Source organism: Hibiscus syriacus, unplaced genomic scaffold, assembly GCF_006381635.1.
Source record: "Hibiscus syriacus cultivar Baekdansim isolate YM2019G1 unplaced genomic scaffold, ASM638163v2 tig00110160_pilon, whole genome shotgun sequence".
Lineage (NCBI taxonomy): Eukaryota > Viridiplantae > Streptophyta > Magnoliopsida > Malvales > Malvaceae > Hibiscus > Hibiscus syriacus.
Genome location: NW_024062608.1, coordinates 5,020,887 through 5,092,975, shown reverse-complemented (window position 1 = coordinate 5,092,975; position 72,089 = coordinate 5,020,887). Strand labels below are relative to the sequence as shown.

The window sequence follows — 72,089 nt, the reverse complement described above, 5'->3', positions numbered from 1 at the left end:
TTTTCAAGCAATAAAACCTGAAAGGTCAAAACACTCAACATTTTTCTTACACTTCTTCGAAACATCATCAATAATCAATAAAGAAGCAGACGATTGCCTTAATAAGATGGGGGCATGCCATATCTTGAAGACATTTCTACTAGAAACATTAATCACTTCTTGAGTTTCCGTTTGGTTTTGATACCTCACAAAAAGAAGCCTTCAAACTATTTGATCAGAATAGAAAAAGAAGAAAAAAACCATTGGATGATACTTCTACTTTTCCAATTTGATAGCAGGTGATTGTTAATGGATACCACGAGGATAACACCATTCGAAGTTGAAATCTTTTGGCACCCATAGGGGCATTTTTAAGGATTCAAATTACGTTGAGATAGTGAGAATTAGATCAAGATGACATTGAAAATTGAGCTTCCTCGCTTAGAGTGTCAGGGGCAAAATATAAAGACAAGAAGAGCTTACGTTGAGAAATAAACAATTTATGCTTTAGTTGGCAGATGAGACCTGAGAAACAATTTTTATTGAGCACTTGAATCAAGGACAAATAGGGATTCCAATCATATACCTAATCGTAACGAGAATTCAAGAGTGAAATCATTTCCTCCGAAATTAAGATAGAAAATAGATTATAGTGAACACAAGACCATAAGATGATTAGATTGTTCCCCAGATGATGCAAGCTTGAGCTAACAAGTTACCATTGATATCAAGGCAATTTTTATTCAAGAGTGATCAAGTGAAGGAAGATTGAGTTCTCCACCTTTATAGCCAGAAGAAGATTGATGATCAACATTTCTACATATGAGAAAGTCATGCATTACATTTAGATGCATTTAATTGCATTCATATTTTAATATAGATTCATAATTTTTACATATCTCCCAAAAAAGAAGGAAAATAAGGGAAAATCAGAATTCAAGCCTCAAATGGAGGGAATTAAATTCAGAATGGCAGAACCTTAAGAGTCAAGGAATCCAATCCATAAAAGAATCATTACTCTGAAGTGGGGCATGTTACCGAGCGATATGTGAAGCCAAGTCTGATTTTCAGAGGTTTCTTAAAGATAAAGTCCTTTGGGCCATCTATAAAACTCTCGAGCATGATTTTTTTTTGAAATTGAAAAGGTTAAACTCAAATGATCGTGCAACACTGGCTAGACCAAATGAAGGCTAATCAAATAAAGCAATGATTTTCTATACAGCAAATATTGTGTGAAAAGAATTCAAAAAGTGGGAAAAGAATTCAAAAAGTGGGAAAAGAATTCAAAAAGTGGGCAAAGATCTAAGTTCACAATTTCAATTTGAACAAGAAAATTTTAGCAAAGAATTAATCCACATCTTAATTTTTTAAAGAAATCTCAACAAAGAATTCAAGGCCTTCAAGGATTTTTAAATTTAGTTTTCATTAAATTGTGACAACTTTTTGTAGATTTGATTCCATCACAGAAATAGTTGAGTCAAATATCAGTATTTCGATCGATTCCATCACAGAAGGAGTATGTTAAATATCAACATTTCGCTCGATTACATCACAAAATGATTTGAGTTTTCATCAACATTTCGTTCGATTCCATCATAGAAGGAGTTGAACAACATCAACATTTCGCTTGATTCCATCACAAAAAAAGTTGGGTCAACAAACATTTTGCTCGATTCCATCACATAATGAGTTGGTCAAACATCAATATTTAACTCGATTCCATCACAGAATGAGTTGGGTCTACAAATATTTCGCTCGATTCCATCACAAAGGAGTTGGGTCAACAAATATTTCACTTGATTTCATTAGGAGTTGGATCATCATCGACATTTCACTCATTTCCATGACATATAGAGTTGGAACAACATTGATATTATTTTTAGATGATAGAATAAAAACAAAAATGAAATGAAAAATTAAAATGAATAATAAATAAAATAAATCCTCAAACATAGTAATAAATACTCGTTGTGTTTTTGCAAGACCAATTATGAGATCATGGCAAATCAAAAGAGAGAGGAGTAGATCGATCGGTTGAAAGGATCAACATGTGAGATTGGGGGAAAATCAATCCATTGAGAAGACCAACATATGCAAATTGGGTCAGATTGGATGAGGAAGTTTTCAGGTTCATTAGGGCAGATCATTCAATTTAACGATGAAGGGACAAAACAATATAAGATCAAAGATGAAACTGCAATTAGATCGGATAAAATTAAGCTATCTTTTGTCTTTGCTTCATCATTGTTCCTCAACAATAAGCAAAGAGGGGCAGCTGTTGTAACCTAATCTTGTCCATGTAGTTGAAAATAAATATCATGGTTATCAAAACCAGACCGGACTGGCCGGTTCAACCGATTAAACCGTGAACCGGTGGTATGTCCGGTCCGGTTACCTCACAAAACTGGTCTGGCAATGAACCGGCTGAAAACCGGTAAAACCGGGGTGAACCAGCTGAAAACCGACAAAACCAATCTGAACCGTCGGTTCACTTTTTTTCTTTAAAAAAAATTAAACCAAACGACATCATTTGTTCAACGAGCCAAGTCAAATTCAAGTATGGCTGAGCTCAACTCGAACTCGAAAACTTTAAAAGTAAGCTCAACTCGACTCAAAAACTCACGAGCTAAAAATTATCAAGTTCAACTCGAACTCGAAATATAATATTAAAACTTGAACTCGAAAAGGCTCGAACTCAAAAAAAATTTAGAAGTTCGATTGAAGCCTAAAATTTGAGCTTAATTGAAGCGAAAGAATAATTTGCTTTGTGCTCACCAAAAGGCTCCATGATTTTGAATGTCAAATTACCTCTATTATTTATAGAAGTAAGTTGGGATGCTCTTCTATGTTTCTTAGCCACGTAAGATTGTTTTTTAAAAATAAAAATTAAACCAAATGACATAATTTGTTATGATTTTTTTAAACACTAACTTTATTTTTTTGATTATAGTTATATAATTATATTTATTATTTAATATGTTTTACCTTAAATATTATGTTGTAGTTGATTTGAATCATTTTGTTTCACTTGATTTTTGGTTTTTAATTTATATATGTTATGACTTATGATATTTTTATACCTTTTAATATTGCAAACTTAAAAAAGTGTTACATATATACTAATATTGAAAATTGAGAATTTGAGTTGGGGCCATTAGCAGTCGCATGATGAAAATTGTTCAGCTTGCATTGATAAGAAGTGGAGTAACGGGATTAAAGTGCATATGTCAGATGTGTTTACAATCAAATTTAAAACATTTCCATAAACCAAACCCAAGTTAAACACATATCCCATTCTAGATTATTACATTTGAACCCATCGACCCAAATTCACCAAATCCATTTGCAATATCCATTAACCTATCACATAACCCATTAACCCATACCATATTACAATTAACCAAATCTCAATACATTTGGGTTAGCTCATCCTAGCCCACATCCTAAACTGATTTGAAAAAGCAGAAAATCTAGTGCAACTCCAAGCTCCACCTCTACCCATATATGCACTAGCAGCTTCCAGAAGCCCCAATCCTTGTCATCACGATAGCATAAGAAGTGCCCCCTCTTTCTCAACTGCCTCCAGAAGCATCCCAACAAATTGCACGGCCTCATCAACGTGACATGCAAGGACAAATAAAAATAGTTAGATGACAACAAGAAAATAGGGAATTTTGGGTTTATTTTCAATTTTAATATTAGAGGGTATAAAACCCAAGAAGATGAATGTAATAAGGGTTTCCCCCCCCCCAATTTTTTTTGGAGCAATGAAAAACAAATAATCCTCCCCGATATTTTTATGAATCGAAACTAAGCAAAGAATGTCTTTTTCCCTATCATCGAAGAGCACGGAAGCAAATAAAGTCCATATTTTTTATTTTCAGTAACAAAATACCAAGCCATTTTTTAATTTTTTATCTTTCATTCGAAATAACCAATAATAAATCAATCCACACATAATCACCATTCGAAACTATGAAACTAAATACAAAACGGAAAAAGAGAAAATAGAGAGGTTTTACCTCTCGGTCAGAATCTCATTGGCGTTCGGAGTCTCCATCGTCTAATCCAAACGGTGAGGAGAAGCATATGGAGGAGGGGAAAATATACTTCAAGATCGGCTCTATCTAACGGTGGAGAAGGTAGATCAGAGCACCAAAAGCCAAAGAGTTTCGACCCTATTTCACTGTATTAAATGTCGTTTCGTGCCATACGGAGCCCAAATCTATAACCACGATTTCGAGGCCAGAAGACTGATGTGTTTTGGGTTTTAACAGCCACCGATTACAGTGCAGCGGTCGGTGGCAGCGCTCATCGCCGGCTTCTAGAGAAGTGAAGAGAGAGGGGTAGGGGTGTTCATTCGGTTAAAACGGTGGCCGACCGAATCGAATTAACCATAACCGAATTAATCAAACTTTTTTTTCTTTAACCGTTAACCGAACCGAATTTTTTTTCGAACATATTAACCGAACCGAATAAATTTCGGTTAATTCGGTTAATTTCTAATTAACCGAATTTTTTTTAATTTTCTAATTATATAAAAATTAAATATTTTTTAATTCAAAAAAGTTTATAATTAATTTAAATAATATAATTATAAATAAAAATTTTAGATAAATTTTTTAATTAATTAATATTGATTAAGTTTAAAAGTTATTGGATCTTAAATTATTAATTGGGTTTTAAATGGTTTGGGCTTAGCCCCATATTATAATTATTTAATATTTTTAATTAAAAACAGTTTACAAATAATTTAATAATATATAATTAAAATAAATTTTTTTTAATTAATTAATTGATTTAAGTTTAAAAGTTTGGATCTTAAATTATTAATTGGGTTTTAATTTGGGTTGAGCCCATATGTTATATTATTTTAAAATTTTTTCGGTTAATTTAATTAACGAATTCGAACCGAATCTAAAATTTCTTAACCGTTAACCGACTGAACTAATTCGGTAACCGAACTGAATTAACCGAATTAATTCGGTTCGGTCGGTTAACCGAATTAGTTCGGTTATTTGAACACCCCTAGAGAGGGGAGAGCGTTTATCGTAGAGAGAGTATGATGAAGCAAAAATTGAAGCAAAAAGAAAAAAGAAAAGGGGTATTTATGGCCAAATTGAAACGATGACGTTTTAGGGTCAAAGACGTGCGTTTTGGACTGAGTGGTTTAATCTCTTCCGCAACCATCCTAATTTCCTTTGATTTCCATTTAGTCCTTAATTTCAATTTAATTCATTTAATTTTAAATTTATGTCATTATCTTTCTATTTTCCATTTTTATTCCTTAGTATTAACATTTGGTATATTTTCTTTTAGGTCATCTAACCTTTGTTGTGCTTTTATAATCTGGTCACTAATCCCTTTGATTTTTATTTACTTGAAATTTAAGGCACTATTTTTTAATATCTTAATTTAGTAATTGAATGTTCCTTTTTATTTCTGATTATGGTTTTTTTATCTTATTTTATTACAATTTAGTCATTATTTATGTTGTTTATTTTATTTCTAGTTAATCCTTTGCATTTTATGTTTAATTACAATTTAGTTCCTCTGTTTTTTTTTCTTTCTCAATTTATTTTTTCAAGTTACTCGAATCAAGATTTTGACTTCGAATTTATTTAATTTAAGCTTTTATATTTTATTTTATATTTTTTATGTTGTTTGTATTTTGTTATTCATTTCTTTTAAATTATTTATTTTAATTACATTGTTTTGATAAGCATTATAATTTTCTTTTTATTTTTTTATTTCTTTTTAGGTATGTTCATTAAATTCTTGTTAATTTATATTTAATTTATTTTATTATAATATTAGCATGTTAATAATTAGATTTCAAGTTTAATCCTTTAGGTTTAGATTTTTCACGTTTTAGTCTTTTAAAATAAGGGAATTTTCAATTTGGTCATTGTCTTCATGCTCAAGTATTCAAATTGACTTTCCGATTAAAATAATTAATCTGATTAATAATTAGAACCTTAACTTTAGATTTAGTTCTTTAGCTTTAGACTTTTCACATTCTAGTCCCTAAACTTTATATTAAAACTTCCAAGTTGACATAATTGAATTAGGTTAACAATTAGAGCCTTGACATTAGGTTTAATTTCATATTAGTCTTTTAATTAAGGGGTGATTCAATTTGGGTTTTTGCATGAAAATGCTCGATTGCTCAAATTGATTATCCGATTCAATGATTTGATAAAAAAAATAACCGGGTTAATATTAGAGACCTCTTCAGTCCATTAGGTTCTTTAATTTCATAATTTGGCACTTTAGGTTAGGTAATCCTTTAATAATATCACCTAGTATAATTAGGTTCTTAAACATGTTGATTGATTGCATTTTCTTTTTCAAACACAATGCAATGTTGACTTATTAAGGAAGTAATGATATAGTTCCCACAATCATGATTTGGGGACGACTACTAGTAATTCCCGAAGTAGGTCAACATCCTTTTAAATCCCTTCATTTTTGAAATATCGAGGCAATGTTTGATTATTGGGCACAATAATGGATCTCCTACATTCATGCTAGGGGTGACTATTATTGACTTTAATAAACGAACACCCTTTTTAACTTTGCATCCATAGATACTTTTAAATTAAATAAAACTTTGAACTCCAAATTTCCAAATTTTAAAATGGGGTAATCAACTAGGTACCAATTTCTAGGCATTGTGGGTGTACTAACCCTTCCCCACGTGTAACTAACTCCTGAACCTATTTTTTGGTTTTCGTATACCCCAAACTTGATATTTTGATAAAAATAAAAATGTTTTATTAAGTTACCTAGTTTTTATGGTGTTCAAATTACACCTTAAAATGATTGGATGCGACTCCCAACATTTCATAAAATCATTTCAAAAATACTTCAAAACCCCATCATTGTAACTCGTCGGCCTTTCCTCCAAGAGGCCAGTTGCGACAGTTGTTGAGTAAAGCTATATTGTGAATGACTACTCCATCACGAGTTAAGTCGATCCTGGGTGTACTACAAGTTCAATATCCTTCATCGTGAAGTTGGAATTGTCTCGACTAATATGTAAAATTGTATACATATATGTAATGTCATGAATGTAATGTCCTTAGGTATGCCTAAAATACAAATACATCATGTTCTACACTCTCATTTTCAAAGGAAAGTCTTGATCTTCTTCTATTAATATTGATATTCCCTCATATTTAGAATTTCTTATGTCTTGTGATAGGTTTCACTTACTCCACTCTACGGAGTCATGATTTTTATAAACCCCAATATAGAATCTCTTTTGGTAATAAGAAATATTAATATAAGCGTATTTTCACCAAATACTCTTTTTCTTTCGACAATTGGAAAGTAAAGGCCCCTGTCAACCTCTGAGGTACCTATATTTTTCAAGAAATTTTTAAATAGTAATACCAAATGATCTATTTAGAAAGTGAGTAAATTACTTGTACTTAATCTCAATGCAAGATGTGAAGAAAAATGGTTCTGTCTTATTTATATGAGTGGAAAAAGGTCTTTCGCAAGTACATGGAAAATATTTTGGAAAAAGAAAGTAATGAGGAGCAGATAGGTGCCCCAGATATCAATGATGTGGACTCTTTTGAACTGGCATGTCGTCGAATGACTTGTGCATAGCTTTTGTTGAAAGGACCTTGAAGGTTGTGATAATGCTTGAAGCATGCTAAATTCTTTCGAAATTAGCAAGCCTTTTGAGATTTCAGATGCCATAATTGAATCTTTAATTGCGTTCAATTTCAATCTGATTATTTTTCTAATAATGTTATATTGATTTAGGACTTTTCGTGCCTGAATCTTAACTCGTTACTCAAGTTGTCATTTACGGGTTTTCAACTTGAGATCTCCTTTGGTTCCAAGACACCCTTTGTAGGTTTTTATCCTAAACCCTCTTTTATTTTATTTTTTTATTTTTCTAAATCATGCATTTAAGGTTTGGAAAAATTTTAGAAATAAAAGATTAACCCTAATGTGTAGAACGAAATCAAAAGATAGTCTATTTTACTCAAAAATTTATATATGATTAGAAAGGATTTTTTAGACACGTAATGTAAGTCATGGCTCATGGTTATATAAAAAAGGGATATATAGGCTCAAACATCTGTTTAAGGGTGATTGAACCAAGGATCAAGTCATTCATTCATCTTTTGCTTGAATCTGCTTCATTGTGCTTTTGGGGATCCCTCTAGACTGTCCACTTATGGGTTTTCACGCTAGAGGTCTTTCTTTGACAATCTGAATCTTTAAACCATCTTTAGTTTACTAACATTATGGTTTGAGATTATTTTATCTTTTCATGTGCCCTTTTTTTTCTTCTGAATTCGAGACCTCAATTTGATTCAGGTATATGTTGCTTCTCGATTTGATTTGAATCCTCAAGCACATCATATATGGTCAACTTGATGTTCTTTGTTGTTGACTATCTTCACTTGTGTGACCAGATTTTCTTTAGCTTTGCTCCTAGCGTAAGAAGTGATCTAAAAAAAGTATTTCAAGCTCAAATGAGGGACATCAATGGATATATATTTTTTTCTTTTGTGAATGGATAATGAAATAATATCGTTCACCATTTCATACATAAAAATCTTTGTGAAATAGATACTCCTCAGATGGGATAGATTTTCAGAGTTAATCTTTTAAAAAATCATTAATGTTTGTTGATTCTTTAAATTTTTTTCCCTTTTTTTCTTTTGCCCCAATCACTCGAGCTTATTCTACATATATTTTCCTCTTGTCTGACATTGTTTGGATTTCACTGTGGCAGAAGAGAGTTGTCTTAGGTTGTTTGAAGTCAATCTCTGGATCAGAGTCATTGTCATCCATATAATTGATATCTAGAGACCTAAAGAAAAACGATGGAAAAATATATATATACATATATACATGTGAGAGAAACTATCTCACATAATAAGTAGAAATAAATAATATATATATACACACACAAAAAGAATCAAGAAAATGAATGGAAAATATGTTTGTCAAATGAAGATATGGAATGCATCTTTTATTGAAACCAAACATAATGTAGTTTATTTACCCTAACAAAAGATCACATATTACACCGAGTATGAGCAAATATGGAGAGTTTGAGTATTATTGTGGAAAAGATTTGAAAACAGTTGATAGCTCTTTAACAGTCCAATTGTTAGGCACGAACCCTAGTGGTAATGGACAGATCACAAACCTATCAATTTCTTCAGCACCATCCTCGACTATGGCATTAACTATTGCTTCCTCGTGATTAGGATTTTGTGCAATATTGACGTATTTTGAAATGCTGAAATGAATGTGATTTTTATCTCGCAGTCTTTGGATGCTTTTCTTAAAGGTGAGATAATTTTCGATGGAATGCCATATGATACAATTATGGTATTCACATCGAGCTCCTTCATCGTACCACATAGGGTGTGGTGGTTTTAAGGGATCCACCAGATAAGGTGATACCATATGTATATAATAGAGTTGTTGAAATAGCTCCCGATACATCATCAGAATATGGTAGAATTACCTTAAAGGATTTGATGGTGCGATAGTTATTGACTTCGGCCGAAAGACAATGACGCCTTTCCCATAACCATATGTGTTTACATTGTTGATCACTCATTTATTTTTTAGGGCTGATCTTCTATGAGATTCACTTCCATCGATCTTTCCTTGTTTGATGGACAATTCTACTAATTTCACCAACCATCACAATATTGACAAAACTTTCGGAGGTGATTGCTACTAGGTGCCCAGAGAAAGGAGCCTTTAGAGTATGCATAAAGAGTTTCCTCATTTTTTTGTCTAATGGAGGATGAACCTACATAGCTACATATTTTCATGGCTACATATACTATCAGAAACTTTCATTGGCCTTTTTCTTTATGCTTTGTAACATCACCTGGTCAGGCATATATCATTCACATTCTTCCATGAAAGACCTAGCAAGATCCCTCCACAACCTTATGTGAACTCCGTTCAACTGATTGTACAAATAAATCACCGAAACTGTCAAACTCTCCTAGAAGCAGTGAATCAAGAGTTGATCATTCCCTACATGTCTTGTTATTTTCCGAAAAAACATTGTAATATGAGCAAATAGATATTTGTTCCCATTGAATTTTTCAAAGTCTAAAACTTTGAATTTTAGAGGCAAGATTAAGTCCAAGACCAAACTCAGTTGCGAGGTATCAATTCCATAAGGATTGTCTTCTCCTTTTATCATTTTCATCTGGTCTTCCAAATGTTTAATTTTGTCCTCCATCCTATTGACCTTGTCTTCCTCATTGAAGTATATGTGATAATCCTTGGGATTGTTCTAATGGTTTGTTACTGAAGCTTGTTCCCTTGTGGTCGAAGCATCCCCCAGATGTCCTTGAAAATTTTCGGGCGGGCATCACAAACTATGATGTTATCTTATCTTTAGGTTTCTTCAGAATCTCCCTATCCCAAAATGGGAGTAGATTTTAATCCTACCAGCATATCCACAATTTGATTAACCAAGTTATTCTGGTTCTTGGCGATGGTGTCCATGGTGTTCTTATGATTATGGCTTATCTTATCATCTAGATCTTTTTGTAGCTTGATGAGATTATATTCGATCTCCTTTAATCTTCCTTCAATTTGTTTTTCTTTGAGACGAGTGTTATGCGAATGCAGTGGGTCCAATATTTTTTCCTTTTTTTGAATAAAATAATCCTTGTTAGTTATTTATGTTTTAATAATGAATACATATTAATAAGTTTGTGGAATTAAAATGCAAGACGTGTAATGAGTGCACAAAGATTTTGAGACATTGATTCTGTAACCCCCACAGACCGATAAGGGTAACCAGATCCGATCCAGGGAGTCACATTTGGGCCACCGGAGCGACCCACTGTAAAAATAGCGGAACATTTAAAACTTTTTAAATTACATGTAAACTAATAAAATCAGTTGTCACTATTTAAAAATAAAACAGATTTCCAGACTCGTATATAAATCAAAATACAATTACATGCCCCCTAATCACATGTACCATACTCTGCAACAACGCCGGAAGAACTCCCTTACTGAAGTCGATAGATGCACTGGTACAATTCTTTTAATCTGCAATGTTGAGTAATAGAGTGAGCTTCGGAAAGCTCAGTAATACAGAACTACCAGATGATGCTGAAGAACGTGCAGATCCAGATAAACATACATTCTTATGGTTTAGATATCTACAATTTTATGCTGAGCGGAGATCCTATTGATATTTCAGATGGTAACGGACAATGAGCTTTCAGTTCAGAGAAATATTTTGGATGACTGAGTTCAGAAGATCAGAATATGTTATCTAGTGTGTTCCCGTAAAACTAGTAAAAAGATACAGATCTTTTAAAACATATTTTTTTATATATATACCCCCATCCGTCATGTACAAAATGTGTAGGTTCCCTAGAACCATACAACCCCGTCACGTACAGTAAGGCCCTGAGCACAAAGTCGAGGAGCCTGCAAGTAAGGCCCTGAGCACAAAGCCGATGTGCCTCCAAGTAATCTTCCTCCAACAATACCCCCCAATAAAATATATATCGTCCATAAATGGATATATCAAAAATCAAAACATAATTCAAGTATTAGAATCCAGGTCATGTATCAGATCAGAATCCATGTCAATATCATATCAGAATCCAGGTCAGGTATCATAACATAATTCAAATCAGAAATCAGATAAAATATTCATGAAATTAGGGAACACACCAGAGTTTACAGGTATTATTTAGAGGTACTGTATCAGGCAGAGAAACACAGTTCTTCAGTATGTCAATCGAATGTTGGAATTTAGAATCACTATTGGAAGAGTTCATTAACTGACAGAATCATCAGGATAATATCTTATTCGGGCAGTTTTCAGAAGCTGTACATAATCAGAAGGGTATTCAGAATCCTTTACATCCATGTCAATTGATCAGATAATCGAACAACTTGAGAACTAAGATTCAAAACCTTAATAATCTATGTCGACTGGTCAATTCATTTTCCTCCTAGGGTATTTACTCTTTAATACCACAAATTCTTGTCCATAGATCATCTTCAGAATCATCGCTGAATAGAAATTCCAATGGTCTTTATTTCATTTCCAAGCTTCCACGATATCATGAAATACATATGTGCTTGATTTCTAGTTCATGTTCCTTAAGGATGATACATCATGTAAATTCATCCGAATTTCCAGGCTTATCCTAATCACTTACTTAATCCTCAGTCATTGAAGTTACTTATTTCATTTAGCATTCAAGTCCATTCCAGTTACTTCGAAATTTTTCGGAGTAATACAAACGTTCCTGTGTTTCAGATGTATATTGTACTTCAGATCCATTCAATTTGGTCTTCTTGGTTGATTTCTCTAACTAATATTCATTTCTTAGTACCGGGTGTGATCCAGAGTTAAGCTGAGTACTTTCAAAATTATCATCAAACCACACTTGAGAAGATGAACACACATTCAAGAAACATCTATGCCGTTTAGGTACTGATATATCCTTAAGATTGATCAACTTACTTAAGCTGTGATACATAACTTCTAAAGGTAGTCCAACACCTATGCTTATTTGGATTCCTTAATTAATCCAAGGCATTTACTTAGAATAGGACACAAGGGTATTTTGGTGTTCATTTTTATTCCATTTATTTTAGAGCTCGAAGATATCCAATCATTCTTGAGCTTGGTGATCTTGGGTCTTTCTATACAGGGGTATTTTGGTTATTTTATAGATTCATCGTATTTCAATCATTTCCTTCCGTCTGATCTTACTATTAAATTCAATCTTATCATTATTTCAATCATTTCAAACAATTCTGTCAAAAGATCATTATCGATAAATTATTCTTCATGTATTTATTCATAACCCGAAGATTTACGGATTATAAGAAACTTCTGTATAAACGTATAACTTACGATGAAACTAGAATTCACGATTTATGTATGATTCTTGAGTACTTTTCTATTCGGGTCAATTCGGCCACTTTTCCCTCTCAAGGGTAATTTCATAATTTCTTAACGAAAATAACTATAATCTACAAATCCTATGATTAATTGCTTTCCCGAACATTCTCTGGTCTTAAAATGATTCCTTAACAAACTTTTTATATATTGCATAAACCCTCTTGGGTTAAAAACCGGTTATCCATATTTTCCAAGTAAAACTCATTACTAAGCACATATGAAATTTTATCAAATCAATATATCTTTTAGAGTTATAATCAACTAGGGACAAATCTTATCATCCTACAACATAAGGGTATTTTTGTAATTTTACCATACAAGAGTATTCTCATAATTTCTCATCCAAGTACCTTTAACATTTAACCTTTGATGATATAAAATATAAGTTACAATTCCAGTGCTGATTTCTTTATCACTAATCCCAAACTTGTAATTTAATTCTAACAATTCCTCAATCTCTTATAATAGTCATTCGATCTGTATTCAATTACAGAAATTTCTACCACATTCATTTCGAGTGAATAAATTATTCAACTCCATAAAAGTGACCAACATGATCTTATTAATGTATTTACCAATATCAACATGTTCCATAAAGCATAAAGAGGTAGTAAAGTATTACCTCGATTTCCATGCAATACTGATCGACCATAAAAATTCCATTCAAACACCTTTGATCTTCAATTTAACTTCCAATAATTCCTCAGATACATATCAACATAAATTATATAAAAAAACGGAGCTTAATTACGATAAACGGATCGAATCAGGTGATAAATTAGTGAAAAACAACTTACCGGGTTCGAATTTGGTGAAACAAACTTCGGATTCGGATTCAGGACGTCAAAAGCATAAAATATGACTTTCCGAAAATTTGAAATTTTCGGTCAAAATAAAATTCAACGAGTTTGACCGGCAATTTCGAGGCTTTCTGGTCCGAATTTTGAAAATCAGACTGCGGAATCGCATTTGGAACGTCGAAAAATGTCAGGATACGTATACTCGGTCAAAGTCAAAGGTCGTTTAATGCCCGCTCAAATCCAGTCAAAGTTTTGGTCAACAATGGTCAACTGTCAACAGTTAACGGTCAACAGTTAATGGTCAACAGTTAATGGTCAACGGGTCAGGTCGGGTCAACGGGTCGGGTCGGGTTATGACCGGTCAAAACAGTTTCAAAACCAGTCAAACCGGTCACTTTTGCCTTTCCCACACGCAGTGACGGCGCGTGGGGCGCGTGAACAGTGTCATGATATCGGAAAAATTCCTAAAAATCATTTTAAGTGATTTCAAGATACTTACAAAGCTCGGTTTAAATTTTTGAACGGCGGATAGCTCAATTTCAAAGAATCTGAAACCAATTGAAATCGAGTAATTACCGACGATACTTCCGACTGAAATTAACAACGAACGGCGGCGATTCATGATGAAAGGTTTGAGGGGTTTTGTTCCTCGTTCGACAACGAACACGATGGTGGTTTCGGCTCGTCGATCGAAAGTCAGACGGCGAGTAGATCGGAGTTGAAAGAGGGGTTGAGGGGAAGAGGAAAACTGGAAACAAACTGGAAATTGGGCATGGCAACTGGGGTTTATAATTCATTCCATAATAAAAATGGGTAAACTATGAGTTTAGTCACTGAACTTCCTGCAATTCTTAAAACGGTCTGCCAACTTTGAAATTTTATAATTTAATCCCCAATTTCTTCCAAAAATACCAATTAAATTCACCACTTTATAACTTCTTAAATTTAACCCCTAAATTGAGGTGTTACAATTCTTCCAGCTGAACATACATTCTTATCATAACTTTTCCTCATTTCAATAAAAGAATCTGAACGAAAATTTTCTTGAGTAATCAATTCAGTCTTGGTCGTGAGAATAAGCTCATAGAGCAGTAGCATATCACAATTTCATTTCTGGAGTCAAGTCAGAATTTCTCAGATAAATAACTCTCACATGGCTCGTGAGGTACTTCACATCGTTTAGATAGATGTTACTGATATTCATTTTTGTACAAGTATAGCCTTAACGGATAGAAACTTTGGTTTACTCGTTACAGATAGGGACTCAGCCTTGAAGTTTTGGCTCAGAGAGGTACGATTGTAGTCTAGGGGCATGTACTGATCAGACATATTTTGACATTCGACCGGCCGGTCTATCTTGAAAAATTTTGACTCAAACCATAGCTCTGATACCACTAAATGTAACCCCCACAGACCGATAAGGGTAACCAGATCCGATCCAGGGTGTCACATTTGGGCCATCGGAGCGACCCACTGTAAAAATTGCGGAAAATTTAAAACTTTTTAAATTACATGTAAACTAATAAAATCAGTTGTCACTATTTAAAAATAAAACAGATTTCCAGACTCGTATATAAATCAAAATACAATTACATGCCCCCTAATCACATGTACCATACTCTGCAACAACGCCGGAAGAACTCCCTTACTGAAGTCGATAGATGCACTGGTACAATTCTTTTAACCTGCAATGTTGAGTAATAGAGTGAGCTTCGGAAAGCTCAGTAATACATAACTACCAGATGATGCTGAAGAACGTGAAGATACATATAAACATACATTTCTTTATTGGTTCAGATATCTACAGATTTTTATGCTGAGTGGAGATCCTATTGATATTTCAGATGGTAACGGACAATGAGCTTTCAGTTCAGAGAAATATTCCGGATGACTGAGTTCAGGAGATCAGAATATGTTATCTAGCGTGTTCCTGTAAAACTAGTAAAAAGATACAGATCTTTTAAAACATATTTATATATATATATACCCCCATCCGTCACGTACAAAATGTGTAGGTTCCCCAGAACCATACAACCCCGTCACGTACAGTAAGGCCCTGAGCACAAAGTCGAGGAGCCTGCAAGTAAGGCCTTGAGCACAAAGCCGAGGAGCCTCCAAGTAATCTTCCTCCAACAATACCCCCCAATAAAATATGTATCGTTCGTAAACGGATATATCAAAAATCAAAACATAATTCAAGTCAAGTATCATATCAGAATCCAGGTCATGTATCAGATCAGAATCCATGTCAATATCAGATCAGAATCCAGGTCAGATATCATAACAGAATTCAAATCAGAAATCAAATAAAATATTCATGAAATTAGGGAACACACCAGAGTTTACAGGTATTATTTAGAGGTACTGTATCAGGCAGAGAAACACAGTTCTTCAGTATGTCGATAGAATGTTGGAATTTAGAATCACTATTGGAAGAGTTCAATAACTGACAGAATCATCAGTTATTCAGAATGTGAATTATCAGGATAATATCTTATTCGGACAGTTTTCAGAAGCTGTACGTAATCAGAAGGGTATTCAGAATCCTTTACATCCATATCAATTGATCAGATAATCGAACAACTTGAGAACGAAGATTCAGAACCTTAACAATCTATGTCGACTGGTCAATTCATTTTCCTTCTAGGGTATTTACTCTTTAATACCACAAATTCTTGTCTATAGATCATCTTCAGAATCATCGTTGAATAGATATTCCAATGGTCTTTATTTCATTTCCAAGCTTCCACGATATCATGAAATACTGACGTGCTTGATTTGTAGATCATGTTCCTTAAGGATGATACATCATGTAAATTCATCCGAATTTCCAGGTTTATCCTAATCACTTACTTAATCCTCAGTCATTGAAGTTTCTTATTTCATTTAACATTCAAGTCCATTCCAGTTACTTCAAGATTTTCTGGAGTAATACAAACGTTCCTGTGTTTCAGATATATATTGTACTTCAGATCCATTCAATTTGGTCTTCTTGGTTGATTTCTTTAACGAATATTCATTTCTTAGTACCGGATGTGATCCAGAGTTGAGCTGAGTACTTTCAAAATTATCATCGAACCACACTTGAGAAGATGAACACACATTCAAGAAACATCTATGCCGTTCAGGTACTGATATATCCTTAAGATTGATCAACTTACTTAATATGTGATCCATAACTTCTAAAGGTAGTCCAACACCTATGCTTATTTGGATTCCTTAATTAATCCAAGGCATTTACTTAGAATATGACACAAGGGTATTTTGGTGTTCATTTTTATTTCATTTATTTCAGAGCTCGAAGATATCCAATCATTCTTGAGCTTGGTGGTATTCTTGGGTCATTTTCATTACAGGGGTATTTTTGGTCATTTTACAGATTCATCATATTTCAATCATTTCCTTCCGTCTGATCTTACTATTAAATTCAATCTTATCATTATTTCAATCATTTCGAACAATTCTGTCAAAAGATCATTATCGATAAATTATTCTTCATGTATTTATTCATAACCCGAAGATTTACAGATTATAAGAAACTTTCTGTATAAACGTATAACTTAACGATGAAACTAGTAATTCATCGATTTATGTATGACTTCTTGAGTACTTTTCCATTCAGGGTCAATTCGGCTACTTTTCCCTCTCAAGGGTAATTTCGTAATTTCTTAACGAAAATAACTATAATCTACAAATCCTATGATTAATTGCTTTCCCAAACATTCTCTGGTTTTAAAATGATTCCTTAATAAACTTTTTGTATATTGCATAAACCCTCTTGGGTTAAAAACCGGTTATCCATATTTTTCCAAGTCAACGAGTTTTTGAAAATTTGGAATTTTCGGTCAAAATCAAAGTCAACGAGTTTGACCGGTAATTTCGAGGCCTTCGGGTCTGAATTTCGAAAAACAGACTGTGGAATCAGATTTGGAACGTCGAAAAATGTCAGGATAGGTATACTCGGTCAAAGTCAAAGGTCGTTTAATGCCCGGTCAAAGCCAATCAAAGTTTTGGTCAACAATGGTCAACGGTCAACGGTCAACGGGTCAGGTCAATGGATTGGGTCGGGTCAACGGGTCGGGTAAATTGGTCGGGTCGGGTCGGGTTATAACCGGTCAAACCGGTCAAACCGATCACTTTTTCCTTTCCCACACGCAGTGACGGCGCGTGAACAGTGCCTTGATATCGGAAAATTCCTAAAAATCGGTTCAAATTTTTAAACGGCGGAGAGCTCGATTTCAAAGAATCGGAAACTTTGACCGCTTTACCTCCTCACGCGCTGCCGTCTACGGAGACCAAGGATTACACCGGCGGACTCGGAACGATGCAAGGAACACGATGGTGTGGGAGGTGTCGTAAACGGATCATCGGATCGTTGTGAATCGACGAAAAACCAATTGAAATCGAGTTATTACCGACGATACTTCCGACTGAAATTAACAACGAACGGCGACGATTCACGACGAAAGGTTTGAGGGGTTTTGTTCCTCGCTCGACAACGAACACGATGGTGGTTTTGGCTCGTTGATCGGAGGTCGGACAACGAGTAGATCGGAGTTGAAAGAGGGGTTGAGGGGAAGAGGAAAACTGGAAACAAACTGGAAATTGGGCACGACAAATGGGGTTTATAATTCATTCCATAATAAAAATAGGTAAACCATAAGTTTAGTAACTGAACTTCCTGCACTTCTTAAAATGGTCTGTCAACTTTAAAATTTTACAATTTAATCCCCAATTTCTTCCAAAAATACCAATTAAATTCACCACTTTATAATTTCTTAAATTTAGCCCCTAAATTAGGGTGTTACAGATCCAAAACCATATGTCATCATAAATAGCCTTTATTCATACAAAAGTGTTATTACAATGTGACAAAAATATTTTAGAGGTACACTTGAGCTAAATCTTTTAAACTTTGGATAGCTTCAAACAGGTTCATAAGTTTTCTTGCTCTACTGGTCACTAGCTGGATGCCCTGTCTCTTTGCCCAAGCTTCTATTGCCAAACTATACAAGTGACGAGCTGTCTTGTTCACCTGATCCAAGAACTCTCGAATGACTGCATCTTTTGACTTCACTTTTTTTAGGCTCATTCCCATCGAAATTGCCACTATTATCTTCCATCATATGGGACTATCTGGAGCTCGTTGGTCTTCTTTTTGTATCCTTCCATGACACTGTAATTTTTTCAAGACTTCACATTCAATGTTTCCTTTTTCCTTGCATTTGGGGAGACTTCTTTAATCTCGTCATCTTTTTCTTGACTCAATATACTTCTACAATATTTTTCAAGTTTGAAATGGACTCGACCTATTCGGACTTTTTCGTAGTATAATAAAGTCATGTACTCATCGATATTGGACATCATGTCTTCCTTGTTGAGGGCGAAACAAGTGTACTGCGAATTTCAAATTTGTACTAATGCTCGAATCAGAGCTTCATCCACTCATACGTAAAGTGATAGAACTTCTGCTTCTTCTCATGCTTCCGCTTGCCACATGCTTCGTAGCTCTTGGACATCGTTCTACTTAAGGCTGATCGAAGAGTATCTAACTAACTCTGACACATAGTCGTCTTGCAGACTGTCTCCTCTTTGTTTCTGAGTCTTCCCTGACCATTATCGTACCTCCATATTTGTAACCTCCTCAGACTGATGTGGATAGCCTGACCCAATCTGGAGTGTCACATTAGGGCCACCGGAGCGACCCACTGTAAATGTAGCATAAAATTTAAAACTTTTCTTACAACATGTAAAATCATAAAATAATTTATTATTATTCAGAAATAAAATAGGTTTTTCAAACTCATATATAAAACAAAATACAATCTACATGCCCCCTAATCACATGTACCATACTCTGCAAATAACGTCGGAAGAACTCCCTTATTGATATCGACAGCTGCACTGGTACAATTCTTTTATATCCTGCAATGGTGAGTAATAGAGTGAGCTTCAGAAAGCTCAGTAATACATAACTACCAGATGATGCTACATGACATGCAGATAAATGGAAAGCCATATAATTTCCTTATTGAATCAGACATATACCCGTTGCGGAATAATTTGGGGTTCCATCAGTAGTTCATCAAGTTGAAGCCATGAAAATCACAGTTCATAGGAAGCATTCAAAGTATGAAATTTTCAGGAGATCGAATAGGATGTCTAGTGTGTTCCAATTAAAACAAGTGAAATGATATAAATATTTTAAACCCATAGTTGAACCCCCAACCAAACTCCATTATACAGTTCCCCAGAGCTGCATCCATAGGGCTCGCCCTCAGCACACAACAAAAGGGGAGTCAACCTAAGGATATACCTTGCGGCCTATGGGCCTACCCAAGAATATCCTTAGATCCGTAGGGTTACCTTAAGAACACAGCAAAAAGGAAACCAACCTAAGGATATACCTTTGGTCTACCCAAGGGTATCCTTAGATTCGTAGGGTTACCTTATGCACACATCAAAGGAAACCAACCTAAGGATATACCTTGGGCCTACCCAAGGGTATCCTTAGATCCGTAGGGTTACCTTATGCACACAGCAAAGGAAACCAACCTAAGGATATGTCTTGGGCCCTACCCAATATATATCCTTAGGTCTGTAAGGACTTATAGCCGGATCAGGGTTGTACCTCCATACTCCAGATTCCTACCCATATAAAAATCTCATAGAAATTAGTTTTATTCATAAATCATAATACATGGATCGTGATCCAGTAATATATCATAATCGAGATAATAAAATAAATCGTATATCAAATTTCCACCTGTACACCATAAGTAGTCAAATGATTAACATAAAGGAGTACCTTGGGCCTGAAAGCCTACCCAAAGATCCCCTTAGGTCTGTAAGAAATTTCCAGCTTTATCATAGCTGTACCTCCAGTCTACCCATATAATATCCCAGTAAAACAGTTCGAGTATAACCAGTTAAAACATAAAACCATAATTCATAACCCATTAGTTTCCATGATTCCATAAATCAAAAACAATTTATACTTTCGATAAACCATAATCATAAATCACTTACCATGTTGTCATGGTTTATAAACCAGTAAATCAATACTTGTATTAAACTCGTTTTAAAACATATAAAACCATCATGTAGTTCATATGGAACACACTAGAGTATCCACGTATAGTTTTCAGAGGCATTTATAGTTATCAATAAGGACAACATGAAACTTGAGAAATTTGATCGGATTCCAGGAACAAGGTCCTATTGAGGAGAATCGATTACTAACCGATCTAGCCAGATATTTAAGGTTGATACTTTAGAATCCCACTATATTTTCGGGTGCATCAGGAAAGTGTTCCAGAATGCCCAGAGTGATTTGAGCTAATAAAGGAGAAACGAAGCTTCAAGACATTTACAATCCATATTGATCGATCGGTTTATCGAACAATTCGAACTAAACAATCTCTCAGAACTAATACATGTCGACCCGTCAATTAACTGCCTTTTCAGAGTATTTACTCTTTAATACCAACAATTCTTGTCTATAAGTCATCTTCATAATCATCGCTAAATATACCTTAAAGAATCGAACATGCATCCTTATAATATTTATTTTCTTTCCACATTACTACAATATCAAGAATTGATGACGTATTTGATTCTTAGTTCATAACCATAGGGACTGTACATCATACAAGTTTATTGTATTTCCAGACTCATCCAATTACTTACTAAATTCTCAGTCATTAAAGTTACTCTGTCCATTTAGTAGTCAAATCAATATCCCAATTACTTCAGAGTCTTTTCGAGAAATTCATATGCTTCTGCGTTTCGGATACATGTTGTACTTCTGTTTAGTTCTCTTTGGTCATTTACTAAAATCATTATTTTGTGTTTGTGGTTGATTTATCTCACGAATATCCACTTCTTAATATCTAATGTGCTCTAGCGTTGAACTGAGCTGAGTACTTCCATAATTATCATCAATCCCAATTTGAGAAGACGAACAAACATTCAAGTGGTATTTATGCCATTCATGTACTGACATAGCATTAACATTGGTCGATCGGCTTAAACTATGTTCCATAACTTAAAAAAGACAATGCAACATCTAGGTTTATTTGGATTCCTTAATGAATCCAATTCATTTACTTATCCTTGGTCATAAGGGTATTTTGGACATTTTTATGCTCAATGTTCTTCCATTCGTTTCAAAGCTTGAGGATATCCATTCATTCCTGGCTTTGTGATATTCTTTAATCATTTCCATTACAGGAGTATTTTGGTCATCTTACAGATCCAGTGTATTCCAATCATTTCCTTCCATCTGATCTTATCATTTAATTCAAACGTATCATCTTTTCCAGTCCTTTCGAACAATTCTAACAAAATAGCACCTTTGATAATTTATTTTTCAGGTATTTACTCATATCTCGGAGATTTCCAGGTTAAAATTCTTTTTAGACATTACTAACAAATTATTAGGAATTTTCCATACAAAAGTATGATCTCAACTATTAAATCAGTAATTTATCGGTTTAAGTACAAATTCTCAGGTTACATTCTCGTTCAGAGTCAACTTGGACTATTTATACCTCTCAAGGGTATTTTTATAATTTTGTAACCAGATAATTTCGGTATTAACTCTTAACGTAAATATTTATAGTATAGAGATCCTATAGTCAATTGCTTTCCGAATGTTCTCTTATCATGAAACGATTCCTTAATAGACTTCTAGTATCTTGCACAAACCCTCATGGGGTTTAAAAACTGGTTATCCAAATTTTCCAAGCAAAACTAGCATTTCTTATGCACATTAATAATTTTATTAGATCGATAAGTCTTTTTAGAGTTATTAATCAACTTCCAGGGACAATTCTTGTCATTGTACAACATAAGGGTATTTTCATAATTTTACCCAACTAGAGTATTCTCATAATTTCTCATCCGAGTACCTTTAGTATTTAAACTTTGTTGATATAAAATATAAGTTACAAATCCAGGGCTGATTCCTTTATCACTAATCACAAAACTTGTAATTTAATTCTAACAATCTCTCAATCTCTTATATAAATCATCTGAACCATAATCAGTTGCCAAATTTCTATTGTATTCGGATCGAGTGTAGAAATTCACCTACAAATGAGACCAACATTATCTTTTCATGCATTATCAATTTACATGTTCCATAAAGCATAAAGAGGTAGTAAAGTATTACCTCGATTTTCCGTGCCATATTGGTCGACCATTTAAATTCCATTCGAACGTCCTCGATCTTTGATTCAACTTCCAATATTTTCCTCTCGATCCAGACCATCAAAATTACTAACTTGTATCCAAATAATTTTCCTCTCCATAAAGATAGCTTATTAGAATTGAAATAATAATTTGGAAACCCAATTAGTATAATAGAATACTTGTGGGGTTACTATAATAATTAATCACTAAAATTAGGGACTGAACCGAATTCATTTGCATTATTGAGCCATAAACTAAAACTAAAAGAAAGTATGAGACAAAGCCAAGTTCTTACCAAGCACTCATGATGAAAGTTTCCACTATATTTTCTTTTTAAAACACCACCCACGTGATATTCCTTTGGAAATCATAACTCCAATTGGAAAATAATTAGTGTGGGGGGCAATGCCACATAACCCACGTGATTTGCTCTTTCATCATTTATCAGATTTGAAGGCTCAGACATTGGACTTTCCTTTGCTCAAGTGATTGCATCGTCCATCTCTTTTCTCACTTCCTTCTCCCACGTATCATTTTCTTATTTCACTCTTTAGGGTCATACTGAAGCCTCACAACTTCATTATGGTTGGTAGTCCCAGAACACACGTCCTCATAACTCGAATTATCCATGAACCCTTGAGTATACCCTACCTCCGTTTGGATCACACCTAGAACCCTCTGGAACGCCAATTCAATGCCCCAAAAACACCCAGCACCGAACTGAGCAACTGATGGCCATGAGCAGGGACGTCGTCATCTGGACCTTAAGTGATGGCAGAGTTTTGCATTGATGGGTTCGGCTTGATGTTGGCTCCGAAGCTGAAGCTTTTAAGGATGTTCATGGGGGGCTCGTGGAGTGATACAGAGCATTTGGTTTGAGGGAAAGGGAGAGAAAGAGGAGGGAAAAGGAGGGACAATGATAAAGTAGCTCTTCTAAAACTCTTGTTGGAATTTGAAAGTGAAAGTTGGAAATGGATTCCAGACATTGCCATATCATTTATTTAATCCCCACACCCCACAATTTGTCCACTTCTACCTAACTCATTATCTTCAATTTGTTTAATAACTTAATGGTCTAATAAAATAATTATTAGCCAACCAAATATCATATCATTTCATATATTTTAAACTAAAAGAAATCTAACCCCATATTAGAGTGTGATAATATTTTTAACCTCTCACAACCCTTTTTCATTAACGAAAACTATTCGAAGTTGATAAACAATTTGCAGATCAACACCTCTATGTAATGTGCAAATAAAAATAAAAAGGCAAAAGAAACAAAAGAAAATGAGTTAGTACAATAAATTAATAATTAAAGCAAAAATTATTTTAGTTTATAGTAAGAATGTAACGTTAATACATGCTGGACATCAATTAAATTAAAAAAATACATAAAAAAAACTTGTAGACAAGAGCATAGAAAAGTGTCTTGAAAATAAAAATATCTTTAGTGGTATTTAATGCCCTCAAACTTTGGGAGGGGGAACTAGTGTTTCCCTTGAACTTTTTTACACTCAATGTGACCATTAAATTGAGAAAAAAAAATAATCTAACTCTTTAACTAACGGAATCAAACGTTGATCGTTAAGATGCTTACATGATATTTCAAAAAACTTACATGACAATATACAATATTGATGTGATAGTTCACGATGGTATTGTGCTAGTACATGAAGGATGATGATGTGGTAGATGAACTTACTGATTTTTTGGCTAAGTTTGGTGACCTAATTGATTCTTTTAGAAAGTTTAAGGACTTAATTAATTTTTTAGAAAAATTAAAAAATATTTAAACTTAAGATATAAAGTATACAAAATTATTAAGATATTTAATACATTAAATATAAAAATAATAAAAATTAAAAAAATAGTTTTAGGATCAAATTGAGTGTAAAAAAAATTAGGGACCATATTAACTTTTTTGTAAAAGTTTGAGGGTTTTAGACATCATTAAATCAAAATATTATTGTTAAAATGATTTGAATTCATTCAAGTTAAGTTAAAAATCTATATCATGTATTTTTTTTTTCAAATTTACAAAAACAATTTTAATGAAAATATTGAAAACATTTTTTTATGTTTTTATGTTTTTATATTTCACTTATTTTTATTTTTTAATTTTTTAACCAAATACGTTTTCTTTATCATTTTCTATTTTATAAGAAAATAAAAAATAATTTGTATTTTTTTAGAACCAAACGTGGCCTTAATTTCTTTTGTTTTGATTTACGATAAACCTTGTAGTCTTAACTTGCATTAAAAAGAAGCAGTGTTTTGAAAATCGGATCGGATCGGCCGGTTCAACCGAGAACCGCTGCCTAGTCCAGTTCAATCTACACTGGTTGAACCGCTACTAGTGAACCGACCGGAACCACTGAACCGTTCGAACCATACTGGCTGAAAATCGGAAAAAACCGGAAAAACCGCCAATTTTGTTTTTCTTTTAATTAAACCAAACGACGTCGTTTATTAAATGAGCCAAGTCGAACTCGAGTATTATTGAGCTCGACTCGAACTTGAAAACTTTAAAAGTAAGCTCAACTCGACTCAAACTCACGAGCTAAAAATTATCAAGTTCAACTCGAACTCGAAATATAATATTGAAACTTGAACTCGAAAAAGCTTGAACTCAAAAAAATTTAGAAGCTCGATTGAAGTCTAAAATTCGAGCTTAATTGAAGTGAAAGAATAATTCACTCAATGCTCACCAAAAAGCTCCATGATTTTGAATGTCAAATTACCTCTATTATTTATAGAAGTTAGTTGGGATGTTCTTCTATGTTTCTTAGCCATGTGAGATTGTTTTGTTATCATATTTTTACTCTTTAGACTTTTGATATGCTCTTCTATGTTTTTTAGCCATGTGAGATTGTTTTTTAAATTATGTTGTAGTTAATTTGAATTATATTGTTTCACTTGCTTTATGGTTTTTAACTTATATGTTATGACTTGCTTTGAATATAACTTGTGATATAAAAAATTATTTTTTATTAAATATTTTTGGTATTTTTATTTAATTTTTTAAATAATTATGAAATCGTTCGGTTCTTCCGACCGGTCGAACCAGTTCGACCGGTTAAACTAGTGAATTGGTAGCATGACACGTTCACTAACCGATCCGATTCTGAAAACCATAAAAAGAAGTTAGATTTATTTTTGATAGTGTCGTCATCCATACGTTTCCATTATAAAGAAAATATATGATTGCTTATTGATTTGCATAAAGTTTAATAAATCAATAACTGCAATTGTGGTAAAAGAAAAGGAATATTAGGAATTTTCTTATTCTTATCGCTTGGGATATGTTCGGTTATATTGGAAAATTTATGTATTTTTTATCACTTACAATCGCTCAATCTTTGTTGTGCGATTGTTGTCTTGAAAGTTTATTAAGTTCTTTTAGCCAATGTTTCGTGACTAGTTGTGAACTTCATTCGTTTGCTAGCATATTTTTAGCACGCTTTTGATACCAAAATTTACTTGACCGATTCAAATCGTAAAATTAGGGTTATACATAATCGCATGTATAATTTTGGTAATAAATATATGATAATTATTCGGTTTAATATGTGAGTAATAAATCGGTCCAAGGGGAGATTTGTGCTTGACATGTTCTTATTATCAGTGTTTGATTACTGCATCAGATATCACTTAAGATAAATATTTTATCTAAAGATAAAATACTAATGGAACATTTGATATCTTGAGATAAAATTTTCGTGTATTCAAATTTATTATTATTTTGGTTATCTTTTAATTTAATTAAAAAATAAAATTAGGAGAAATTAATTTACTGACAATATTTATATGATTTTATTTATATTGTAATGTAATATATATATATATATAAACAAATTAATTAACTTATATGAAAGATATGTTTGATATTTTGATAGATTAGTTGAAACATAATTCCGTCAGAGTGACCTCTTTTGTGTAGACTGATTTATTTAAAATATAAAGATGATTATGTGTTTCTTATGATTTATACGTTTATTAATGGACCCAAAGGAAAGTTAATATTTGGCCGGATTTCAAGCGACATCTGTTGTAATAATATGTGATAATTATAAGGTATTTTATGTGAGCATTGCATTAGTCCAAATATTAGTCTTTTGTTCGACATAGTTTATTGTCAATGTTTGATTACTACAACAAGAGTATCGTTTACGATTAATATTAATGTCCAAATACTTGATATTGATGTAGTGTTTGGTATCTTGATATGAAAATTAACCATTATTTTTGAGTTTATTCGTTTAATTAAGATGTGAGCTTCAATTTTATTAATGTTTTATTCTGTATTCATCTAATTATTTATTGATATCACAATATCTGCTATTATACATTTTCTGCTCATGCTTAAGAAAATGAATCTCAAGGAATGAGAAAATGCACTTATATAAGTTTTGGTTGTATGAACATAGATTTTGCACTAAGGAAAGCACAATTTCCACCTCTCACGGGGATAAAATCCTTCATTGGTATAAGGGAATTTGAGAGGTGAAATTTTTTCAAATTGCATAAGTCTAGTAGTCATGAAGCACAATATTTTAGAAGCCTTTAAGGGCGTATAATATGAACATATTGCTAAGGCTAATGGTTTCCTTGATGAAATTAAGAAATATTTTTCCAAAAACAATCAGGTTTAAATGACATTGCTTTTGACATCTTTGATGTCTATAAAGTATAAAGTTCAAGGAAATGTGAGGGAGTAGATTATGTATATGTTTCATATTACCTCAAGACTTAAGGCACTTAAGATCGAATTTTTCTAAAGAATTACTTGTTCTTGTGATTTTAGTATCATTTCTTCTCTTAGAGCTTAATCAACTCAAAGGGAGAAATGAACTCTAAATGAGCTCATTTCTCATTATGTGCAAGATGAAGAAAGGTTGAAGCATAATAAGTTTGAAAGTGCTATCTTGAAAAGTGCATATAAAGATATGGACAAAAAATTAAAATAAAATCATAATGTAATTGTTAAGGGTTCAACTCAAAAGAGACAGCAATATGTTACAAAGGGTTGTTCTCTTTTGAGATAAGATAGGACATATGAGAAATTGAATTCTAAAACATTAAGCAACTACTTTGGTCATTTTTAGTGATCTAGGGGTTATAAATTTTATAATCTCAGAATTAGGAATATTTTTAAGATGAGATCTATAACAATATTTTTGAGGATGCTGAGTTTGGATGGAGAAATAAGGTCTAAGGAGTTACTTTTGAAGGAGAATTGAATTATAATTCAATTCTTATTATCACTTTCGATGATATCAATGTGTTCATATATGTCGTTAATCAAGAAGTGAATCTAAAATCTCAACAAGATAATGTTGAATAAATCTCCATTTAAGATGAACAAGTTCAACAACATCAAAGAACAAGTGTTATTAAGAAGATCCACGAGATGAGAGATATATTATTTTAGATTATTATGTTTTTACAAGAAATAAGGATGACAATGGAAATGATGGAAGATAACCTAATCAACTTTCGTCATGTCATAAAATTTCTGACTCTCAAAAGTGGATTAATGACATGTAAAAAGAGTATAAGTTCTATACAAGATAATAAGGTTTGAGAACTTATCTCATTACTTGAAGGTGCAAAGTTTATTGGTTGCAAATGGATATTTAAGATCAAGATAGATGCAAATAGTGATATTGATAGGTATAAGGTGTGTCTTGTATCTAAAGGATATACTCAGAAAGAATGCATTAATTTCGTAGAGACTTTCTCTTTGGTTTCATTGAAAGACTCTTTCAGAATAATTATAAAATTATAATACTTGTTGCTTATATTTGATTTTGAGTTACATAAGTTGGATTTCAAAATTATGTTTCTTAATGGTAACATTGATGAAATATTTTATACGATACAATTAGAAAATGGTGTCAAATGATACAAAACTAATGATATGCAAATTAAATAAATCCATTTATAAGTTCAAGTATTACTCCCGCTAATTGTATAACAAATTTCACCAAATGACTATCTCATTTGGTTTTGAGATGAATTTGGTTGACAATTGTATACACTATAAGTTCAGTGGGAGTAAACCAATAATACATCTTATTGCTAAAGGAAACAAGTTTAGTTTTGATCAGCGCCTTAAGGATGATTATGACACTAACAAAATGTTAAAGGTCCCTTGTGTTTCATAAATAAATGAGGAGATTAATGTATACTCAGGTTTATACGCATTCAGACATAGCGTATCATTTTAGAATATTAAGCAGATATTTAAGCAATTTTGGTATGAATCATTGGATAGTAGCCAAATTGATCCAAATTGATTCATACTATACATTTAAAAAAAATATTACATATCGAAGATCTAGTAAGGGATAGATCATCAGGTTTATGGACTTTGACTTATTAGAATATGGATGTAAAAATTTTGTCACATGAACTGCTAATTATGGATTGATAAGAAAGACCATTTGAGTTATTTTGTGACAACTAAGTTGTAGTCTTTTATTCCATATATAATAGAAACACCTTAAGCCTAAGCACATAGACATTATGTTTCTGGTTATTAAAGAAAAATCAGAGTGATTATGTGTTTATAGAGCATATTTGTACCAACTCATAATTGCCCACATACTAAGGAATTGTCACCAAGGTCTTTCATGATCACATTACTCATGTGGGTGTAATATCATTTAAGGATATTCAGTTTTAATGTCCATTGTTATAGACACAATTATAGTTACTCCAGTTTAAGGATATTATGTTAGTTATTTTTTGCAAAAATAAAGTTTATTTTGGTTTATCCATACTCTGGTTTTAGTAAAATCTGATCTCACTATAGTTTAAAGAGGACCAGTTGGAAATAGATATGTGCGATTCACATTGTATGTAATTTCCATGCTATGCTTCATGATTAATCTATGTCATTTGACTGTGTTTGTATACATGATCATTGACAGGTCTAGTTATTATTAATATGACAAAGGTCGCTTTGATCTTATATGGATATAGTTGATTGACGAGATTGTTATAAAATACTTATTGCATGATAACAAATTTTGAGCTCATAAGGGTATACATTTATCATGAAACATAAGTTGTCAAATGAGAGATTGTTGGATTAAAATCCATAATTATTGAGTATATATTTATAATTTATATTGTTATAATAAAATATGACATAAACTAAATGATCAATTATGTTATAGAATCATAAGGTATTAGAAGTGTAATGAAAATAAAGATATATATATACTATTAAAATTGTATTTATAATTTGTTAAAGGACATAGTTATAAGTACATACAATAATTGATTCTTAAATCAACTATATAAAAGGGTTATGATCCCCAAGAAATAGATAATATCGTATTTACTCTTATCTCATCAGAGCGTTTATACTTAAGGGTACTCTATCTTCTTGGAAGATCACAACCAAAGATATACTAAAGGATTTCAATACATCGATTAATTTAGATACACTTTCACAAATCTAGTATCTATTATTCTTGATGAATTGGCATGATTTGATCATAGTTAATTTTATATTTATTATAGTTTGGTTCAAACAGCCAAATCTAACCTAGTGGTGAAACCAATCAATTATTAAAATATTTGAGTTTTCTGCCAATGACAAATTAAATCATACCAATATTATGGACAATGTACTATGGGAAATTAAGCCTGAACACAGGCGCCATAACAAGTTGGTCGTAGTACTGTAAACTCAAAGCTCAAGAACCAAATAAGATAATGTACCTGAATCTTACATCATTTCGAAGTGATATGCTGACATTCAACAACACCGCAGATTAACAAATGTATCGGTTATCACATTGGATTTCAAGGATTCAGTCTTCACCCTGTTAATCGAAACCTATTCGACAAGGCAGTTGCACACAGAAAACATATGTCGAAATATTCGGTATGCTATCTAGTTATAGGAAGGATTATATAAAGTCAAACTAAAACCAGAAGAGCTTAAAACAGAGCAGATCCATTGTACTCTTTTCTTCTAACTTCCATATGATTTCCAGATACAAACTCTACCATTACCTATTTTTCCATTGCCATAGAATATTGAAGAGCCCCCGAACGAGCTTTTTCCATCAAATGCCTCCAAGCAGTAGATCAAATGCTCACATGAAGAAACATGTTATGACCGGGTGAAGGTTATGCTGGTAGAAAAAATATCACACAGATTGTAAACGATGTTGTTGCAAAGCTTCCTGTAGGCATGTTACAGCACCGTCGTAATTTAAGAAGCCCATGAACCAGAATTCATGACTATCAACAGAGATAACTTGGATGTACTTTTCAGAAGGATTGGCTCGACTTGTTGAAGGATTAATAGCTTTAAGTTGATGTAATAGGATAACTACCTGTTTAAGCCAACGGAAGAAATGTCAAGAATCATAACTGAATTTCCTATACCATAATCGTGTAATCAAATACTTCGATGCAAAAAGTTATCGATGTGATGTAACTTCAACATCATGAAGTGGAGAGGAAAATATTATCTCGTTGCTACCAGTCTTATAAATGGAAGCATGTAAGGATAATGCAAACAAACCTTGTAGTAGCTCCATTCAGTCTTGCTACCATTTTGATAGGAAAGAGGACTGTCAGTGCAATATGCAAGCATATAAAACTCCCATGACAGGACCAGCTGATGTGGATAAGTAACATGCAGATGAATTCTGAAGTTGCTCTTCTGGAACTGTCTCAAAAGTTTGTCTAAAAAATCTTCTCATAGCCACCTTCTGCCAAAACTTTTGTTCCCTGAGCAATTCTTCCCATGGCAGCCTCAGCAAAACTAGGGCTTGTTTTTACTGATAAAAGGAAAGTGAGATAAACATATCTTCAGTAATTTTCTGTATATGAAACTGCTTGATAAGCAAGAATATAGGAGACAGGGTAAGAGCATGGCTCATTAATAAAAGGGAAAAATTCCATAAAAAACAGCATATGATTTTAATTTTAAAACTATATACATAACTTTCCATATTATATTTCTTTTATAAAATTGAATAGTTGACAATATACTTCTTATGTCCAAACAAAAGCAACAGTGATTCTAAAGGAAATCACCATACAAGACCAATAGAGAAGAGATCAGACATGATTAAGGATACGTAAGATCTTATTTTGTGGTCATTCAATGTATGAATAAGTTGAGGTAATGTAATAGATAATGACCCAAAAAAAAGTGGCAGCAATAGAGCGAAAGGAGTTACAGATGGACATAAGTACAAAGGGAATGTGCAATTGGGCTACAGAGTGCTCAATGTCCACATTAAGAGGTGATGCACAATTACATTATTGTAGTATGTAATCAAACAAAGTAATTGGGTGGGTGAAGTAGAATTCTAATATTAGAGAACAGAAGGTGAAAAGTAAATAAAATAAAATAAAAAGAGACTTCAAAGTCTTCAGATGGATAATATTTAAGGGATAATCATAGTGCAAGAGTTGTCATCACACAAGATCTGAATAATTAAATAGCAAACATGGTATGGATGATAATAATTTTATTGTTAACAGAAACAAGAATGTATCTTATGACATATTTAACTTATGGGTAGGTTTGAGCATCGCTATGGGTGAATCAGATGATAATAAACGATATAAAAAAAACAATAATAACAGGGTTAAACTTGCAACAATTAGCAATACAACTAGGATGGCAAATGGGTATAATTTCGTGGATTTCGCACCGTACCCGTTCCAATTGGGGCGGAGATGGGTATAACTTTAGTGGGTAGTGGGCGGGTGTGGATTTAGAAAGTGGTACACGTCGCGGGTAGTGGGCGGGTGATGGGTTTGAGACCTTACCCGCCCCACATCCGCCCACCCCGCATCCACTCGCCCCACATCCGCCCGCCCACTAAATATCCATTAAATTTTGGATCATTATGAATTTAGGTATAATTTTAGAGACTAATTTATAAATCTTAATATTGTATAATATATAACTTATAATTTAACCAAATATTAGGGATAAGTTTATGAATCAATTTTTTTCTTTCAAACCTCTCGTGCTTTGTTTGTTGGTTACTACGACGATATTATGGTAGTTCTTCTTCTCTAAGTTTCAAACTCTGGTCTCCAGCTCATTAAGGTACGCCTTCTTCCTCTTCTTTACTCTGGTCTCCTCTGCGGGTAGTAGAGTTGTATGTCACCTTATACACAGATCCAAAACCACCTTCCCCAATCTTGTTTGTTGCATCGAAACAACTGTGGCCGCTTTAATTTGTCGTAAGGTGAATACTACAGTTTTCAGATCTAATCCTCTTAGTTCTGTTCAAGATACAAGATCAATAGTCAATACTCCGTTATTTTGATTTTGATATTCTGCTGAATCTAAGAACATTCATATATTGATTTTGTTTTTTAAGAAACACGTTATATGTACGTATTTTGAATTATCGATTTTGGTATTCTTCTGAATTTAAGTGCATTCACACATTCTGTTGATTTTGAAAATTATGAATAATTTATGCATTATAATTTGTATAATCATGCATTGAAAAACAAAAACATCTTGAAAAAAAGTCCAAAACCAATACAACTTAGATTTGATCTTCTTTTTCTGGATAGGGATATTGCAAAGGTATAGATTCAAACACCAAGTATATTTTACGCATCCTGGATCATTTGTTTAGATTTGTATAAGTTTTTTGGGTTGTTGGTGTGGGGAAAGAGATGAAATCATGTTTTAATTTTAGGAAGGTGAAACATTATTATAATTAGAAACAGGTGCAGCAACAAACAAAGAGACTGATTAAATAACTCAGAAAAAGTTGTGCCAATAATATTTTTACAACTTAAAGAATGGATTTATTTAGGTGTCTATCCAACATTTGTAATTCTTATCGCTGATGGTTTATTGAAGTTTTGGACTTTTATAGGAAGATGATTAGGATAGATAAATACTATTGGTAGATGGTTTAGCTTAATATGGTAGTGTGGTTGGTGGTCTATAAACTGAGAGGTGGGAGATATGAAATCCACAAAAACAACAGAGGTTTTGAAGTTTATAGACGATGGTGTCGTATAAAGCAAATTTTAATTTAGGGTTGTACAGACTGGTAAGGCGTGCCACACCTTAACTGCAGATTTCTTCAACAATAGCTCAGGATGAATAAGTCGTGCCCACGCCTTATACGAAAATCTCCTCTGGTCTTCGAATATAGCCTAAATTTTTTTCGGGTCTTCGAATAATCCGAACATGATTTTTTATTGATCTGAATCCGATCCGATGATTCAGAAAAATTTCAGATACCCGATCCTAACAATCCGAAAATTAAAAAACGGATCGGATAGAATTTTTGGATCGGATCAACGGGTCAACGGATCAGATCGATTGAATTAGATTTTTTTGCACACCCCTAACTATCATGCGGGTCTAGCCGGGTACATCTCCAGTTGGGTATTAGGTGTGGGAATGAATTTGAGAATGTACCCGCGTGGGCGGATGCGGATTTAAAATTTTTTACCATCATGGGTGGTGGGTGGATGGTAGATTAAAAAATATTAGATGAGTATGGGGATAGAGGAGGGGTATCCGCACCCGACCCGTCCGTTTATCATCCCTAAATACAACTAAATGCAGAATAAAGGTACATCAAGCTTGCCTCTAAGTTCTAATCCAAGGTCAAAATTAAGAGATTAAAGACGATAAGAAAACAGACAAGAAAGATCCTTACCAACCAATGAGACCTAAGGAAGCAGTTTACGATGCAACCTCATGAATCTATAGCTGTCTCATCAGTCTGAGAAAAGAGACCAGAAAGCTCTTACTAACCATTGGGGCATGTAGAAGCAATAACTACAATCTCTCTGGAAACTAGCGCTGTGATTCCCCACTTTTACAGACCCTTTCTAAAACCACCTCTATGTTTGGATACCTGCCTTGGCTAGGTTGTAAAACAAGTCGCATTTTTCTTTGTCAAATATTTAATCACCTTGTTCCCTTTGTTGATAAAATGCAAGTGCATAACTAATCTCTTAAGCATAATTTATAAGTAGACATGCCATTTAAGAAAACCGCGGTACCCTGACCTTAAATCTTACATAAAATTATTTTCTTTCGCAAGTAAATAATTAAGACATAAATGTTAACTCCAACCGACATTTGAGTAAATCGATAATTGCATTTCCTTAAGAGAACTGCTAAAAACATGATTTTTAAAAAATAAAGCAATGAAAATTATCACTTCCTCTCCATTTCCTTGATCACCATATCTAAAATTGTCCAACCATTTCCAAAATGACGCCTACCTAAATTTCGTATATCACTCTTAAAGACTTAAACTAGCAAGCTCACACCAAACCCTGCAAAATAAAGAAGCAATAGTGTACCTTAGCCTTAATCCAGATAGTAACCCCTAATTCAGTACCTGAGATTTCAATTTTCAATAACTTAATATCAATAGCAACCATCCAAAAGAACAACATAGTTCAATCTCATCACAAAGTAAAACAAATCAAATTACCAAGAACTAGTAATAAATTCCAACTCTAAAGGCCCACAAATTGCAAACGAACTCAAACCAGATACAATCATACAAATACAATCAAGAACGAAAACACTTGAAATTTAAAATAAATTCAAAACCAATTGGAACTTTAAAAAGAAAAATACAGTGTTGCCACGTGTTCTCCTCCGTTTTCTTCGCCGCCTCTGCCACTTTCCTCCCCCATATCCCCAAGACACCCTTAACTATATATATTTTCTCTGTTCCCAATATAAAATAAATAAATAATCTAATCACTAAGATCATCAAATAAAAAATGGGTTAGAAATAAAATGTGTAACGGATTGCCTTTGAAGGAAGCCGAAGAGGATTCCGCAGGCGGAGCGTGAGTAACGTAAGGATTGGATCCGTTAGGAGCTGAGATGGTGGCGATTTGATCCACAGCAGGCGATTCACTAACAAGTTCCGGACTCCAATGAGCTGATTTTCTCGAGCCGGTAGGTGTACGGACCGGTGATTGCGGGCTTTGAATCTGACTCGCTTTCAGATCCCGAGTCTCTTTCTCTTCCTTTTTCTGTGGCTCTGATGTTGGCACCATAACAAAGCCCTCCGCGTCCATTGTGGGATCCGAGTCTTTCGGGTCAGATTCTCGGGACGAAGATTGAGTTGAGCTGGATTTTGGTTGTGTTTCCGTCTTTTATTGTTCCATTGTTTTGGAACGTCGACCAGCCTCGCGTGGAGTGGCGCGTTTACAGGAAGCTTAGAACTTAGCAGGGACTGTTATTTAAGGGTGTGTTTGTTTGAAGGGAAACATTTTGCAGGAAAACATTTTTCTAGTTTTATGGTGTTTAATTCAAAGAAAAAGTTTAAAGTCAATGAAAAATAAAATACGGGTCAATAGAAATTAGGTCACTTTTCCTGTAAAACGACTTACCGACTGAAATTTGATAATTCATTTTACAATCATCACACTAATTTTCTTTTAGCGTCCAAAAATATTAAGTCCTCTCTCTCACCAACGTCATCTTCTCAAGTAACATAACCTTTCAAATTCTCTTAATTTTCTCATTTATTCTTATATATTTTACCTTAAAATGTGATTAGGGTATTTATTGTTTGTATTTTTTAACAATGAAATTTCTTTCTCTACCAACAATACAAACATATGGAATCTCTGTTTTTTTTTCTTCTTCAAATTTCCCTTATTTTCTTAGTTTTTACTCCAAATCGTGATTTGGGTATTGTTTGTTTTCATAGTTTAATATGTAAATTTGTATTTTTTTTAGTTTTTACTTCAAATGGTGATTTGGGTATTGTTTGTTTTCATAGTTTAGTATGTAAATTTGTATTCTTTTTAGCTTTTACTCCAAATGGTGATTTGGGTATTGTTTGTTTTCATAGTTTAGTATGTAAATTTGTATTATTTTTTAGTTTTTACCCCAAATGGTGATTTTTGTATTGTTTGTTTTCGTGGTTTAGAATATAAATTCGTTTTATTTATTTATGCTTTTGGATATGTTGCTTTGATTTTCATAACTTCTAATTTCAAGTTGAACATTTATTTTTATTTTTATTTTTGAATTTTCAGGGCTTCTAGTGAAAATCGTTTTCAATAGTCTCGATCAGTGCTAGTTTTGCTTCATTGTTTTAGTTCTTGTTTTGATATTATAAACATCAAAGGTGAATGGGGATGGTTTAATCTTTACCTTGGGCACTCAACCTTTCTTAGGTCAATGATTTTGAGACTTGATTCTTAGGATGATTACTTTTCGCGTGATATTAATTTTTTAAGAGCTACTACGGGTGTTGTTTGTTCAAGTTCAAGACCACTTCTTCAGAATTAAAGTGAGAATAATGTTTGGATTGTTTGTTCAAGTTCATTGAAGTTGATATGTCGATAGTGTATTTGGTAAATTGATGGAACAATTTCAATTGCTTTGATTCAAATATGTAGCTTGCAGCCACAACAACTTTATTGTCTTTGTTATAACTTCATGATTATTCTGTGAATAATGTTTCAAAATTACAAAGAAAGTCATTGAAACCAACATCGTGGAAGCGCCACCAGTAATTGTAAGATCGACATTTTTTGTTATTGGAGTATCCATATGTTGTTAGCTCTACTAGATTTTTGCTATGTATTTGATTTGTTTGTGTTGTGCTACATAGCTGGTTGCAAACACATTTATTTACGGAATAGTTAGTTAGGTGGGAAACTTATTATTTATCTACGAGCTTTGGTATTGCAACAACTTGAAATTTTTGGAAAATGACGAGAAGAAGAAAGAAATGTTTAGAGCATAGTAATGAGTTAATGAGATGATAGAACAATTCGTGGGGTTTTCTTTGCAGGTTTGTTTTCTTGATTCTGATTTTGCTTATAAAATTGTTTGTTTAACTGGGTGTGAATATAAATCGATTTTGGGTGTTTTGAGGTCCTACAAGACTGTTGGTTTTGATTGTAATGGCTTATAACCATATTCGATTAGAGCAATAAAAGGTTAGTTTGTCATGAGAAAATTAGTAGTATATATACCTATGGCTATTATGGTACTATCTATATGCTTCCGATATGATACATATTCAAAAAATTAAAACATTATACATTATATTCAAAATTTTATAAAATATAATTTTATATATAATAAAATTAATTTAATAAAACTAAAAAAAAAGAAAATTCATAAAATTTGAAAGTTTGTTTATAGAAAATAAATTTTGGAAACTATTTTCAGAAAAATCAACCAAACAGCGGAAAACATTTTACATTGCAAAATCCAAACAACGAAAAAATGTTTTCTGGAAAATATTTTTCTAGAAATGTAATTAATTTTTCAAAAAATATTTTTAGTGAATCAGACGGACCCTAAGATTGGGTAAAGCTTAGAACTTAGCCGGGACTATTATTTAAGATTGGGTAAATTATAAAGTTGACTGCTTAACTATTTAATCTTTTTAATTTTGTCATCGATCTTTCAATTTGCTGTTAACTATTTAATTTGTTCAATCAGACCACTTGTCAATAATATTTGATAGAAATGCTAACGTGACAGTTAAAAAATTAGTATATTTATACATCTTTAATATTTATATATTCTCTCAATTTCATCCTAATTTAAATTTAATTTAATAAACTAACCATTCATTCAGGATTTGACATGTGTCATCATAAGATCATAACACTTGTGTTAGTGGCATGTGTCAATACATGATTGGAGGATATTTTTATTAATTTTAATTTATTTAATTTAATATTTTCTTTAGTAAGCTAAGGTGTTTTCGAACCAAAACAGAGTAGAAAAAGAGGAAGTCAACGTTTTTATTCAAAAACATGCACGAAATATAAAGAAAGGAGGATTGTTCATTTACCTTCACCATTCAGAGTCTCACCTATTGTCGGAAACTTTTAGGAGTCATCGGAGTTGGAGGGAGTTGAAAGGTCAGGTCGGTTTAGAGGAGTTAGGATTTGCTTTTAAGCCTTTGGATCGAAGTGTAGAGAGGGGATCTTTTGAGTTCCTAATCAGAACCGGTGGCCTTTGTTTCTGATTGTGGCTATTCTCTAAGGTAATAATCTAGTGTGAGGAAGGGTGTTGAAGGAACGAGATGACATCATTATCTGCGTAGAAGTTAGGTCTAATAGCTCTCATCAGGGTTTTAAAAAATGGTCTGCGACCGCGATTTCGATCGCAATATAACGGTTTTGCCGTCGTTTGAGTTACCCGCGACGGCCGCAATCACGATAAATCTGAAATAACCGAAAATGTGACCGCGATTTGAAACCCTGGCTCTCATCCTTGATGAACTTTGCCATTCGATCTTTCTAAACGACACCGAGACAACCAACAATGGAGGTACACCTACCGTGGTGGTCGATGTCGTCCTCATCGGTGACTCATTCCTCGCATTGCTTCTTATCTCCATCGCTTCTCCGATAATCTCTTCCATCTCTGATCCAAACATTTCCTCTCACCACTTTAAGCACAAAATACAACCACATAAAGAAAGATTCTATTCAAATAGAGAAGTTTGCTTCCACATATATATCATGAAGTTGGATCCAAATGCTAGGGTTCCAAATTCAGTTGAAATCCAGCTATTTTGAACATATTTTTCATATATCTATAAACAGATTGAGCTATTAGGAGAAGTTCTCTTCAAAAAGAACGAAAAAAAGAGATGTGGGAATTCAGAAATGGAGAACTGCTAGGAAAAATGTTAAATTAAATAAATTAAAATTAATAAAAAAATATTGTAATACCCCAAATATCAGGTCAGTAACTTTATTGAAAATATTTAAATTTGGAGGATTAATTTGAATAAATGATAAAGGATAAGAAATGATTTAGAAATAGTGTTTAAGACCAATTAGTAACAATTGATGAATAAAGAGAGCATTTTGGTCCTTTAAGGGGAAATGAATTTAAAATTCATTTTTATTAGGGATTTAAGAAGGGAAAAATGGGAAAGCTAAAACAAAACTAAGTCACCTCTTCTTCTTCTTTCTCTCATGTTCACGTGCTCTCCCCATAGTCAATGTAGGTTTTCTCTTAGTTAGTTTATTCTTTGGGTTATTGACAAGTTTTGAAACCTTAAGTGATATAGAGGCTTAAGGAAAGTTCAAGGATGATTAAAACTAAGTGATTAGTGAAATATTTGAGATTGAAGGAAAGGGGTTTTTGAATGATATGTTGGAATATGAGTTTTTATTGATGTTTACTAGTATATTTGACTTGTCAAAAAAGTAAATAAGAGATTAGAATCATTGGATGTGATTAAAAACATGTAGAAAAATGGTATTATTCTTGATTTGAGATGTTCTTTGGAGATTTTAGGTGTTATAGAAGCTAAATGAATGAAAGTTAGTTTGGATAAGTAAAGAAGAGTTTAAAAGTATTGTTTGAGGTAAAAATAAAGGAATTTGACAAAATTTGGGTATAAATCAAGTTGAAAAATGAAAAATCTGGGTAAGGGTATTAGTACTGGAAGGACAATACCGATACTATAGGTTTAAATTTAGAGAAATCAGATGAACATTATCGATATTGATGCAATTAGTATCGATACTGATGTGGGTATCGATACTATGAGGAAGGTATCGATACCATGGATTCCATAATACAAAAATGGTATCGATATTGCAAGGGAGTATTGGTACAATAGTATAGAAGTATCAATATCATAGTAGGGGTACCAATACTATTGAGTCTGAAAAATTAAAATAGGACAGATTTTGATAGAAATTGAATATAATAGTATTTTTAAGTATTATTAAAGGTATAAATGTTAGAGAGAATGCTAACATTGGTATGGTATTGTACTTAATGGATATTTGTGTAGATCGTAACCAAGCTCCTGAGTCAAGCAAGAAAAAGGGCAAAGATAAAGTTTCCAATTAGCTGGACATCCTTAAAGCATACTTACGAGGCATACCAGGTGAGTGCATTTATTATGTACATTAAGAGTTATAGATGCATGTTGTTAAAGGCATATGTTGCATTTGTATATTAGTATTATGTGTACTAGGCACTAAGTGTGCAACCCACAGAATTCATCATATGTTGATGAACGATCGTATGGGCACTAAGTGTGCAACCCACGAAATTCATCATATGTTGATGAATGACCGTACATGCACTAAGTGTGCAACCCACGGAATTCATCATATGTTGATGAACGACCGTACAGGGACTAAGTGTGCAACCCATGGAATTCATCATATGTTGATGAATGGCCGTACAGGCACTAAGTGTGTAACCCACGAAATTCATCATATGTTGATGAACGTCCGTACAGGCACTAAGTGTGCAACCCATGGAATTCATCATATGTTGATGAATGACCGTACAGGCACTACGTGTGCATCTCAAAGAAATTATAATGATTTGAAAATAATAAATTTGTATTTGATAGATATGATATAATGATGTATTGATTTCACCTCACTAGTATTCTTGCCTCACTAAGTAAATACTCAATGTGTATTTATTCACGCGTAAGTTTTAGCAAGCGGAGTAAGGAGTGCATCTGACAACGCAAATCGAGAGTCGCCTCATCAGTAACTGTACGACAACTATGTCTATTTTTGATATTATTAGTCGGCATGTAATAGAATTAGGGTAACGCTCTGAAAAGTATTTGACTTATAATGATGTAGAAAGGATAAAAATGTTTAAATAGTAAAATTATGTTTATATACTAAAGTTTAATGAATGTTTTTATTAGTATTGAATTAAAGTGTTTTATGAAAAAAAAAATTCTACGGGTTTTCAAAGTAGGAAATGCTTTAACAGTGATGTGACATCTGTATCTCGTGTACGAGAAATAGGTGTTATAAATATCCTCCAATCATGTATTAACATGTATCACTAACGAAACATGTCATGATCCTGTGCTAGCATATGTCAAATCCTGATTGAATGGTTAATTTATTAAATTAAATTTAAATTAGAATAAAATTATTGAATAATCGGGTAAAGAAAACAGAAAGAACAAAAGAATTTTAACGAGGTTTAGCAATGTGCTTACGTCCTCGGTGCCTTAGGCGGCGCTAGAATTTTTTTTATTCAATTCAATGTCTCATAGGTTTAGGTTACATCTCCTTTTATAAAAAATAAACCTTGGTACATATTTGCAAAAATAACCCTGTACCATACCACGAGGCCGTAACCCCCGCACCCTAACCCACATAATCGTAACCCCCTCTATGAGATTTTCCTTTATCGGTATATTTATGAGCCATACCTAACAAATCTCCACCTTGGCAAATATCATGCCCCCTTAGGAAACATTCAATGTGGGTTGGGTTACCTTACTTCTTTAACAACTCAAAACATTCAACGAGTCCAAGCAATGTATGAACTTGTATGTCGTAATTGGCTTGGTGAACATATCAGCGACATTCTCATTAGCATGTACATTCTGAAACAAAATCTCTCCAAATGCAACCAACTCTCTGATCTTGTGAAACTTTACATCAATATGCTTGGTTCTAGCACGATATACATGATTCTTAGCCATGTGAATAGTATATTGATTGTCACAAAGCAACTGAACTCCACCTTGCTGAACACCCAACTCATTCACTAAACCAGTAAGCCATAAAGCTTCTTTTGCAGCTTCAGCTGCTGCCATGTATTCAACTTCAGTTGTAGATAGTGCCACAACAAATTGAACAGTAGACTTCTAACAAATAAGCCCTCCACCAAGAGTAAAGACATACACTGTCGAAGATCTTCTATTATCCAAGTCACTTGCATAGTCTGAATCCATATATACTACAACCAAAGGATTATCCCCCTGACTACAAAAAATAATTCCATGTCCCACAGTACCCTTTAAGTACCGAAAAATCCACTTGACTGCTTCCCAATGTTGCTTACCAGGTTTTAACATGTGCTTACAAACTTGACTAACAACTTGAGCTAAATCAGGACGAGTACATACCATTGCATACATCAAGCAGCCAACAACATTAGAATACGAAACATTTGCCATATCTTCAGCTTCCTTATCTGTCTTAGGGTACTGTTCTGATGAGAGCTTAAAGTGATTCGCCAATGGAGTGCTAAAAACCTTCAGGCTGCCGCATGTAGATATGTTCCTCTAAATCACCATGTAAAAAAGTAGTTTTCACGTCCATCTGCTCTAAATGCAAATCCCAACTAGCCACCAATGCAAGTACTGCTCGGATTGAAGTGTGCCTAACCATAAGAGAAGATATTTCATCATAATCAACTCCTTTATGCTGTGAAAAACCCTTTGCTACCAAACGAGCCTTGAACTTCTCCCTATCTTTTTCTGTTACTGTTGGTTTCTTCTTATACACCTATTTGCAGCCAATCGACTTCTTACCCTCAGGAAGACTCCATCTCCTCAACCATGGCAGCCATCCACTTGTTGTTTTCCTGACTAGTAACTGCATCATGAAAAGTAACCGGATCACCACTGCTAACAGTAAGTGCATAAGAGATCAAGTCTTCAAAACCCAATCTGTTCGGAGGCTTTATATTTTTCCGTCTGACCCTGTCTCTGGCGAGACTGTAGTCCTACAAATCAACCGTAGCGGAACCACCAGAAGTCGGTTGAGAAGTTTCTATTTTCTCAACTGGAAACTGCTTGAAATCCACCACTGTCATGTCTCTCTTTTGCTGCAACATGGACTGTTCATAAAAAACAACATCTCTACTGATCACAATTTTCTTCACAACTGGACCCCAAAACTTGAATCCTTTGACACCTTTCTTGTAACCTAGAAAAATGCACTTATTCGATTTTGCATCAAGTTTGGATCTCTCATCAGCAGGTACATGCACATAAGCAGGATAACCAAAAAAATGCGTAAGTGATCAAAAGTAACATCATGACCAGTCCATACCTCTTCTGCAACTTTCCCAGCTAATGATGCCCTTGGCAATCTATTGATAAGATAGCACACCATGTTAATAGCCTTAGCCCATAAGTGTTTGGGAAGCCTCGTATTCAACCGCAAACATCTGGCTCTTTCATTCAACGACCTGTTCATCCGTTCTACAACACCACACACCATTCTGTTGTGGTGTCTTGCGCACTGTAAAATGTCTTTTAATCCCGTGCTCATTACAGAAGTGTAAAAACTGTGAATCTGTGTACTCCGTACCATTGTCAGACTGCAAACACTTGATTTTTCATCCTGTTTGGTTTTCTACCTCAGCTTTCCACAGCTTGAACTTCTCAAAACGTTAGACTTATGTTTCAAAAAATACACCCAAACTTTCCGTGAAAAATCATCAATAAAAGTAACATAATACCTAGATCCACCCAAAGACGATGTCGTGGAAGGCCCCATATATTAGAATGCACATAATCAAGAATCCCTTAAGTTATGTGCTTCGCAGTCTTGAAACGAACTTTAGTATGTTTACCAAGAACACAATACTTGCAAAAATCGAGCTTACAACTTTTAACACCATGCAACATATTTCTTTTATGTAATTCAGCCATACCACGTTCACTAAGATGAGCAAGACGCATATGCCACAGTTTGATAGTATCATCACAAGACTCAACCGAATGAACTCCACCTACAACGGTACTCCCTAACAATCTGTAAATATTCCCTGCAGTCATCTTTCCTTTCATCACAGTCAAAGCTCCTTTAACAATCCGAATGGTTTCCCTATCCTCATCAGCCTTGGGGATAAAACCATTCTTGTGTAAAGTGCCCAAAGAAATCAAATTCTTCTTCAAATCTGGGATATGTCGAACTCCATACGACGTCCGAACAGAGCCATCATACATCTTAATTTTGACATCACCAATACCAACAATATTGCAACATCGATCATCACCCAAATAAACAGAACCAGAATAAACCGACCTGTATGTAGAAAACCATTCCCTATTTGGCGTGATGTGATAAGAACATCCAAAATCAAGAATCCAAGCATCCGTCAATTGAGTCGTTGAAATAGAGAGCATATCACCCTCACTGCAATCAGAATTGTCATCCTCGACCATATTCACAGACTTGGATGAGTCATCACGCTTCTCATCAGTCTGTTTTTTCAACTTCAGACACTCTCGCTTCATATGTCCCGCCTCCTTGCACTTGTAACAGTGAATTGTCTTCTTATCCCTAGATTTGGATCTGAAATTTCGCTTCCCAGACCTTGCCTTCTCTGGCTTCCGTCCACGGTCTCGATTACCCTTGACATATAAGCTATCAGCTTGAGAGCTTTCCCCTGCATTCTGCTTCCGCTAGTTGTGAGCCAACAAGGCTGCAGTAATCTCCTCAACTTTGATAATCTCTTTCCCATATGTAAGAGTATTCACCATGTGTTCGTAAGAGAGAGGCAACAAACACAATATAATCATTGCTTTATCTTCATCCTCAATTTTCACATCAAGCCGAGCCAAATCAGAAATGATTTGATTGAAGACATTAACGTGTTGCGCCAAATCATGATCGTCCTGCATCTTCAGCCCATACAATCGTTGCTATAGATACAGTTTAGTCGTTAAGGATTTAGACATAAACTGACTTTCCAACTTCCTCCAAATCTCATCTAGAGACGACAGATGCATGACGTGATACATGACCTCGTCCGCCAAGCATAATCGTATGGTTCTTGCCACTCGCTGCTGCAATTCTTCCCAATCTTCCTCCTCCATCGATGCCGGCTTTGTAGGTCACAAAGCCTTCAGGATCCCTTGTTACGCCAACAGATCCTTCACCCTTGTTTGCTATAATCCTAAGTTACCATGACCATCGAATTTCACAACTTCAAATTTGGCTCCTGACATCTGATACCAATTATTGAATAATCGGATAAAGAAAACAGAAAGAACACAAGAATTTTAACGAGGTTCAGTAATGTGCTTACGTTCTCGGTGCCTTAGGCGGCGCTAGAATTTTTTTTATTCAATTTAATGTCTCATAGGTTTAGGTTACATCTCCTTTTATAATAAATAAATCTTGGTATATATTTACAAAAATAACCCTGTACCATACCACGGGGACGCAGCCCCCGCACCCCAACCCACATAATCGTAACCCCCTCTACGAGACTTTCCTTTACCAGTATATTTATGAGTCATACCTTAGAGAAACTGAGAAAATATATAAATATTAACTAAATGTATAAATATACTAATTCTTTTAACTGTCACATCATCATTTTTGTTAAAATAATAACGGCGAGTAGTCTGATTGAACAACTTAAATAGTTAAGTGGTGTCTTACACCAAAGATCGGTGCCAAAAGTAAAAGGGTTAAATAATTAAGTGATCAACTGTATAGTTTACGCTTTAAAATTCACATGTTTTGCACTGTCCGAAGTAATTCGTAAAAGAATTAATGTTATTTTTTGAAATCTTAATTTATTGATAATTATATTTGAATTGATAATATATTATACTTAACCAGATTAATCTAAAAGTAGTTCATTTGTTTGGGTAAATTATAAGTTTAGTATCTAATTAATATTTTTGTTCTGTCTCTAATTATTACTTTTTAATTCAACCTAAAATACTAAGAAAAAATTAACAGTTTAATTTACGTTCAATCGAAAAAATTATATATTTTTATCATATTTTCAATTACGTTTATTTTCTACTATTTTTAATCTTAAATTAGACTGGTACATTAGAATCACTCGATTGATAAACTTCTCCCGTTTTATAATTTTAACGTTGTCATCTTCATTTTCTTTAACATCGTTACTCTCTTTATCATGCCTGGCTTAAAAGAAGATTTGTTCTTCCTTTCTCATAATGTCCGTAAAATGACGTCAAAGAAAATCAATAACCTACTTCATCATATGAGTATGTTAAACTCGTTATATTTTTTTTATTAATCTAAAATGAATATAAGTGATAGTATTTGTTTTAAAGTTTCAATCATATGATAATAAAAATTAAAATATTTTATAATTATTGATGCTCAAATTTAAAAATTTTAAAGATAATGAGTATTCCTTTAATTTTTAAAATCGTTTGATTCATGTTAACTCACTGTATGACTTACAATCCGAGTATGCAGTTGAAATTTATAACTTGTTGGGTGCTATCAATGGCTTCCATAACGTATAAGTTGTTGGATAAGTTTTAAAAATATGGTTGATTTCTTCAACAGCTGTCCCACAGATCTAGCACATGCCATTCTTCGTCATGCGTCGTCGGACGTGTTCTGAAAAAGTAAGGCTGAATTATATTATTAGTCATTAATCTATTACTTCTCTTTCATTTTGTTAACTGAACTAATTTCTTTTATTAAAATTGTCACTGACGTTATATTTTTTTTATCATTGATAATTAAAAAAGTAACAATGATATTGATGTAATTTATTTAAATATTTTTGTTTTTCATATTACTTTTCTCTTATTTGGTAAGAAATTTGCATAAAAAACTTGAATTCTATAAATACATAAAAAAAACTAAAATATATAGGTTAACCTACATATCGAACTAGTAAGCTTAAAGGATAACATCAATTTCTTAATTAATGAGGTAGGTTGGTTCATGGAGTTTTAGTAAATACTATAAATAAAAAATTATTTGTTATTTAATATGAATATGTAAAAATACAATGTCATCTTATTTTGTTTATTTGGACAAATTTTCATTTTTTTTCTATTGTTGAGGAATAATGGAAACAAAAATGAAGAATGAAGTTCGAATGACATTGACATACAAACGAAAACACACATGAATAAACATACAAATGAAGAACTATGTCCGAATGACATGATGTGTTGTCTAGCATGTCCATTAGTCTCGGCTTTGTCTTTATTCAAAGTTCAGATACAAAATATAAAATACGAATTCTTCTTTAGATAGCTCTTTCATTTGTTGATAGTTTGGTCGAGTGGTCTACGGCTTTTTAGGGAGAAACGAATATAATTCAGAGTTGTTGATGTTTATATCAGTAGATTATAAAAAATAAAAATAAATATTTAAATATTTTAACATATAAAATATTTAATTTTAATTAATATAAACTTTAATTTATATTTTAATAGTAAAAATAAAAAACTTTAACTTAATGTATTAAGTAAAAAGAAAAATAAAGACTAAACGAGAAAAAAGTAGAAGAACTCATTTTAACTTATATCTCACATTGATAACAAATATAGAATAAAGACTCCATCATGCCTATATAAACTAACAACCTTAGGCTCTTTATTTCATGGAACTAATATGTATTAAATTGTATCGTTAGTCCTTATATTTTTATTTTTTTATTTTTTAAAATTATATTTTTATTAAATATGCTCTATGAAAATTTGGGGGAAAACTTGTCCCTTGAGACATGCTTCCTAGCTCTCTTGCCATGTCAGGTAAGACGTTTTTTCTAGGATGCACCTTTTTGTCATGTGTGCAATGTGTGTTTCTTCAAATGCGTCTTTTTACTTTGATTTCAGAAAGGGTACTAATTTGGTATTAGAGAAAGGGTGTTAGAATGGTGTTTTTTTTAATATTTTTAGCTCATATTTGGACCAAAAAAAACTAGAAAAAAACACGCCATGTGTCTTTCTTTATAGTTTTTCCCCTTTATATTTCAGCTGAAAATTATATTTAAAATTTAAATTAAAAGAATTAAATTAATTAATAAGAAACAAAAAATGAAAATTTAATTTACAGAATTGAAAAGTAAAAGTAGTTTTATTTTTATTGTTTCAGAAAAACTTTAATTAATATTATTTAAATAATTAAATATTGAAATTGAAATAAATATTTTAAAAATTATTCTAAAATATAAATTATTTTATAAATTCAAATATAAACAATTAAATCTCAATTTAAAACTTTAAAGCATTAAAAAATTAATACAATAATTAATTGAATAATTTAATTGAAGTAAATTTATAATTTGAGAAGTTTGTGTATATAATAATTATATTATAAATGAATAATTTAAAAATATTTTGAAAAAATATATAACATCTAACAAAAGTTTTTACGCAATCAAAAAATTCAGATACGGTAGATGTAGGGATGGCCGGAGATAGATTCATAAATGGATGGAGGGACGTGGAAATGGTGTTTATGGTTAGTTAATTGTATTATTTAATCGTTGAAGGATTATTATTATTAAAATTTATTAATTATAAAATGATTGATAATAAACTATAATATTTTATACTTTAAAATGATTTTATACTTTAAAGTGATTGAAGTATCAAATTATTGATAATTATCTTTGAACATGAAATATTATTGATAATACTTTATACTTAACTAGATTAATCTAAAAATAATCCAGTAAATTATAAGTTTAATATCTAATTATTATTATCTTTTCATTTGATCTTCTAATTATTACTTTTTTATTCAACCTAAAATATCAAGAAAAAATTACAGTTTAATTTACATTTAATAAAAAATAATATTTTTTTATCATATATTTAGTTACACTTATTTTCTACTATTTTTAATCTTAAATTAGAGTGCTACACATTAGAATCACCCGATTAATATACTTATCCCATTTTATATAGGGATGGACACAATTCCTGAACCCGACAAGTTTCGACCCGACCAAATCCTATAGGGGCGGGGTTTTTTTTCAATTTCGGGGCTCGGGGCGAGGCGAGTTATATGGTATAAAATTTTGGGACAGGTCGGGTTGGGTTTTAGGTGAAAAATCATCGACCGACCCGATTAATTATATATATATATATATACATATTTAATATTTAAAGAATTTTTATTTTTATATTATTAAAATATATTAATTTAACTATTTAAAATATAATAAACAATTAAAAATATATTATTATAAAATATAATATTTTCATTATCTTAAAAAATTAATATGTTCGGTTCAGGTCGGGGTTTTAGTCTTAAATTCGAGGCGGGTCTAGAGCGAGAAAAAACCTAAAATTTTTCGAGGCTGGGAGAGATCAGGTTTTAGGTATATGTTTTTAGGTCGGAGTCAGGGTGAACAAAAAACCGTCCTGCCCCGTGCCGACCCGTGTCCATCCCTATTTTTTAACGCTATCATCTTCATTTTCTTTAACATCGTTTCTCTCTTTATCATGACTAGGTCAAAAGAAGATTTGTTTTTGCTTTCTCATAATGTCCATAAAATGATGTCAAAGAAAGTCAATCACCTACTTCATCATTTGAATATGTTAAACTCGTCATATTTTTTTTATTAATCTAAGACAATTATAAGGGACGTTTAATTCGCGAAAAATATCATTACCAAGGGAAATGATCTTTTCTAAAATTATGTTTCTATATTTAGTTCACGGAAAATATCATTACATGTAATAACTTATTACCAATAGTAGCATTTTTGAGTTAAAATGGTGGAAATGTCCTTACCTCCAAATTCTTAGATAATGAATAATTCCCACCACTTTTGACACAAATACTCCTGAAATAATAATTTTTATATAGATCTTTCTCAATTCTTATTCTTTGTGCTTTATTCAGAATAATAATAATAGTAATAGTAATAATAATAATAATGTACAAAGAGATTAATTTAGTAAAATATTGATGAATTTGAGTAATTAAAATTATTTTATATTTTTAATATTTAGAATATTAATTATTTTATAATTTTTGAGGTAAAAATATTATTATTGTAAAAAATATAATTATTTAAAAAAAATATTTAATTTTGATTTAATAAAAATAGATCTTATACATTAAAAATAATATATTTTTCCACTCGAGATCACAATATTATTTTCATATTATATTATAAGTTTGGTATCCTAATTATATTAATTATATGTTAAATGTATTTTTCTTTAAACTTAGATAGTGTAATAATTAAAATATTTTTATAAGTTTTCGTTCAAATATTTATGATATAATGTTAAAGTTTTACTAGTTAAAAAATATATTGTAGATACCCATTTTCGTCCGAGACATTAAGTTCGTATATATATAATATAATTTTTGAAAGTATACATTATGTTTTGAAACGTATTTTTGAAAACGTATATGGTTTTTCTAAAAACGGATTTTGAAAATATATATAATATATAGTGAAAATATTTTGAAAAACTATATACAATATATAGTTTTTAAAAACATTTTGAAAACACATATTTAATATATAGTTTTTGAAAACATTTTAAAAATATATACATAATATATAGTTTTTGAAAACATTTTGAAAACATATATATAATATATAGTTTTTGAAAACATTTTGAATATATATAATATATATATATATATATATATAAAATATAGTTTTGAAAACATTTTGAAAACATATATATTTTATATAGTTTTTGAAAATATTTATATGTATATTATATTATAGTACTATAATATATTGTACATATATTATATTATAGTATTATAATATATATATTATTTATTATATTATTATAATATATATATTATTTATTATATTATTATGGTTTATTATTAATTATTTTTATTTTATTTTATTTTTATTTTATTTTTTATTTCTATTTTTATTTGGTCCTGGTTCAGGGAGTCCAGCATCGGTCCAACAAGGAGCCCAACCGGGTAGCTTGACTCATCAAACCCAGTTAGGGGGCCTGACCCAGAGCCCAAGTCCAAATTAAATTAGGGTTTTAGCATTAGGGGAATACGCCGCATAGGGAGATCACGTTGCGCACGTGGAAGCCACGCACCGGCACTAAATCAACCACACCAGTGCCAAAATTGCATCGTATCCAGAAAGAATCGAGGGGGAACAACCCATGTTTTCCAGCAACAACACCGAGAGCACGAATTCCCGATTTCAACGGGATTACAACAACCCACAATAACCCCGAGTAAATCAAGAAACGGGGTAAACGACCCCCAAAGCAAACGAGAATGACCTCAAAAAATCTCTCCGAACATGGCTATAAAAGCCCCTGCAAAGCATGAAGGAGAGACACTCGGAAAAACTACGAAGAGCATCGTGCACAAAGCAACAAAAAAATATCCATAGAAAGAGGGAAAAACCGAAAAAAACAAAGCACCAAGTAGATAAAACGAAGCAAACATCCATAAAATATTCGAGTATTTTCAAAGAAATATCATAAAAAGCCAAGAGCTTTCGACGGAGGTCGCATCGGAAAATGAAAAGTCACACCGGAAAAGGTATATTTCGAGGCTTCAAACTTAGATCTACAATTGTATGGTCCTTTTTAGGACGAATGGGCTTTGATTTCATGTTTATCGAACCGGGGAGAACATTTTAGGGAAGTTTGGTTTTTTCCGGCCGCCGGAGGCGGCGGTTGGGCAAAGCTTGGGTTGAGAGGTTTTTTTTTTGTAGACGGAGAGATTTTTTTTGGGTTAAGGTTAAAATGATATTTTTTTTTGGTTTTCGGGTATTTATAACTGAGGGACTGAAGTACAAATATTAGATTTTTAAATTATTTTCGCAGTCACTATAAGTTTGAAGTGTAATTCGTTTTGGTCACATGTTGTAACTTCACCCTTGAATTTTTGAATTTATTCAATTTAATCTATGTTTGCATTTCTTATATCTTGCAAATTGGTCCCCTAACCTTTTATTTTTCTCTTGCAGCTCATTTTTAACATCAATTTGATCCATGAATTTCAATTTATTTGAATTTAGTCCTTTAAGTTTCTTATTTTATTTTTTATTTATTTATTTTTCTTTTCTACTTTTTCTTTTTATTCTGTTATTTTTTTACTTACTTTCAAAATTTAACATTTCTTTCTTTTATTTATTTTTTCATTTTTTCCTTTTTAAAAATTAATATTTTTTGCTCTTTTTATTATTTATTTATTTATTTCCTTTAAAATTTAAATTTTCTTCATTTTTTATTTATTTATTTTTATTCTATTATTCTTTCTTTTAACTTGATTTTATTTTTTAAACCCTTTTTTATTTTTCTTTTAAATATTATTTTTTATTTATTTAAAAAACTAAGATATTTTTGACTTTTGAGGGCAATTTTAGTCGATCAAAGGTAAGTGATTCGAATCGAATCCTTAAATTTTAACTTAACTTGTAATTTTCTCAATTAAGACAACCGAGAAATTAAAATAGTACCGAAAGAGCAGTTCAAGGGTGCTAATCCTTCCTTGACTGTATCGACTCCCGAATCTGACATATTTTTGGTAAACCGCAGTTCATGTAAGATGGTATCTGATCAACCTAAATATTGTTTTAAAATGATCGGTGGCGGCTCTAACGCGTTTTATTTAAGTCGAAGCCCAATTCCGGGCCCACCTGAAAGACTGTTGCGATAGCTTGGCGACTGCACTAGGGACATGTAAGTGAGTTAGGCTAAGGCTAATTTCCGGTTGTCTTATTAAGAGAAAATTGTAAGTTTAAATTTTAAGTCATTTTTTCGATCCTTATTAATTACCGTTGATTATTTTTCAAATAAATAGTTGTACTGACATTTTTTAATAGTTTCAGCTTATTAAACTTTTTTTCATCTAAGGCTCTATACCCGATCTCCAAACCTTTTCTTAAGTGGAGGTGAAAGAGACGCCTTCGTGAGAATTTATTCTCCGTATAGGCCTAGCAAATAACCTTCGGGATTCATATACCTTATGTCTTCGTGTGAATTTATTCTCCGTATAACATAAGGGAATTTATCCTCTCGAGTTAAACTTGGTCCACATAAACTTGTAATGGGCTTAGGACTGAGGATCTGACAAGCCCAAGGAGGCACCAGCGATGAGAACTCGGGCACCTTTCTTTAGAACTTAAACTGGGAGATTACAGGGAATTAGAGCCCAACCTAAAACCCCATTTCAAAACCTAGGTTGTCTTAAGTTATTTCCTGCTTTACTTTCTGTTCAAAGCATGCGAACTAGAAACATGACTGGTTCAAAATTAACATGTGGGATAGAGATCATGTCCGGGTAGGAATAATAGAGCCCACCCCTTTCATTTTTGTTTTCTTTTACTTTACTTTTTGTTATTTACATCATTCAAAAGAGGGTTCATCCACAAAAATGTGTTCGTTAAACATAAATAATTTACATTAATGGACAAAGGGGTTGTAATGCAAGAGGTGAAAAACGCAGATGTACCGGCTATGGTCAAAAAAGACTCAGAAGGATCGATGAGACATATTAGAAAAGAATAAAAGGAAGTCTGTTGAGAAAGGAGTATCAGGAACAAGTTCAGTTCCAACCTGAAGAGATCTTCCGAGTACTGGAAGAGTTCGAGGGACAAGATCAAAAAGATGCCCTGAAAGAACAGCTAAAGACTTCCCATAGACGTTTGTTAGACAACTAGCGCCAGAACAAGCGTTTAAGGATCCAGATAATTGATCTGGAGAAGTCTCTTCAAAGACAACAAGAACAAGATGGAAAAACGATAGCTGAATTGGAGGCCATTGTTAACAAATTCAAAAAACAAGCAAATGAACTTCAGATAGCCCTTTTGATGGAGGATTTCAATGGCTTTTTCATTGGGAACAGGATCAGCGAAGGATGAAAGCTAGAGATACAGTCATTTGAGACTTCTTGGAACAAGTACAAAAAGTAGCTCGTCACTTGCACGGTTTAGCAAGGGAATCCGGAGTGGTCCGACAAGGTATTCAACCAGTGACAGATGAAGGAAGAAGACTTGTGAACCTGTTAGAAGTTATTCAGGGTTTAGACTACTTAGTCAGAATGTACCTTTAAGATATTTTTTGTCTCTTAAAAAAATAAAACACTTTTGTCTCAATAAAGATTATTTATAATAACAGACACGTTTTTGGATCAATGCCTCTAATTCTCATGCATCATGCATTGTTTTTCATACCTTGCATTTTTTTTATTTTCTATGTTTTTACATTCACATTAACTAATAGAAAATGTCTCATCAAAAGAGGGAACAAACACCAGGTTTACCTCCACAAGCTTTGGACACACATCATCCTCACAGAACCCGCACAAAGAAAAGACAAATGAAAACCAAAATTGCTCAACTCGAAGAGAATATGTTGAGGTTGCAAAGAGAGTTGAAAGAAAAAATAAGCCAGAATAATCAAAGTACTCTGGAGACGATCATTAAAAGCCAAGAGTCTTTGGTTGATCAAATTATTGCCAAGTTATCTGGCTTGAATTAGGCAAGCGCGCCTGGGGAAGGGTCATCTGAAGGGGTAGCTATGCCACCTACCCTGCAGGTGGTTATCTCACCTGGAATCTTACTAGGACTACAAGGGGACTCGTCCACTGCAAAAGCAAAAGCCTCATCTGCTGTAAAGGTACATACTTCTGTATCCAACCCTGAGAATAATCCAGATGATTACCATATATCGGATTTTGATGAGGAAGACAAGGAAAAGATGATGGAAGAAAAAATCAAGTAGCTGGAAGACCAAATGAAGGTGGTTAAGGGGGACCATGATTACTATGGAGTCGATGCCTTAGAACTAAGCTTAATCCCGGATTTGGTGCTTCCACTAAAATTCAAAGTCCCCGAGTTTGAGAAGTTCGATGGGAATAGCTGCCCTTCAGCTCACATTACCATGTTCTGCCGAAATATGACATGATATGTGGGAAATGATCAACTCTTGATTCATTGCTTCCAGGAGAGCATGTCTGGTTCAGCCATCCGGTGGTACAACCAACTAAACCATTCTGATATCAAGATATGGAAATATCTATCCAAGTCTTTCTTGAAACAATACAAACATATAAACGATATGCGGCCAGATCGAGTTATGCTACAAAATATAGAGAAGAAGCATAATAAAAGTTCAGACAATATGCACATAAATCGAGGGATTTAGATGTGCAAGTTCATCCACCCTTGGATGAGAAGGAAACCAGGAAGCTCTTCGTGCAAACACTGATGGCTCCTTACTTCGGGCACCTGGTTGCAATCACATCTGGAAATTTTTCTGGATTAGTTATGGCTGGGGAAATAATAGAAATGGCTATAAAGCAAGGCAAGATTGAGGGAGAGGAGACCAATAAGAAACCTCTTATAAAGAAGAGGGATGGAGAGATTAACAACATCAATACCTACAACGCCAATAAAGGTGTTATAATCTCCAATCTAAAATCAACTGCAGATATACCGTCAGGTACTTCTAGACAAGATTCAAGGGAACCCAGGAAAGAAAGAAAAAGAGAACATTTCGATCCTATTCCCATGACTTACAAAGAACTGTATCAACAACTTTTTGACACTCACGTAGTGTCACCATACCCGGTGGAACCTGTAGACACTAAATGTTTGGCCCATTTTATTTTTATTATAATTATTATAATTGTTATAATATTATTATAATTATTATTATATTTTTTATTATTATTAATAAATATTATTATTACATATTACAAGCCCAAAATCAGAGCCCAATTACAATAGTGACCCAATTACAACCCAGTCCAGACACTTGACCCAGTCCAGGACACCCTCATAGGGTTACAACACCTTCTCCAGCCGTCATCAATTTCCAGATCCAACGGCCCAGAGCCTTCCAGACGAAACCCTAGGGTTATGATACCCTAGGGCCACGTCACCCCTGAGAAGATTCTAGCCGCCCCACGTCCACACGCTGCCGACACTCCACTGCCAGGTGGTCCAACGCCCCGCTGCCGACGCTCGCTGCCACGCCGACGCCTCTGATGAAACCTCTAGAAGACCAGATGGCCACCCACATCAACGTTATGGTGAGTCACCACATAGTTTGGTGACTCACCGAAGGACACCATCCTTACCCGGTCCGACGAGAGTCTCACCGAGACTATAAATCTTCAACTTACCTGCAAACAAAAAGAACAAAGAGAGCCGAGAGAGGACAACAACCAAGAACAGAGCAAACCAAAAGCAACAGAGAGAAATAATATACTAGCCAAACCAAGAATAAACAACCACCAAACAACAAACAAAAAAAAGAAGAGAGGAAAAGAGACTCACCGTAGCATCCATCCGCCACTGTGGAACCGAAAGTTCTAAGGTAAAAAATTTAGATCTACGGAATTCCAAGGTTTTTTAGGGGAAATAGAGGCCGGATTTGACTTTAGGACGGTCAGATATAGGTTTTAGGTGTTTTTGGTAATTTTTTGCCACCGTCGATGGTGGCCGGCGATGGTGGCCGACGTCGGAAACGGTGGTCGGTCGAAACTCGGCGAGAGGATTTAAGAGAGAATGGAGAGCTTCTCTCTCTAAGAGAGAGAATCCAGAAAAGAAAAAAGGGAAATGGCCCAAGAGGGCTGGATTTTGGGTTTATATACCCCTCCCCAAACGGTATCGTTTTGGGGAGGGGTCCTTTTGTAATTTCTCGCATGGTCAAACCATACTCGCATACCCTCTATGTTTGTATCTATGCAATTTGGTCATTAAAATTAATTTTCATACGTTTTAATTATATATTTTAATTTTTTTTATTATAATTTAGTCACTATAATAAGTTTTCATATATTTTAATTCAGTATTCGAATTTAATTTAATTTATAATTTAGTCACCGTATATCTATTATTAAATATTTAGGCTAAATGTCATGATTTAACCCTATAATTTTATTAATTCATGTTTTAATCACCTGTTAATATTTATGGCTAAATTACACTATAGGTCTCTAGATCTTGTGATATTTCTAATTAAAGCACTAAGTTTAATTATTTTACATTTTAATACTATAATTTTAATTTCTTTTATTTTTTATTGTTATTTATTTGCAATATTATTTTATTATTACTTTTGATATGTTTAAGATTACTTTAATTATTGTTTTATTATTATTTTCATATTAGTCATATATATATATATTTGTTTAAATTTTAATATTTATTTATTTTTTAATATTAAGAAATGAGCTGTCTTAAAGCACCTAAAAGTCCTTTTCTGATATTTCTAAATAAATAAATATCTTATTTATAATATATATATATATATATATATATATATTCTTAAAATTATATTAATTTGAAATAACAGGATTATGAATTAAATATATTTTTGAATTTTTAATTTCCAATAATAGAGATAAACTATAATTAATGAGTACCAATTTTGGGCGTTATAGGGGTGCTCATCCTTCCCTAAACGTAATCGACCACGATCCCTTCTTTACTAAAATTCTTTGGTTATACGCAGATTAGTTTATATTTTAAATTATGTTTTCTTAAAAACTATTTTAAAAGATTATTTTTAGGTATTTGACCTACCTAACCTGAAGGGTCAATGTCGACTCCCAAAATATTTTATTTTAAATCAAAATCATTTATTTATTCATTTTAATTTTCCCGCAAAGTAAAAATTCGTGCTCGGGCGAAAACCGGTTACGACTGCTTGGCGACTCCACTGGGGATTTGGTCAAGCTTTAAAATCAATTATAAATTATCTCTATTAATTAGAAATAAAAAATTCATATATTTAATTTATAATCCTTTCTTTTCAAAAATTTTATATATACTTATTATTTTTATAATATATATATATATATATATATATATATATATTTTTTATTAATATCTTTATTTTATTTTCATGTATTAAATTTCATTATTTATTTGTTTGTCAAAGGTTTGAATATTTCTCCTCACACACAACACTTGCATTGCATAACATAAACTTTATAATCAAACTTGTCCCTTTTAAGTGAGAGTGAAAGCGACGTCTTCGTGAGAATTTATTCTCCGTGTCAGGCATAGGGAAATGTGTCCCCTCGAATTGAACTCGATCCGCTTACGTTTGTGATGGACTAGGATTAAGGGTTTGGCAGCCCAAGGGGGCACTAACAAGGATAATTCGAGTACCTTTACTCCTAGAACTGAAACCCTGCATATAATAAACCATAGTTCTCCTGATCTAAGACAATACCGAAATCCTGTCCTTAGTTGTACACAAAGGAGAAATAAGTTGTAGCTTTTAATATTATATTTTCTTTTTTCCTGAATCAATGCATGTGAACTAGAAATCATGCAGTTAGGTTAATTAGTCCAAACAAAGCATGGAATTAGAAAGCTCGAGGTTAGGATTTACACCTTGATATATAGGATTTTTCTTTTCATTAATTACTAACCAATTTATTTTTTTCCTTTCTTATTTCTTTTTTTATTATTTTGCTCTAACTTGTCTATATTAATTTCTTTTGTTTGCATTGCATGATCATAGCATAATCAAAATGTGTTGACTTGAAAGATTGTTCATCAAATTGGAAAGAAATCGTAAATGAACAAAAAGTTTTATGAGCAAACAAAATATTATACGGCCAAGGAAAGACATCCTGAGGAAACTCCGAGGATAGAAGCGAGTAATGCACACAGAGATCCTATTATATTAATACCAAAAGTATTACACAAAGATCCTTCCAGATTGATACCAAAAGCAGTCTATAGTAAGAGCATCAGTCAGGGCATTCGGAATTAATGTGGTTTTTATGAAGCTCAAGCCTGTTATTTGAAGGATCAAAACAAGAAATTGAGCACAGAAGTGGAAACCATGCATAAAGATTTCCAAAAGATCAGTCAAGCCTTTCAAAATGCTGGCATAGGAAACACCCCAGAAGAATGGATAACAGGGGTCATCAAACTGAAAAAAAACTGCAACATATATGAATATCTTGTCCAATAGCTTCTTGAACACAAAGGCTATCTTACAAAGGAAAATGAGCAACTCCGAGAACTGATACAAAAGATAAAAGAGAATGTCACGAAAGAAGCTGCAGTCCAGACAAACAATATAGCCCATAAGCTGATAAACTAACTTGGCTTTAGAGAAGTTAGAAGGGAAAGTTATCCCCTATATGTAAAGTTTTGTTGAAGTTAGGACTGAAAGTTGTCTCTTATATGTAAAAGTTTTGTTTGATGCACAAAAACTTTTGTGTTCAATGAAATCTGTTCTAAGATGATCACTCTTGAGTAACACCTTTTCATACATGCATTTGCATTTTGTATCTTTGCATTTTCATTTTGCAGTTGTACTTTTATATTACACAATTTGCAATTTTTTTCTACATTCACATCTTTACATTTTCATCTTTGCATAGTTACATCTATAGTTTCAAACTTACATCATGTATTACACCATTCATTCATTAAAATAAGGATTAAAACTGAAGTGATCTTGGTTCTTCCTTGTAGCAAGAATGCTTAGCACGATATAATAAAAATGTCTAAAGAAGCTGAGGATAGGCTAGCCAAATTTGAGATAGAGCAAAAAGAAAGGCAGGAAGAATTGAGGAGAAAGTTGGCACAAATTGAAGCTAATATCGCAAATTCTCATATCGATCTACTGAACAATATGAAAGAAATTATTGGGAAGCACCAGACCGCTGAAAAAAGTCTTGTTGAAAATCCCACAAATCCTTTGGGTCCACTGATTGTCCTACTGCTTCTGGGTTGAAGCCAAAAGAATTTTGTACTACTTATAGAGATACGGTTGAGTCATTTTATGGGTTTGACGCCAAATAGCTAAGTTTGGTCCCTGACTTAGTTCTCCCACCAAAGTTCAAAGTTCCAGATTTTGAGAAGTATAATGGGACCACATGCCCTTCATATCATATTACTATGTACTATTGTCGTATGACTGACTATGTGGAGAATGAAAAGTTGTTGATCCACTGTTCCCACGATAATTTATCTGGGTCTGCATCTAAATGGTATAATCAGCTAGAACGTACTTGAATACGTTCTTGGAAAGACTTAGCTCAAGCCTTTTTGGGTCAATACAAGCACATGACTGATATCACCCCTAATCGAACAATATTGCAAAACATGAATATGAAGTGCAATGAAAGTTTTCGAAAATATTCACAACGATGGAAGGACGTTGCTTCTCAAGTGCATCCATCATTGACTGAAATGAAGTTCACTACTTGTGCATCCATCATTGACTGAAATGAAGTTCACTACTTTGTTCACCAGTACATTAAAATTTCCCTATATTAATCACATGATAGGGGTTGTCACTAATAATTTCTCTGATATCATCATGAGTGGAGAAATGATCGAAATGGCTATCAAGAATGAAAAGATAAGAGGCTCTGACAATACGGGCATCGAGAAAGAAGCTGAGGTTAATACAGTGAGGTCTTCTTCAGTTAAACATGGTACCAAACATTATGGAGTGATCAAGAAGAAAAAGAAGATGCAAGGTTTTTAATTTCCTCCCTTCTACTGTTCGAATGAAAAATTGCATCCAAAAATACTCTCAGCCAGATTAACTACTCCATGACTTGTTCAACCACAGTGGCCTCCAAATCAGAATTGGACCTATAAGGATGTTCATTGGATAAACCAAATTGGAATTCCAAATTTTTTAGCTAAGGTTCCTGGTAACCTTGAGGGAAATTTCCAAGATCCTTTAGAGCAAGCAATTCAAAAATGCAAGATAAAAGAAGGGGTTAAGTTCAATGCTCAAAAATCATTGCTTCAACAAAGACTAATATGACCAAATCAAAAAGCTCCCATGGAGGTAATTCGAGATTAGCCCATAGGTCTAAGAAAGAATGGGGCAGATATAACCCAGAAGACACCTCAGATACCTATATCAGATTTGCCGAAAACCAGTAAGTCAAGGGGCAACTTAAGGAGTCTGGTTAATACTACCCCAGTTGTAGCTGAAATGAATATCCAGAGCCCCTGTTAAAAACATTTTGATATTTCGATATAACAAATTAAGATAAATGAATTTTAAGATTTTCCAAAAGATTTTCTAAGTATATTCGATATAATTATTTGAATATCAAAATATTACTCCAAATCTTTCAAATGTCATTTTTAATCCTTAATCAAGTGTAAAATTAAGTTTTAAACTTAAAATAATTTCAAAACAATTTTACAAAATATTTCGAACCATTTCAAAGCCAAAAATTCCAGATTGCTCAGAGGGAACCGATTCTCCCCAAGGGGGTACCGATTCCCCCTTAATGGTTTGGCTCTGAGAAAAACAGAATGCTCGGAGGGAACCAATTCTCCCCCAAGGGGGTACCGATTCCCCCTGTTCAACGGTCGAAATATTTGAATTTTACACTTAGGGAACTAATTCCCCATGAGGGGGTACCGATTCCCCCTAATCTCCAAGCTGTTTTATTAATTGATTTCACACTAAAATGACTCTATTAACTCCACTAATCATCCCCAACGTTCAGAATCATTTGAAGGTGTATTTCAACAAGCTTAGAAGCCATTGATCAATAACAAGAAACAAAAATCAACAAGAATCAAGAGATAATCAAAGAGAAAGCATCAAACCTCAAGTTTGAGCATTTTCAAGCCTATTTCATTCAATATTCATTTTTGCTTTCAAGAACACTTATTGTGCTCAATTGTATTATTCTTGAGTGTTCTTTCTTTATTCTAGAATTGTGAAAACATCTTGCCTTGTGAGGATTTTCTTGTAAGTTTGCAAAATTTGTATTGTTCTCTTTGGGAGAGAGTGTTCTCAAGAATTTAGGGTATAATTCTTGAGGGATTTGTAAGGTTACTCTTTGTCCTCAAAAGAAAGACAAATTAGTGAATTTGTGGAAAATCCTTAGTGTGGATAGCTAAGGTAGTGGTCGTAGACTTTGGTTGAGAAAGTCGAACCACTCTAAATCGCTATGCAAATCTTTTCAATTTTCTGCAAAGCTTCCACCAAAATTTTTATTTGCAAATTCACCCCCCTCTTAGCCAATTCCATCGATTGATTAACTCAACAATTGGTATCAGAGCTTGACTCATTTGAAGGTTTAACCGCCTCTTGAGTAGCTCCGGGAAGAGTTAAATCGATAAAGATGGCGTCCACTTCCGGTTCATTCTCCATGGAAGAATCCAGACCAATTGACGTGCCTCCACACTTCAATGGAACAAATTATTGTCGTTGAAAGAAGCTTATGATGATATTTATCCAAGCATTTGATATAGAAGCTTGGATGATGATCGAGAAAGGATATTCTTCTCCTACAAAGAAGGCAAAGAAGTGGAGTGATGAAGAACGGAAGAAAGCTCAACAAAATATAAAAGCTATGCACATGTTGTGTTGTGACAAAATATAAAGCTATGCACATGTTGTGTTGTGCATATGATCCTATTATATATAAAGGAGTTTCTTCTTGTTCAAATGCCAAAGAGATGTGGGATAAGCTTGAGGAGATATATGGAGACAAGAAAGAAGAAGAACCAGTAAAGGTGATGTCTCTATTAGCTCTCACATAGCCAAAGGTATCTTCTAACTCAAATAGATTAAATTCAAAATCTTTTAATGAGTTACAAGATGCTTATGATGAATTTTCTTCGGAGTTTCAGACCATGAACTCCAAATACATAAATTAATTTCCTAAATTTATTGCTAAAAATGATCTTCTTTTAAAAGCTAAAAGACTTGGAAAATCAAAATGAAAGTTAGAAAGGAGTTAGAGCTTTCAAAAATAAAATCTGAAAACTTTGAAAAAGAAATTTTCAAATTAAACAAACTTCTTATAGAAACGAAAATGGATTTTGAAAATCAAAATGAAATCTTGAAGAAGGATTTAGAGATTTCAAAAATGAAATTTGAAAGTATTGAAAAAGAAAATTTCGATTTGAAAGTTAAGCTTGAATGTTTAACAAAAGAAAAAGATATCATTTTAAAGAATTCATCTAGTTCAATAATGACAATATGTTCACATTGTCATTATCATGGTCATAAGGAACATACTTGTCCTTTAAAGAAAGGAAAACGATTTAAAATTAGACAAGTATGGGTTCCAAAAGGAATAAGAGGCATTGAAACTAATATTCAAGGATCCAAAGCAATTTGGATACCAAATCTACTTAAATGTCTCTTGTGTGTTGGAGCAATGGTGATGAGATGATATTCAAGATGCTCTAGCCACACAAAAAGGAATGAGTAACCTCTAAACTTAATGTTTTTATTTTATTTGGTTGCTCATTTAGTTTATGCATGCATGAGGCTTTAAATGTTGAATTATTCTAAATGATTATGTTTTATCTCATGTATGTTGAAAAATATTGTATGATAAACATAGTAATTTTTGGTAATGTTTTATAAACTCTAGTTCATCATATTAATTTTTGGTCAAAATTGTTTTTGATATATCTTTAACAATTTATATCGATTTTTTTTCAAGAACTTTAGTTTTTGCAAAATTTGACCTTAAATTTTTCTTAATGTTTATGCATTTTTTAATGCATAACATTTTCAAAAACTTTATGCATGTGCTTTTAATCTCGATAATCAACATTGCATAATGTTTTGTATGTGAATGGATTAAAGCATAATCCGATTAGATGAATTTGACAAAAGATACAATGTCTTATTTTTAAATTAAGTGTTTGCAAAATTGATTGACATTGCATCTACTTTGATTATGCTTGTTGGTCATAGAATAGGAAACATTTATATGGTGCATTTAGATTCTATCAATATGACTATTTTATGCCTAGTTGCTAAGGATGAGCATGATAATTGGTTATGGCATAGGAGACTAGGACATGCTCGTATGAGTGTTTTGCAACGATTGATTCAAGGAGATTTAGTTAGAGGGATACCTAAACTAAAATTTGATAATGATAAAATATGTGATGCTTGTGCTAAAGGAAAACAAAAGTGAATTTCTTTTAAATCCATTAATAACGTATCCACTAGTAGAGTATTACAATTGATCCATTTAGATCTTTTTGGGTCATCTAGAACTACTAGCTTGGGTGGAAAACAATATGAATTTGTCTTGGTAGATGACTATTCTAGATATACTTGGGCTAGAACCATGCTTTGTGAAAACAATTTGCCAAAATATTTTTGGGCAGAAGCCACAAATACCGTTTGTTATGTTATTAATCGAGTAATGATTATGCCTATTTTGAAGAAAACTCCATATGAACTTTTTAAAAATAAAAAGCCTAACATTAGCTATTTTCATCCTTTTGGATGTAAATGTTTTGTTTTAAACAACGGTAAAGACAATATTGTCAAATTTGATGCTAAAAGTGATGAATGAATTTTTCTGGGTTATTCCTTAAGTTCTAAAGCTTATCGAGTATTTAATAAAAGAACTTTATTTGTATAAGAGTCTATAAATGTTGTTTTCGATGATAATCTCCTTCCGAGAAAGGATTCTTGCTTGAATGATGATGTAGGTATTATAAATACAAATAACGTTAGACATGACATTGGAGAACCATCATCAAAGGAAGAAACGAAAGATGAGGAAACTCATGATCCTCTCGAGAATCCAACCATTGAAGAAAGGGAAGTATCTTACCCAAGAGAGTACAACTATGTCAAGGATGGTGAAATTATAGGTGATCCATCCAAAGGGGTAACAACTCGATCTTCTCTTAGAAATATTTGTAATTATGTTGCATTTATCTCATGCATAGAGCCTAATAATATTAAAGAAGCATTAAATGATGAACATTGGATTATGGATATGCAAGAAGAGTTAAATCAATTTGAGAGAAGTAAAGTATGGACATTAGTTGAAAGGCCTAGTAATAAATCTATTGTAGGTACTAGATGGGTATTTAGGAATAAGCTTGATGAGAGTGGTAATATAGTGAGAAACAAGGCTAGACTTGTTGCTCAAGGGTATACTCAAGAAGAGGGCATAGACTATGATGAAACATATGCTCCCGTAGCTAGAATGGAAGCAATTAGAATGTTATTAGCATTTGTATGTTTTCGTGAATTTAAATTATATCAAATGGATGTTAAAAGTGCATTTTAAATGGTTTTTATTAAAGAATAAGTGTATGTGGAACAACCTCCAGGTTTTTAAGATTCAAAATTTCCGGATCATGTTTTTAAATTAACAAAAGCACTTTATGGTTTAAAACAAGCTCCTAGAGCTTGGTATGAAAGATTATCAAACTTTTTAATTGAAAAAGGTTTTTCAAAAGGGAAGGTTGACACTAAATTGTTTTTAAAGCATAAAGGTAAAGATTTATTAGTAGTTCAAATTTATGTTGATGATATAATATTTGGTTCTACTAATGATGTTCTTTGCCAAGAATTTTCTAAGCTAATGCAAAGCGAATTCGAGATGAGCATGAAGGGGGAGCTCTCATTTTTCTTGGGACTCCAAATCAAGCAAAGAAAAGATGGCATCTTCATCAATCAAGCTAAATACATCAAAGATATGCTCAAAAAGTTTAGATTGGAAAATGGAAAACCTCATGCACTCCAATGAGCTTTTCTACAAAGCTTGACTTGGATGAAGGAGGTAAATGTGTGGATGTTAAATTATATAGGTTAATCATTGGTTCTTTGCTCTATCTAACTCTAAGTAGACCAGACATTATGTTTAGGTTTGCTTATGTGTTAGATTTCAATCATGTCCTAAGGAATCACATTTACTAGCTGTTAAGAGAATCTTTAGATACCTTAAGGACACTCCTAGTTTAGGACTTTGGTATCCTAGAGACTCTAGCTTTAGCTTGCATGCCTTTTCTGATGCGGATTATGGAGGATGCAAATTAGATAGGAAAAGCACCTCTGGTACTTATCAATTCCTTGGAAATATGTTGATTTCTTGGTTTTCAAAGAAACAAAATTGTGTTGCATTATCTACCACTGAAGCCGAATACATTTCAGCTGGTAGTTATTGTGCACAAGTTTTATGGATGAAACAACAACTTTTTGATTATGGAATTGAAGTAGGTACCATTCCTATCAAGTGTGACAATACTAATGCTATTTGTCTCACTAAAAATCCCATCCAACACTCTAGAACTAAGCACATTGAAATAAGACATCACTTCATTAGAGACCATGTCACTAAGGAAGATGTAGTTCTAGAATTTGTTAATACTTTGCATCAATTAGTGGATATATTTACAAAACCTTTAGACAAGGAACGTTTTTGGACACTTAGGAGAGAATTAGGTTTAAATGACCTATCTTCACTTAGTGTTTAAAATAATTTTAGCACTTTTAAGAATAAATGAAAAATGCATATAATAGTATTTTTGATTGCATTCATTACTTTTAGTTAGGGGGAGTTTATGATTCTTGGTGAAAATTAACTTTATGTTCAAATAAATTTTAATGATAAATTTGATTGATTGAACATGATTAATTTTCAATATATGAGTTGCCAATACCACTAGAGAAAATTAATTTAGCATTTTGAGTGTTTTTGACGAAACTGTTTAAAAACACTGTTTAAAAATTAGATCATCTTTAGTGAGTTTCCATAAACACTGTTCCTTCCAAGAATATAGAAACCTTGGTTTATGGTTGTCTCCTTAGTAATTTATTTATCAAACTCGGTCTTAGGGTCAATGGGTTTATCGTTCCGAACTCAAAACTTTTAATTGTGAAATATTTTGATGTTCATGGATTGTTTTATTTTGGGTGTTTGAATTTGTTGGATAATTGGATATTTGAACTTACATACTTATATATTTGGTTTGATTTTCACTTTCATTTTGAGCTTAATGTTTATTTTTGCATCATTTACATATTAGTTGCATTATGACCAATTTTTGTCATTTCGCATTGTTTATGAATATTGAATTATGGAACTAATGGCTAATCTTTCTCTTGATTATGATCTTAGCAGCTTACGCTATATTTAGTTATCAATTGGCTAATTGTTTTTCAAAAACTTGTTTAAAATCTTTTAAAGGTCTTTTTGATTTAACAAAAAGGGGGAGAAATGTTAAAGTGTTTTAAAGGGGAGAAGTGTTAGAGTAAGGGGAGTAATTTCAAAATTTGATTTCAAAATCTTAAAATTACTAAAATGTTTCGTTATATCAAAAAGGGGAGATTGTTGAAAACATTTTGATATTTCGATATAACAAATTAAGATAAATGAATTTTAAGATTTTCCAAAAGATTTTCTAAGTATATTCGATATAATTATTCGAATATCAAAATATCACTCCAAATCTTTCAAATGTCATTTTTAATCCTTACTCAAGTGTAAAATTAAGTTTTAAACTTAAAATAATTTCAAAATAATTTTACAAAATATTTCGAACCATTTCAAAGCCAAAAATTCCAGATTGCTCAGAGGAAACCGATTCCCCCCAATGGGGTACCGATTCCCCCTGAATGGTTTGGCTCCAAGAAAAACAGAATTCTCAGAGGGAACCGATTCCCCCCCAAGGGGATACCGATTCCCCCCTGTTAAATGGACGAAATATTTGAATTTTACACTTAGGGAACCGATTCCCCATGAGGGTGTACCGATTCCCCCCAATCTCCAAGCTGTTTTATTAATTGATTTCACACTAAAACGACTCTATTGACTCCACTAATCATCGCCAACGTTCAGAATCATTTGAAGGTGTATTTAAACAAGCTTAGAAGCCATTGATCAATAACAAGAAACAAAAATCAACAAGAATCAAGAGAGAATCAAAGAGAAAGCATCAAACCTCAAGTTTGAGCATTTTCAAGCCTATTTCATTCAATATTCATTTTTGCTTTCAAGAACACTTATTGTGCTCAATTGTATTATTCTTGAGGGTTCTTTCTTTGTTCTAGAATTGTTCAAACATCTTGCATTATGAGGATTTTCTTATAAGTTTGCAAAATTTGTATTATTCTCTTTGGGAGAGAGTGTTCTCAAGAATTTAGAGTATAATAATTCTTGAGGGATTTGTAAGGTTACTCTTTGTCCTCAAAAGAAAGATAAATTAGTGAATTTGTGGAAAATCCTTAGTGTGGATAGCTAAGGTAGTGGACGTAGACTTTGGTTGAGAAAGTCGAACCACTCTAAATCGATGTGCAAATCTTTTCAATTTTCTGCAAAGCTTCCACCAAAATTTTTATTTTCCAATTCACCCCCCTCTTGGCCAACTTCATCGATCGATTAACTCAACAACCCCCTCGATCACAGGAGAGTATTTAGTCGTTCAGAATGATCAAGGAAAGTGATAATCTCTCAAACGAGAAAAACTCTGATGGTGTTTCAAGAATCTATCTCAGATCTGTACCATCATTTGGTTAAAGGCCAATACATTACACCAAGATTGGTGAAAGTGTCACCAATGCCTTATGCCCATTGATATGATCAAAATAGTTCCTGTAATTTTCACTTGGGAGTATCTGGGCATTCAACAGGGAATTGTTGGTCACTGTTAAAAGAAATAGAGACGCTCGTTGACAAGGGAGCCTCGATACAAGAAATGATCAAGAAATGGGGGGCAAATAAAGATGAAACTCCTGGGCCAAGTACACACCCAACCTTCAAAGAATGATGAGGCATAATAGATAAACAGGTGGAAGTGTTATCTACCATTGTAGTATTTTCTATTTTTCAGCATCTTGTTTGAATTTGTTTTTGTTCCTTTCTTTGTCTTGTTATGATAAATAAACTTGTGTTGCTTTTATGGTTATAAGCAAGAAATTAAATTTTAATCTTGAAATTTTTTAGTATCAAGTAGATTAAATATTCTTTTTCAAGAATTATAGATCTTTGGCAAGTGGTAAAATTATACATTCCATATCCCATCCAATGCCAATTACTTGACCCTTACAAAAACCAAATCTTAACTATACATTTATCTAAGACTCTGAAGTCATGTCTCTACCTATTTTTGAGACACCAAATCCAGATGTTTACCTTCTTCAGTAGAGTTAATTGGTTCATTACCTTCCACTATATACCTAACTTCAAAAATCACGCCTTTGTCCTTCCAAATATAAAACCATCATAAACCAAAAGACCTCAAAATAACCAAACTTTCAAATTATCTGTAAATCTTCCTGCAAGAAGAGACGATATGGAGGCATCATGGATCAACTTATAGAAGATAATTTCGAGTGATTGGGACATACTCAAAGAAGAAGGAAAAAAATTGATTTAGATAAATATACCATGTATTAATTACATTTTCATGTAAATAAAGATTAATCTTGAATATTCATCCCCCTGGGGATACCTCTTTTTACAAAGGCTTCTGTGTATGAGATGACGAACGGCATTGTTTCATTTATCTTTTCAAATATATGTAAATATATATATATCCCTTGTTGTCCCCTTTTGAGCCTATAATATTTTTTCTGATTCAACCTTAACCGAGGATCACCCTCCATATTGGGGGGCAAGAAGAAGGATATCTGCTCACAGAAATACAGATTGTCAAACCATTTTTATTACGAAGGCAAATCTTCATGAAATGAAGAGAGTTTTGAACTACAAAGTAGGTCAAATACAAAGTGCTTGAAGATCAATCCAGACAAGAATAACGAAAGAATTTTCGATATGCAAGAGGAAAAAGAGGTTCTCAAAGCAATTAAAGTCCTATATTCATTCATCATCAAAAAAAAAAGGAAAAAAAAGAAAAAAAAAAATTGAATCAAGATGGGTTACTCATTGAGCCTCAAGCTACAAGGTTGATCAAGTGCAATAAGTTCAAAAATTCATATTCAACAAGAAGCACAAGAAATGCTGGAGATGAATGAATCTTATGGAAAAATCCCCAACAAAGCAGATCCAAGTCAAGCAAGACAAGATTGAAGGCATCAAAATGAATTGATCCTTAGTTCAATTACCCTTAAATACTTGTTTGGGCCTTTTTATCCATTTCTTTCATAACCCTGAGCCTTGGCCTACATTACATACCTGAAAAGTCAATTTTAATCATACATGGATTTTTATGTGAAAGAGACTATCTTCAAATTTCATTCCGCTTCTCAGGATTGATTTTTATTTGCAAAAATTATTTTTTTAAATCTTTAATGCATGATATGAAAAATGATAAAAGGGGGTTCAAGATGTAAATTTTTAAATAACATCTTGAAACCAAAGGAGGATTCAAGTTGAAAACCTGAAAAGGCGGCTCGAATATCGAATGGTGCAACAACGACATAAGAGACAATCTTAAGCTCTTGATGAAGCACCGTACATCCCAAAGACATTCCTGAGATTCTAAAACCAAGAAGTATCTCTATGAGATGAGCATAACAACCATTTCCTCAAGATAGTGAAAGTTCAAAGATAAATATATCCTAGACCAACCTGGGAGACCTTACTTTACCAGAATCAACCTACACCTTAAATCAGTCAATAATTTTGACACTTGTCATAGGACTATGCTTTTTGAATGATTTACAAGAGTAGTTGATTTATTTTATATTCATTGAATTCATGCTTATGATTTGATTCTATTGTGAACATATAAGGGGCAATATTTTACAAAATTCTTTCATTCTTTGATAAAGAAAGGAAAAAAAACATTTTCAAACAGGACAGTCTCAAATGAGGAAGGTCCTTGAAGCAGATTGTTGTTTATTCTACTTTTATTGTAGAAAAACGATGCTAGAAATGTCAATCATTTTCCTTGTCAGGATTATATCCATTATATCCTTCAGAAGATTGTTGAACTTGAAATTGAGAACTTATAGGCACAAAATAAGACATTGAAACAGATTCTACACTTGTAGACCTTTCATATGGGTAACATTGGTTACAGGATTCCAAAAGTAGAGATAACCTGTTTTATTATCAACTAAACCTTTCCATGGTTTGGTAAGAGTGGGATATGTAGGTGTGTATCTTGAAGCAACAGAAGAGGCAGTCATTGTAGCAGCCATTGCAAGAAAAGGCTCCAACAAAAATCTTCTAGTTCATCCTGATGATGTTTATTGCTTCCAATAAGGTTGTTACACGGGATGTCATCGATAAGAAATTCGAATCCGCCAAATCTACTCATCAATTGCTCTAACCGATCACCATTAAGTTCTTGTGCATCTATTTTCAAAGGTATGCCAAGGCAGTAGAAGGCAACCTCTATACCACTGATCCCAGAGAAAAGAGACAGAACATTGATACCACTGGGGAATATCTCTAGCAGATCATCCTCCTCTTGTATGGTTTTAAGGGAAACCTAGAAGCATTTTCACCTCATCAGGTTCAAAAGGAACAACTTTATTCCTTCCAACCCATACCAGATTCCATTTTCGGCACTCATCAAGAACATACTTCTGGAACTCGAAGGTGGCTCATCATCATAAGTTTCAAGAACTTTACGGATCCTTTCTATCAATTTGGCACTTCCTGTACGTGTTTGTAAACCATTCAACTTTGTTTTTGGATCCTAGGAGGCCACAATTTCTTTTTTAATGGAAAAGCATCATGTATGGTGCATGGAGGAAGCGTAATAAGAGGAAATATGTTCCCAATTGGCGGATTATGAATATATCCCCTTTTTCGTACAGCAGCACAAAAATACTTCGAATCTACAAATTCTGGCTCTACATCGTATAAGTACTGTGACATTTTGGTCCAAACACCAACTGGAGCAAGTTCCACGTTCTCGTAGTCGAAATAAAGAGGCCCATTAGCATCTTCTGGAAGTGTTCTTTGAGTTATCTGATCTGGTGTGATAAGAACCCTAAAACCAATCATTGGATTTGGAAGATGAATTGCATGAT

The 72,089-nt window shown here is 32.9% G+C and overlaps 1 protein-coding gene and 1 long non-coding RNA gene across 2 annotated transcripts; both read right to left on the bottom strand.

Annotated features, from left to right (window-relative positions):
- Positions 1-30,770: 30,770 nt before the first annotated feature.
- LOC120216432 lies at positions 30,771-31,551 on the bottom strand. Its single transcript, XR_005525053.1, has 2 exons — positions 31,478-31,551; positions 30,771-31,286 (listed from the first exon to the last, which is right to left on the bottom strand). It is a non-coding gene; the product is annotated as an uncharacterized LOC120216432 (long non-coding RNA).
- A 3,767-nt stretch (positions 31,552-35,318) lies between these two features.
- On the bottom strand, positions 35,319-36,154 carry LOC120216431 (GLABRA2 expression modulator-like). The gene is made up of 2 exons (XM_039213865.1): positions 35,733-36,154; positions 35,319-35,644 (listed from the first exon to the last, which is right to left on the bottom strand). Exons 1-2 carry the CDS (start codon positions 36,001-36,003, stop codon positions 35,484-35,486), a joined length of 432 nt encoding a protein of 143 aa, XP_039069796.1. The 5' UTR covers positions 36,004-36,154; the 3' UTR covers positions 35,319-35,483.
- Positions 36,155-72,089: the final 35,935 nt, after the last annotated feature.

Excerpts from the sequence above, each read along its gene's own strand:
- LOC120216431 (XM_039213865.1), bottom strand. The coding sequence starts at position 36,003 with ATGGACGCGGAGGGCTTTGTTATGGTGCCAACATCAGAGCCACAGAAA. Across the intron at positions 35,645-35,732 it reads CTCTTCGGCTTCCTTCAAAG|AGAAAATATATATAGTTAAG; the intron begins GCAATCCGTTAC and ends TATTGGGAACAG.